Source organism: Aulonocara sp. 'chitande type north' Nkhata Bay, linkage group LG1 (assembly GCF_057382095.1).
Source record: "Aulonocara sp. 'chitande type north' Nkhata Bay isolate Kocher_YH1m ecotype deep benthic linkage group LG1, A_spYH_male_GT1.1, whole genome shotgun sequence".
NCBI classification, from domain to species: domain Eukaryota; kingdom Metazoa; phylum Chordata; class Actinopteri; order Cichliformes; family Cichlidae; genus Aulonocara; species Aulonocara sp. 'chitande type north' Nkhata Bay.
The window spans coordinates 3776552-3837499 of NC_141344.1; the positions used below are offsets into that span (position 1 = coordinate 3776552).

A 60948-nucleotide genomic window follows, 5' to 3' on the forward strand; every position below is an offset into this window, starting at 1 on the left:
ACAGCTTCATGGAAAGGAGAACAGCTGAAGCTCTGGAGAACAGTTTAATAGACATTAAGTAGACTTAACAGCTTCCAGCTGCTGGTCTCTGATCAGACACTTTGACGACAGCCACTGCATTTTTGAGAATCATCTCCAGTACACATATTAAAGGGACATAATTTGTGCCATAGACAACAGGATGTCCTAAGCCTGGACCTGCAGCATGTGATTAGATTCAAACAGTTGAGAGGATTTGTTTTCCATATGGGTGCAGCATGGAAAACTGTTGCAAATGAGGCTTCGTTAGACTTGAGCAAATCTCCGTTTTGCATACAGTTAGGTCCCTAAATATTTGGACAGAGAGTGACAACATTTTTCTAATTTAATTCTGTACATTACCACAATGGATTTTAAAAGTGGGCTGAGCAAAAAGATTGCATACAAATGTGGGAAACTAAACAGTTTTTTTGTTTTGTCTTGTTTTTTGGCTCATTGTCCATCTGTATTACAAAATGCCGTCCAGTCAATTTGACTGCATTTAGCTGGATTTGAGCAGACAGTGAGTCTCTGAACACCTCAGCTGACTCTGTCCTGTGCCAATAAACACTAGTGTCCTGGTGCCACTGGCAGCTATGCACGCCCAAGCCATCACACTGTCTCCGCCGTGTTTTAGAGATGATGCGGCGTGCTTGGATCATGAGCTGTTCCACGCCTTCTCCATACTTTTTTTTTGCTGTGGTTCTGGTAGAGGTTGATCTTGGTTTCATCTGTCCAAAGAATCGATATCCCTACCTCCAGGAGAGTGTTCTTCACTTGGTTGGCTGTTGTCAAGGGGTTTCTCTTCACCATGCAAATGTCATCATCATCCACCACCAGTGTTGGGGATGTTGCTGTCATTCGGTATTGCTGCGTCTATCACGCAGTGTTGGGGAATAATGGAATACATGTACCGCCGTTACGTATTTAAAATACAAAACATGAGTAACTGTATTCCGTTACAGTTACTGTTTAAAAATGTGGTATTCAGAATACAGTTACTTTGTTGAAATAAAGGGATTACATGGTGGTGTTCTCCTGTTTCATAAGGCTATGCCCTCTCCACGCCGGTGGAAACCCAAACAAAACACGCATTAAAAGCCTCTAATGCCTGTGTCTCAATCTCGCGGCACGTCACCTCTACTTGCATCGAGCATAATGACGTGAAGAAATATTTTTTTAAATTATTCACAAAATGATTTAATATGAAGGCAACAGGCTGAGTGTTACAGACATAGCCCTAAAGAATGTAGCCTCATGGGCAGTGTAGCCCAGTTGTAAGTAAGCTGTTAAGACTCGACTGTACACTGTGTTCGTGTTTTCCTCTGAAACAATACGTTTGGTTGGAGCAGCCTTTCAACGCCTCTCTCTGTCTCTCACTAGCAAAGTTGACCCAGATAACAAAGTAAAGCTAGTTTTCAGCTACGAGCCCGACACGAACCCGACGTATTAGCCAGAGGTCCCTTTACTACGGTTCGGAGCCGCGGACCTGTTTTATTTACGCGCGGAATAGTTTTCTATACGAGATCACTGCAAAAAGTGCAGCCTTACCTAATGTCCACCTACTGTTACTCATTTATATTAAGATTTATGGTATGGTATGGAGAGTAACCTTCAGTAAAAGTAATAAATCACACAGCAATAGTACATTCATGTAGCTGTAAAAAGCATGACAACATATTAAGTAATCCAAAGTATTCAAAATACGTTACTTTCATTGAGTAACATAATGGAATACGTTACAAAATACATTGTGGGGCATGTAATCTGTAATCTGTAGTGGGATACATTTTAAAAGTAACCTTCCCAACACTGTCCCCCACTGTTGTCTTCCGTGGACGGCTAGGTCTTTTTGCATTGCTGAGTTCACCTGTTTTTTCTTTTTCTTTTTCACGATGTACCAAACTGTAGCTTTTTCCACTCGTAATAATCGTAGCAATTCCTCAAATGTCTATCCATCCATCCATTCGCTTCCGCTAATCCTTTTCAGGACCGCTGGAGCCTATCCCAGCTGTGATAGGGCGAGAGGTGGGGTACACCCTGGACAGGTCGCCAGTCTGTCGCAGGACTAACACACAGAGACAGACAACCATTCGCACTCGTATTCACTCCTGCATTCACACCTATGGGCAATTTGGATTGATCAATTAACCTATCCCCACTAACTGCATGTCTTTGGACTGTGGGAGGAAGCCAGAGAGCCCGGGGAGAACCCACGCAAACACGGGGAGAACATGCAAACTCCACACAGAAAGACCCCTGCCAGATGGTGGAACTGGACTCAGGACCTTCTTGCTGTGCAGCAACAGTGCTAACCACCGTGCCACCGTGCTGCTTTTTCTCAAATGTTTTTTTTTCCGCAGCTTAAGAATAGTTTGTTTTACCTGCATGGAGAGCTCCCTTGATGGCATGTTGTCTCTTCACAGAAAAAACTTCCAAATGCAAGCACCACACCTCAAATCGGCAACTGTAAGCCTTTTTCTGCTTGATTGATAATGACATAGCGAAGGAATTGCCCACACCTGCCCCAGAAACACCCTTTGAGTCAATTGTCCAATTACTTTTGGTCCTTATAGAATGAATGTGGCACATGTTAAGGACCCTTCATCCAATTTGAATGTTGATACCCTCAAATGAAAGCTGAGAGTCTACATATTATGTCTATGTCTGTTATATAACTATAATTGGAATATGTTTCAGTAAAAAAAAAAAAAACTGTTGATTTGGTAGATTTGCTCCAAATGCATATTTGCCCCTAGCTTGGGGGGTTACTGCACCGAGCGCTCCAATTACCACTAAGATCACTGTTACCTTCACCCTCCACTCCCTCCACGTGATAGATGCAGCGATACCAAGTGACAGCAACATCAGGAAGAAGGAACACAAGAAGCTGGAGAAGTACCAAGGGCTCATAGGAGAGCTTGAGAAGATGTGGAGGGTAAAGGCAACAGTGGTCCCAGTGGTAATCGGAGTGCCGGGTGCCGTGACTTACAAGCTAGGCAAGTGGCTCCAGGATGTCCCAGGAACTACATCGGAGATCACAGGACCCTCAAGCTCCCAGGCCTCTGGTAGCTCTCGCCGGCAGGGGCGAGAGGGGATTTATATATATATATATATATATATATATATATATATATATATATATATATATATATATATATATATATATATATATATATATATATATCCATTACACAAAGATTCTGAGAAGTCCCCTTTAACCTGCTCCACAATGGGAGAAATATGGGCTTGTTAGCAGTTATGAAACAACCATCATATCATTGCACAATCCTGCTCTCATTACGTCTTCTGCCATCTGAGGTTACAGCTTTCTGCTGTTTGTTCAGAGAGATTCTTGAGTTCCACGCTGCATTAAGTCTGCACCAAGCAATCAGACCTGCAGAGGAGTGAGAGCCAAGCAGCCAGCCGGAGGACACGCATCTGTTAACACTCAGCACCGTGTGTGTGCACATGTTTTACTCCTGTTGTGGAAATCTGAATGTGATCACACCTTCACATTGTGCTGAGTCACCGCTCCATGGGGGACAAGAGACACAAACTTCCCATGATGTGAATCATAGGTGTCAAACTCTGGCCCACGGGCCAAATTTGGCCTGCAGTGTAATTACATTTGGCCCGCGAAGCCATTACTATTAGAGCTGGCCTACTGGTATTATACAGCTAATATATATCGTTTAGTATTAAGCCTTGCTTGTTCCATATTCAGTTTTTCAGCAAAATTTGTTTGAGTCAATAAGAAAAGATTGTTTCTTATATCTGGAGGAAGATTTTTTTCAATAATTATTAATGTTAGCCCGTTAGTTCCAGTTTTGAATTTTGGCCCACTGTGTATTTGAGTTTGACACCCCTGATGGAAATCATTAACATTTTTATTTCAGTCTGAGGACCATGTAATGTAGTGCAGAAAGGTGAAAAAGTATCTGTGTGTGTGTGTGTGGCCACTCAGATTCATGTGGCCTGTAAGTTTACATGTAGTTTTCTTGCTTGTTACAGTTTTTTTCAGTCGCTAACAAGCGTTTGTCCAAACAGTTGTCACATTTGCAAAACTCTAAACACAATTAGCACAGCATCGGTCTGTTGTGGCCATACCATTCACACATTTCATGTCGTGTTCACCCAATATGCAGTCAGTGAACACATTTCCACAATGCTTACATTTTCTTAACAGACAAGCTATACCTCCCAACAAAATTATGGACTGTTCTTGTAGTATCTACGAATGTTAACACACAACATCCCACAATAGCAAAAACAATATTCCAAACCTTAGATACAGTATAAAAGCCTCTGCTTCTGCAATGATATCAGTACAAAAACAATATCAATATCAAAAATATATCTCAGCTGATAATAAACAAACAACTGAATAATTGAGACACAGCTTATTTATGTTGGGTAAATTGGGCCAACCACAGCTTCTTCCATTCTGGCTTAGACTCAGTGGGGTTTATAAGGCAAGACCTTGAGGAGTGATGTTTTTGGAAACAAAAAAAAGACAAACACTGTAATGTCTGGTCGAGGAAGAGTAAGAGCAAGGGGCCCAGGGAGAAGAGCAGGCCCAAGGAGAGGGCAAGGTAGAGGTGTAAGAATGCGTGGTGGTGGCATTCCAAGGGCTGCAAGAACAGTAGTCAGTGATGAAATTCGTGCCACTATCATTGACCATGTAATCAACCATGGTCTTTCACTAAGAGAGGCTGGTGAAAGAGTGCAGCCCAATTTGAGGCGGTCAACGGTTGCCTCCATTATACGCATCTTTCAACAAACCAATAGGTAAGTATTGCATTTTACATGGATTGTTTCTATTCTCACTTGACATGTCAATATGGTCATACAGTAATGCATATGTTGAATTTTTTGTCTTTCTAAAGAATGCAACGTCTTCCACCCTCTGGGGGAAGAGGAAAGCTCCTCAGTAATGATCAGGAGCTTGCCATTGTAGAAATGGTTACTGCAAATAATGCAATAAAACTGCGTGAAATTCAAACTAGAATTGTGGCGGACCATGAGATATTTGACAATATCGATAGAATCAGCCTCACAACCATTACGCGGACATTGTCCAAACACAGAGTGCGGATGAAGCAGCTCTACACTGTTCCCTTTGAGAGGAACAGTGAGAGGGTCAAGGAGCTACGACGACAATATGTCCAGGTACAGTGTATATTCAATCCAATGTCCAGTTCTATAAGCTTTGCACTTTGCAAGTAGGTAACCTACACAATACTAGGTTACAGTACAGTATGGTATACAGTACTAACATGACTTACATAAACTTTGTTTCAGAGAGTTATGGAATTGGAGGCCAACCAGGCCCCTCATGAATTCATAGACATCGATGAGGCAGGATTCAATCTGGCCAAAAGGCGTCGACGTGGACGAAATGTAATTGGAAAAAGGGCCACAGTTGATGTGCCAGGACAGAGAGGGGCAAACATTACCATGTGTGCAGCAATTGCAAATGCAGGATTACTCCTTCACAGATGTCAGGTTGGACCCTATAATACAGAGCGCTTGCTTGCCTTTCTCAATGATCTCCACCAGCGCCTGGTTCCAGAGCAGGGTCAGGAGGGTGAAAACATGAGGACCTTTGTAATTACCTGGGACAATGTGGCTTTCCATCACTCGCAAGCAATAACAACATGGTTTGAAGTCCACCCAAGACTGGTAAGTCTCTCTTCCTTCCACCCTATTCACCTTTCCTCAACCCCATAGAGGAGTTCTTTTCTGCATGGAGGTGGAAGGTTTATGACCATCAGCCACATGACCAGATGTCCCTCCTTGAAGCCATGGATGCCGGCTCCAGGGACATCACAGTTGACGATTGCCAAGGGTGGATCCGACATACCAGGCGGTTTTATCCCAGGTGTATCGACTTGGATAACATCAGATGTGATGTTGATGAAAACATGTGGCCTAACCCTGAAGATCGCAGAGATTAGATGCAAATTTTTTGCCTTTTTTTAGCCCCCCTCCCCCCCTTTTTATCTTGGCTTTTTGCTGTTGTTTTTTTGTTCAGAATGCTCTTGTGTGTTTCATGGATATTTTGTTCACTGTAAGCAATACTGTAAAACTTTCTCTGTCCTATCATACTGTGTTTCTACTGTACCTCCTGTAGTAAACAGTAAAGAAACAAAAACTTGTTTGCTTTTTACTGGAATGCTTTTGAATGTGAACATTACTGTACATGTGGACATACAGTTACCAACCAAGACATTTCTGGTGTCAAAATGGTGGATTGCATGTTTCGCATGCAAATACCTGTAAAACTGAAACATAAAAGTCTATGCAGTTTTTGTAATGTCAATAATAGCCAGTATTTTGAAACCTGGTGTACTTTGATTGACTGCATGTACCTTGTGGAGTGAAAACAAGTGTTATTCTTTGACAGACTAATTTCATTTTGAGTCAGATTTATAGTGTTTTTGTACAGTTAGTGTGTGCAGAGAAAGATGTGTTCTATTTTGAAATGAAGAGTTAGTATATATTTAACAAAATGTATTTTTGAGAAGGAAATTATCCATTTGGCCAATTGTGTTTTTGTAGGTGTGAGTCTGTGTTAAGAGTTTAGAAAAAGTATCTGAAGTATGGGTAGGCGCTTGTTAGCGATTGAAAAAAACTGTAACTTCACTTCTTGAAAAATCTCATTATCAACAACAACTGCCTGTGCAGCTGTGATCTTGTATGCATTGCACATTTACTTCAGGATTCCTTAACTGAATGTGTTTCACATGCAGTTTTGGCTCCAACACATTTGAAGGCAGATAACTGTATATAAGCCAACGTGTTGCATGGTCAACATTTCTTTGAGTTTAATCACCACTTTGTCAATGCTGGATTTTCTCTATTAAAATAAGTATCTTTGTAAAGAAATAAAAGGCCATTGATTTGGTAACATGCATTAATATCTATTGCCAGCAACAGTGGGGAAGACGAAGCTGGATATTGAAGGGGTGATGCTGAATGCTGTCAGTGTGCGTGCTAGAAACCTTGGATATCAGAGAAAAGGGAATGATTTTTAATGGAAAGTGGATAGAGTGGTAGAGAGCGTAGCCGCTGGGGAGTGACAGGCTGTTGAAGTTTAGTTGAAGAAGAGAGTTGGTGATCAGTGAGATGGAGTATGGCTTCATGCTTCAGTACTACAGATGTGTTGTTTGCTTTGAGTGTGTTAATGTAAAGGACGAAGGAGCTTCACTGTGTCTTTGTGGATGTAAAGAAAGCATATGATGAGCTGCTGAGAGAGGAACGGTGGTTCTGCATTCACAATAATTGATGGTACATGACATTTGGAGAAAAGAGGAAAATCATGTCACCAAGTGTTCAGCACAACAGTCCCAACAATACTGAGTGCTGAATGTGGCAACCAACTGCTGGGAAAATTGCAGGGACAGAGGGAGGAAAGGATTCCAGTAAATATAACAAGTCTGGAGGCAGATATCCCACACTCAGTCCAGAAATCAAAACAGTAAAAGGATTCAATCATCTAAAAAAAGCCAAGCTTTTACCACAGCTCAAGGATCCAAACCAGATCTCAGAACCAAATCGACTCAAATGTGTAAGGTGGCCATCCCTCACATGAAATTAAAGGAATGTACATTTAAAAATGTACTTCCTAAGTTATATATATAAGGACACTAGGAAAAAGAGGAAAAAGACAAAGGTATCAGATAAAAAGAAAAATGCACAAAAAGGTAAAATCTGTAAGAAATAAAGAAAAATGTGACTGCTAATTTCTTCAGTTTCTTCAAACCACCCGCAGAGCTTTACTTTACCAATAGGAACACAGCGGATCTGGTTCTGGTTCTGGAGTATTCCTTTTTAAAGATTCTTCCAGGAAACTTTGTTAACAGAGTTTGATTCAGTCGTAATACTGTCAGAAATTTATGGCCTTTTGGCTGCAAACATGAGACATGAACAGCTGAGGACAATTATGGGGTTTCTGATTTCGGAAAACAGCTGCTAAAGCTGTTAGAGGAATTAAGTAAAGAGTTTTCTTTTATCTTTTTATCCCACTGGAACACACTGCATATTAAGCCAAACAGTATGGTGCACAACTGCTTTTGTGAAACCTGCATGGTGTAGACCTCTGGTTCCTAACACTCTGAAAAGATGACAGGACAGCAAAAAACACCTCCTTTAATCTTAGCCAGGACTGGATTATGAAGCGCAGTAGGTATCTGCCTGAGGGGCCGGGCCTGGACTCCAGTTATGCACAAAGCTTTTGTCGTCATCATTATTTTTCTGTTTTTCTCTCCAAAAGTTGTAAAGCTTATGTAACACCAGCAGAAACTGATATGAGCCAGAGAACAGGCGAATCTTGGGCATTAATATTAGCAGGGCCACAACTGGAGCTCAGCCTGAGTGAGACACTGATTGGAAATGTGCCACAAAACCAAAACTAGGAGCTAAAAGAAGTTAAAAAGCAGCAGCAGCGTTGGATAAAAAATATCTCAGACCTATGTTAGAAGTATTTTGTAATGCGTGTAATTTCAGATGAAAACATGAGGGCGAACATGTTGCTGTGCTTACTCCAGTCTGACCTCCAGCAGACAGCCTTGGGTACTAGCAGACAGGGAGGAGGTGTGGTTATGTGATGCCCTCCAGATTTTGCCCCAGAGAGTTTTGGGAAGCGGGAATCCACAGGCCCCCTGGAAGGTCCCCTCTTTGTCCCAGCATTCGTTATCACGCAGCGGAGACCTCTGCCCCAGATATTTGTCCCATCACTCTGACCAGAACAAGAAATCCACCTCCTCACAGGAGTAAACAGTAACCAATGACTGGTTGATATTCACTATTAGTTCACCAGTTGGTGGCTCATTGAACATCTGGAACTAGCAGTGTATTCTTTCACATGGTCAATTGCTAAATTACACTTCTTGGGTTTTTAGACGTTCATCTCTTTTATCAGTTTATACTTGAAATCTTTCAGTTTTGATGGAGCCACTGATTAATCAGGAATGTTGGATTACATTTCCCACCAGCTCTTTGATCCTGTAATTGTAGTCTGCAGAGTTCACCAGAGCTGGTCTGAACTGGACCGACCTCCTTCCTGAGGAAACCACAACATTGCTGTTTGTTTGAGTCCCTCAGGTCTCACATTTTCCTTCCTCCATGCTCACTGGATGTCTGAGAGCAGACAAGGTATCAGGTTTAATAAAGTCAGTAAGACTCTGCCATAATGAATCAGTATCGCACAGCACAAAAATACCCAAATGCTGTTTGGGTAGTTAAGTGTAAGGAGCAGCAGCTTTGGTGGCTTCTGCTATAGTTTCAAAAGACCCAGCAAAAATACTTTTGTTAGGAAATTGTCAGAGTAATATCATAAGGGGGAAAAAGGCAACTGAGTGATGGATCCTACCAAAAAACGTAATATCATATACAACACTGTGTGGGGCTTCCTTCTCAGAATGGTACAAACTAAGGTAACTAGAACAAAAAGAGAAGTGTGTTAGAGACCCAGTTTTACACTTAAGCACATTTATGTAGCCCGGCAAAATAGTTGCTACATAGGACACAATAGCAGGGGTTCTTGCAGCGATTTAATGGCTTAGAGATAAGATTCAAACCGGAAAGAAACACAAAATACCCAATGAAAAAATTTGCACAAAAACATATGGCAGTGGCTCTGGCTACATACAAACAAACAAAAGAACAAATTATCGCCAAGCCGAAACCACCAAATCATTGCAAAATGCCTACAAGCACTTACACTTCAAGGCAGTTTCTCTAACTTTATGGGCTCAAAATGTGGTCATAAATATTTTGTACTTGTAAATCAGGATTTGTATGTGTAAAAAAAAATTGTGTGTGCGTAAAAAAGATTTGTATGTGTAAAAGAAATTGTGTGTGCGTAAAAATGATTTGTATGTGTAAAAGAAATTGTGTGTGCGTAAAAAAGATTTGTATGTGTAAAAAAGATTTGTGCGTGCGTAAAAAAGATTTGTGTGTGGACTTAGCCAAAAAAAACCCTGCAAGTTACAAGTACGGATTTTGACCCTATTTTTCTTCCTTTCATCTGATTGGTCAATGTCATGTCAATCACAAATGTAACAATCCAATCAGAGAACAGATGGGTTTGGCTGTCGGAGGGGCGCTTTTTTGAACTGCAGGTCCTTGAAGGGTAGCAGCTAGGTCCCCTAACTTTCAGTAGTTGTTGAAAGGAAAAATGTGGTACATCAGTGGTTAGAAATACCATTATTACTTTAGGATTAGTTTAACACTGTGTTCAAAATTCTGCAAGCGAAGTCTTTGTATAAGGAATTGTGTTTTTTATTAATAGTTTCATTTAATTCTTCTCCCACCCCCATTCTCTGCGGCCTGCTGGAGCGGGAGGGCTAGTAGGAGGAGTTGGCCGTCCGACTGCGGTCTGGGGTGTGGGGCCTCCCTGCTGCTGCGGAGTCGGGGTGGTCTGCCTCTCCCCACCGCAGGGAAAAGGGTAACACCACCTGGGTCTGGGTGCAATTCCCCCCTCCAGGGGCAAGGGTACCTAGACCCGGTTTGTAGAGTACGCTTGGGGAGTGTGATCGTGTGTACAGTGTCTCTTTATGTCTGTCCCCACGTTGGTTGAGTGTGGAGTGAGTGCATATGAGAGCATGAGGGTGGGAATGGATGTTTGTGTCTGTGTGTGCCTGTATGTCTGTGTCTATATGTCAGGTTGGGTATCAGACGCCACCTCTCTGGGGACACCTCAGGCCCTCCAAGGTTTGGAGGCCTATCTCCACCCACCACCACTTCCCCTGCCGGTGGCGGACTCCCTCAGGTGTCGGTGTGTTGGTGGTTCTTTGTGTCTGGGGGTGGGCGTCCGGGTACACACCGGCTCACTCCTTGGCGGCCGCTTGTCGGGGCCTGGGGCCTGGGGCTCGCTCGGGCCCCTTTGGAGGTGGGGTGCCCCCGGCCTCTCGGCCTGGGGCTCGGTCACTCAGGCACAGCTGGGGGCCGGCGGAGCTCACGGGCGCGTCACTGCAACTCCCCCTGACTTCTGCTCCGCGGCTGCTGGGCGAGCCCTCATCTGGGACTCTCCTCAGCTCTTACTGGAACAGTGGCGCGGCTGCCCCTCTGTTGGTCTTCCATGGTCTCTTGTGTTCTGGGGGCCTCTGGATGTCTGGAGTTTTGATCTCCTCCATACCCGCTTCACACCCTGGAGGACGGGGCTGTGGCCCCCCCACACTCCCTAGCAGATCATTACATGGAGAAACCTTTGGAATGCAAGCATGCTGATCCACACAGGTATGCACACATGGGTATTCACAGACGCGGACTAAAGCTTTCTTGGCTGCTGCCTCAAAGCACACTGTGCGCTGTCTATCTTGCGTGCTGCACAATATCGTTTATTATTTAGTAAATATTGATATCTATGACTAGCTAGTTTATTGTGATGGTGCTTTGTTTTCTCTATTATTATGTTGCTCTTTGTTGTTTGCTGTCTCCTCTGTTTGTTTTTTTTGTTTGTTTGTTTTTTTTTTCTCCATACAGGTGACCCAGGAGTTCTTTTTTTTTTCTCTCTCTCTCTTCCCCCCCCTTCTCACCGTCTCTTCTCCCCTTTGGTTTTCTTTCTTTCTCTCCCCCTCTTTCTCTCATTCATTCCCCCTGTCCTATTTATTTAAAAAAAAAAAAAAAAAAAAAAATGACAAAGGATGAACTGAAGCTCTGCCATCACGTAATGTCGCATACTGCTGTTTCTGATGTCATTTAAAAAAAAAAAAAAAAAAAAGGATTAGTTTAACACAACGTCAGGGCTGACCCGGGACCATTGCTGTGAGTCACAGTGCGCAGCATAAAAGTCCTTTCACATCGGACGCAGGATGTGCTGCTAATGCTAATTGCTAACTAAAAGCAAAGGATCCAGAATTTGTTGCTGGCTGCTGGGCTCTGTGGGTTTTTGCAGCAGCTCTACCTGTACTAGATGCACCTGCTCCTTGTCTTTTCTATCTCTGACTTTATGTCCTCTACAAGAGTTTCTGTTTTTTTTGCTAGTTCTTCAAATGTTCAATAAAAACATGTATGCTAATTCATAACGAAGAAAGCTTTGTAATGAAGACTGTCATTTCCAAAACACTGCCCGCCCCCACCCCGCGGTCCGCAGCGCTGTTGAAAAGGCTGTGGAAGTCCCTGTATTAAACACGTAGACCTGTGACACAAAAATCACCAAACTCGGACGACCACAGACTGTTTTCCTTCGTGGTGATGAAGGAAAATGCTGGGTTGGCATGTAAAAGGGCATTTATTCCCTTCAAAGACCTGCAGTTCAAAAAAGCCAAACCTATCTGTTCTCTGATTGGATTGTTACATTTGTGATTGACATGACATTGACCAATCAGATGAAAGGAAGAAAAATAGGGTCAAAATTCGTACTTGTAACTTGCAGTTTTTTTTTTGGCTAAGTCCACACACAAATCTTTTTTACGCACACACAATTTTTTTGTACACATACAAATCCTGATTTACAAATACAAAACCGATTTACAAGTACAAAATATTTATGACCACATTTTGAGCCCATACAACTTCACATTTAGACACACTGGAACTGCAGACTCTGCATCTTGCTACACACGTAAAGACTCGTGTTGCAGATACCGATTGCTAACAACGGCTACAACATATACACAGTCTTGTTAAAATATTGCCTTATAACTTTTTTAAATCAGAGCTGGCAAAAGTACAAAGATTCTGTACTTAAATAGAAGTAACATACTACTGTTCCAAACTACTCCAGTAAAAGTACAGGCCCTGAAATGTACTCAAAGTAAGAAAGTAAATAGTAGCTGTTTGGAGGACGTTTCTATTTTTGTGTAAAGTTAACTGAACCTTGGGCTGTGTTAACATAATGATAAAATATTATCAGTAGACAGGAATAAAAACGTTAGTCTAAGTAAAATTAAAAAAAAAATCTAATTACACTCAGCTTGAATCTACAGAAAAAGAAGGAAAATAAAAAATATTTTCCATTGTCTCCATTGTAGAGGGTAACTTTTCCTCTAAACAGGAAAACGTGTACAGTCAGGTGTTAAAGTGGATTCAGCAGGTGGGGGAACACTAAACTGGTTGTAATGGCTCAGTGTGGGGAACAGAATCAAACTCACAATCATTTCTATTGACAGCTCGAGGAGATTTTCTTAGTGTACAGGCTGTGATCAGCTGGCCTGCTGCTCTTTGTGGATGTGCACAACTGAATTCAACCAGATGTGAGCAGATGTTTGATGAGTTGTCCTGGCTGATTTCCATCCCCTACACTGACAGTGCAACGTTTATGCTGTCTGTTTTCTAGATGGTATGAAGTTGGTATGAATGTGGAATTCAGTCAGTGGATCTAAGCATCATTCACACCGTTCCTTTACTTTAAATCCAGACAGACCCAATATCTGATTTTAAAACATGCAGACTTACATGTAAACTTTAAATGAGCAGTTCCTTCCCTTTAAAGCTAAGCTCTCTTCTTCCTCTCTTGTCTTTCTCCATCTCTGAGTGAAGTTAGCTCTCTCTCTTTTCCCTTCCTGTGAAATACAGCAGCTGGACCTTTAGCTAGCAACACACTGGGAGACAAACTGCACACAGTTTGTGTGTTTGCTGATGTTTGTTGAGCTGATAGTAACACTGCATTTGAAATTACCTGAGACTTAAAAAATAAAGTCACTCCCTTCATGTTTGCTCCTCTTCTGTAGAGCTAGCTTGATGCTGAAGTACCAGGAACTTACAGACACCTGCAGCTGTTCTGGTGTTGTTACAACCCCCCCACATAAAAACTAAAAATCACCGTCCCACTTTTAACCCCTGACTTTGTCACGTGATCTCTTTTTATGCAACATCCTCTGGCGATTAATAAACAAATTGTGTGTTTCTGTTTTTCTGTTTAGAATCAATCATTTTGAAGTTTGAAGGCTCACACTGATGAAACAATAACTGACCAAAATGTGTTAAAGCAAAAGTAACGAGCATGTTTTGAACATGTAAGAAGTAGAAAGTGAGTTTGGCTTCCCTTCCTAACTGTATGTGTTATTTCTAATGTTTTTTCCAAAAGTTACCTTGTGGTTATCAGCTCATTTGGTTATGAATCAAAACCAGCCCTCCTCCTCGTGGCTCTTTCATGCTCATTAACTTGGTTGTTTTACTTTGGGATAAAAATAAACCAGTGCTGTTGCTAAGAAATGCTATGCCAGATTTTCAAAATAAAAGTTATTTGCTTCTTTGACATTTTTACAGAAGCTCTGTGTGTTTTTTTAATTGTTTATTTTATTTTATTTTATTTTAGAAGTAACACATAAGCTCTGTGTTACTTTGAATCCCAGTGACACAGATTTCTCTCTTTCATGTCACACTGTTTCCCACTGGACTGAGAAATGGACAAGAGACAAAAAAACAAAGCATGCAACTCTTGGCAGTACGAACTGAAAGGTCAAAGGTCAAGAACTTCAGAAATCAGAGCTGATTCAGAAAGAACGTGTTGCACAGCCACAGTTTCAGCTGAGTGTAACCAGAACCGGCGCTGAGAACTCAGCATGAGGACACAGGCTGCTTCCAAAACACCTGCTGCTTTTCTTCTGCACTACAGTGTCCTTTTTCTACATTTAGATGTCAGGAAAAACACGCTGACGTGCTCGTCCGCACGCCTATGTTTGCCTGACTGAGCAGCTTTAAGAAGAAAATAATAAACGGGACAAGAAGACGTCAGTGAAGCAAGAGCTTCTTTATTTCTGTTCAACCTGCTACAATCATCACTCGATGATAATCCAATAATAAATAATGGTTTCGGTGGTTAATGTGTCAGCAGGGTGAACATGTCCTGTACATGTCCTCTAAATCATCTCTTTTACAGTTAATGTTTGTGAGGACAGCAGCAGGTGATGTAATGAGTTCAATAAGAGCACATGAGCTCACGCTGTCCTATATTCACCCTGAGCCAAGAGTATAGTGCCAGCACATGAAGAAAAAGAAATGACTCTGACTCTTTGTTAGAGATGAACTGAGCGACCCTCATGGATAGCTCATTAAACTGTCACATCTCATTAATACGCCGATAAGTCTTCAGTTTCAGTCAGTCCCATACTTGCGACCGTCTCAGAGTGATTTCTTTTTATAAGAACAATTAACTCCTCCTGTCTGCTTCCACACTCTCACAGGGGCCGCGGCATTTTTAGCATAACTTAGAACAAAGACTGGAAGCAGGAGGAGACTGTAGGACATCCACAAGTAGGGATACAGTCAAGAAGTCAGGGGTCATCCTTTATGCTGCAAAGAACACGCACTGATTGGAAGATGACCCAATTTTCCAACATATGTTTAACACAAAAAGCTTTTTTGAGAACTGAGACCAGTTGGACATTTCATTAATCCGAGAGAAACAAGAGAGTCATCTTCACTGGATTTTTTTCTCTCTGCTAGGAGTGAAACGTGTAACACATCCATACGTGAGTTCCCCAGTATGAGTGCAACCTAACAAACCAGCTTTTCCACAGAGGCTGAGCTCACACGGTCCTGACCTCAGGCTTCACTTTGTCTCTTTTACGCTCCATATTTTACCCCATGGCTCCTCTGCCTGGCTCTCAGCAACTCCTCCCTCTCTTTATAATATTTATAGATGTGCTGATTATTTAACACAGTTTGCTGCCAGTGCTGACACAGTATTTACTTCTGTTCCCCTAGATACTGTATGTGCTGCTTGCAAACCCACCTGTGCAGCAATCAAACTGGAGGTCAGACACTGCACAGGTCACCTCGTGGCAGACTCTCAACGCCTCTAATCATTTCCCTCTTCTTGCCTTTTTCAGCTCACTGTCTGTGACAGATGTGTTTCTGCTTCATTTCTCTTTCAGTAAAGACATCAGGAGCATATGCTGATTAGCACATATGCTCATAGACATCATGATGTTAGTCAGTGGTTAGTAGACTTCTGTTGAGAGTGTTTTCACAATCACCATCTTACTAGTTTGTAACTGGATATGCTGACACTGCATGCTCACATGGTAGTTGGTAGTAGGGAAGGCCCATCTGGTATAACACCCTGCTTTATTGTCCATTTGGACTCTAACAGGGATCGTAAGTTGCAAAATAAACACCATGTTTTATTAAGGCTTAGAAGTTGCAATTAAGCCTGCAGAGCAGGAGAAGTTGATAGATAAACAAACGTGTCTCTCCAGACTTCATTCTGCAGGTTTAAGGCTTTTCTGCATTGGCTTTACTTTTCAGATCCCAGAAGCAGTGTTGGGAAGGTTACTTTTAAAATGTATTCCACTACAGATTACATGCCCCAAAATGTAGTTTGTAACGTATTCCGTTAAGTTACTCAATGAAAGTAACGTATTCTGAATACTTTGGATTACCCAATATATTATCATGCTGTTTACAACTACATGAATGTACTATTGCTGTGTGATTTATTACTATTACTGGAGGTAAAGGGACCTCTGGCTAATACGTCGGGTTCATGTCAGGCTCATAGCCGAAAACTAGCTTTACTTTGTTGTCTGGGTCAACTTTGCTAACGAGAGACAGAGAGAGGCGTTGAAAGGCTGCTCCAACGGAACTTATTGTTTCGGAGGAAAACACGAACACGGTGTACAGTCGAGTCTTAACAGCTTACTTACAGCTGGGCTCGTCAGGCACTCTTCTTGGCTGCAGTGGTTATTATTACATTTACATGCTTCCAGCTCCCGTTTCTGCTCGATGACAGCTCGTACTTTTTCACTCTCCTCGCGCTCACAGACACATAACGTGTATGGCAGTCCATTCTCCCTGCAACACGGACTACACTGAACATGATGCTACATTCTTTAGAGCCTGTAGCATTCTGCCTATTAGCTTAGCACAACAACAACAAAAAAGCGCTCTCTCACCCAGGAAACACACAGTCGCAGAGAGAGCTTTACCCTGTAACCAACCCTGTAACAGAACATAGCTGTCAAACAAAACCCAAACAGTCCTGACCCGCAACAATATGAAACAGGAAAATACTGCCGTGTAATCCCTTTATTTCAACAAAGTAACTGTATTATAAATACCACCTTTTTAAATGGTAACTGTAACGGAATACAGTTACTCATATTTTGTATTTTAAATACGTAACGGCGGTACATGTATTCCGTTACTCCCCAACACTGCCCAGAAGGGATTTAAATTCATCATGAATGTGCTTAAAGGACACCAAATTTCCTCCCCTTTTTAAGAGAAAAGGATTCAGAGTCAATTTCTCTAAATTCCAGAAATTTCTTATAAACCCTTTGCTGGTCAAAGAAAAGTTGGCCTGCTCCTCGAGTCAGAAAATTGCTGATGTAGGTTCATCCACAGCTGGAGCTCAAACAGGCCAAGAGAGGATGTAAGTCTGTGTTTTAGGAGGGGCATATTATTAGAAGGGGGGATAATAATAAATTGCTCTGTGGGGATTTGCGTTCCTTTCTTTGCACAGTGAGAATTAAACTCTGTGACTTTGCAACGCAGCCAGTTGGTATCCCACAGAGCTTTGAACAATGGGAGTTATTTCCATCACTTGGCTCAGGGCTGCTGCTGCTTCTGCTGGAGGTGGTGGGCGTGGGGGGTGCAGCAGGATCGTCCGACCACATATTTTAATCAAGAGGAACATTTGAGGTCGTCTCCCCCTCCGCGCTGATGGAAACGAGCTGGATTTCCTCCACTGCTATTCTGCCAGAGTAAACGCTTACATACACGGCGGCCAAGCTGCGTGGAAACACCGACTGTTGCTCCCAGCATCTACTGCGTTTGCTCTGTCCAGTAAACTGCTGCTTCATCTCAGTGGAAACAAGCAGCTGCCAGCAGCTCAACCCACTGACCTAGCTAATTCTGGACCAGATCCACTGCAAAACATCTGAGGACACGAACCGGACTGGAACTTCCTACAAACCGAATAACGAACACCATTTAACCCTAAACTTGACCTATTTTGTTTCCCCCCTATTTTCTGTCATATACATGCTGTTACAGTGGTACTCATATTAAACATGGCCAGAGTTTCAAATCATGAGGTTAACATGCATGCAAGTAATTCCTTTAAGGATGTAAGTGATCCTTGTGATGCCAGTGAGAGTGAAGATTATGGAGATGGTAATCTTGGGCACACAGCTCTCCCTCTTATTGGCACCTTATACATAAATAAAGAGTTATCTTATCTTATCTTATCTTATCTTATCTTATCTTATCTTATCTTATCTTATCTTAACTTAAACCTCAAACGTTATTTTATAGCCACAAGCAGAAAGTCTAAGACTCATCTCAGTGAATACAACATCTAAAGAGGATGCCACACCCATGTTTTGGTTACTAGAAGAAGTTTCTTCCTCTAAACAGTAAAAGAAACTAAAGGTCGAAAAGAAACAAAAAAGTGGAAGAAGCCTGAGCCAGCCAGGCATCGGGCCGTAGGACCCAGAACTTCCCTCTCCAAACAAATGAGGTAACTGAAGCAACAAATAAAGCAGCAGAAAACAGGCTACATCCATCTGAGGAGTAAAGAAAATGAATCCCCACAACGAAGCAGGGATCTGAGGATGCAGCTTGGTCAGTTTTCCCAGCATGCTTTGAACATGGGCGGGGGGGTCGTTGATCACTCCACCTGGCACACCTGAGAAAAAGAGACGAGGTGAGAATAAAGCAGAAAAGAAGAAGCAAAGAGGAAGCAAACACCTTACATTATATGTGTCATTTCATTGAGATGCTCGCCAAACCATCTCCCAAGAGCTGATTGGTTCGATGGCCACTTCTTGCGCAACATACAGTGGAGCTGTTCCCACATCTTAGTAGGGAGATCCAGTAACCATGGTAACCTAATTACCCGTGACCTCATTACATATAGAATACCAACTGCCTGCTGCAAAGTTGGGAGCTGTGATTTGTCTCATTGTCCTGTTGTAAGAGGAAACTGGTTCCAATAAAGTGAACTCAGATTAAGCGTATGGTGTTCCAAGACAAACAGCCTCTCTCATTCAAGGTCCCTTCATCCGGTGCAAACCTCCCACTTTACTACAACAAAAGTAACCCAACACTATCAAATTACAAGCTTTTTAAAATCAAATTCTGGCTTCAGGGCTCCTGCAGCATCTTTTCATTTGTTGAGTCTCACAAACGTACTTATTTATTTATTTATTTTTTAACTCAGAGCCTTCAAACTTAAAGTTGTCCTTTGCTCATGCTCAGTGCGCTTTTCTTTCCAGCTCTGCTAAAAAGGTCAGCTCCAGATTTATCCAAGGGCATCTTGGTCTATGGTTTTGTCATGTTTGACAACACCAGAACAGCTGTGTTGTTTAAAGACTGCATGAAAATCATCTGCAGGTTTGTGCTGGATAAACAGGTTAGTTTGGTGTACTGTGATGGATTTAAAGTAAAGAACTGTGTGTGACTGGTGCACAGTGGCTGTAGTTTCATGCTCAGATGAAGTGTAGCTGAGATTCATATGAATTTTAGCTGATGATGCTTAGATCCACTGACTGAATTCCACATTCATACCAACTTCATACCATCTAGAAAACAGACAGCATAAACGTTGCACTGTCAGTGTAGGGGATGGAAATCAGCCAGGACAACTCATCAAACATCTGCTCACATCTGGTTGAATTCAGTTGTGCACATCCACAAAGAGCAGCAGGCCAGCTGATCACAGCCTGTACACTAAGAAAATCTCCTCGAGCTGTCAATAGAAATGATTGTGAGTTTGATTCTGTTCCCCACACTGAGCCATTACAACCAGTTTAGTGTTCCCCCACCTGCTGAATCCACTTTAACACCTGACTGTACACGTTTTCCTGTTTAGAGGAAAAGTTACCCTCTACAATGGAGACAATGGAAAATATTTTTTATTTTCCTTCTTTTTCTGTAGATTCAAGCTGAGTGTAATTAGATTTTTTTTTTAATTTTACTTAGACTAACGTTTTTATTCCTGTCTACTGATAATATTTTATCATTATGTTAACACAGCCCAAGGTTCAGTTAACTTTACACAAAAATAGAAACGTCCTCCAAACAGCTACTATTTACTTTCTTACTTTGAGTACATTTCAGGGCCTGTACTTTTACTGGAGTAGTTTGGAACAGTAGTATTGGTAGTATTTGTATTCCTACAGTTCTGTATGACAGGGGTAGGCAACTCCAGGCCTCGAGTGCCGGTGTCCTGGAGGTTTTAGATGTGTCCATGATCCAACACAGCTGATTTAAAGGGTTAAATGACTCCTCAGCATTTCTTGAAGTTCTCCAGAGGCCTGGTAATGAACTAATCATTTGATTCAAGTGTGTTAACCCAGGGTGCGATCTAAAACCTGCAGGACACTGGCACTCAAGGCCTGGAGTTGCCTACCCCTGCTGTATGAAGTCACAGAACAGAGCCTGTGATTGTGGATGGTTGTCAGTCTCTCTGTGTTGGCCTGTGACAGACTGGTAACCAGGCCGGGGTGTATTTTGGTTCCCACCCTTCCCAACTAACCTGAAAACCTCCCTGACCCACTCTAACATGGTCTCAGTTGCAGACTTACCTGCCCTAATTTAGAGGGCGCTTACCTGAGTGAAATCTTGGCGCTGGAATGAATTGAACTTGAGCATAACCAGTTGTTGCTCCTACCTGAAACATTCATTAAAGCTCATTAAACAGTTTCTTCCAATATTATATTATTATTCTGATTGAATTGTCATTTGCTTTAGTTGTAACAAACCTTAAGAATAATTAAAACAGTTGAGGTGAAGGTGTATATACATTTCACAGCAAGAGAAATGTGGCTGTGAAAGGTGCTTTTAGATCAAGTCTAGCAGCTCAGCATAATGCCCATCACTGGGTATTTTTTGGCTACTTTGAAATATTATCTAAATTTGCTGTAATTTCAGTGATCATAAAAACAGAAAAGTTGCTGACTTTGCCCCAAGATATGATTATAAAAGCTTTTATTCACTTGACATCATGCTTCTACCCCAGCTTTGCTGTTACACAATCCTCTCATCGATTTCATTTCCTTTCAGTGCCATGCCTTTCTTTTATAATTTCTCTACTGCTACCACCGTCTGCCCTGCACTCATCCATCATTCTCCATCACTGCAAACTATACCACAATACTGCAAACTACCCAGTTTAACCTGTACTGTCTGTTCAGTATAAACTTTAAATAACATAGAATTATCATAATTAGTTTGTTTTCAAAGACGTTTCTCACTCTGAAATAACCAGATAACTTCAGCAACACATCATCTGCAGAGCCACTCACTGATTTAAAAAGTCTAACATGAGTGAGGACTTCACATATGAGCTTTAAATGTCCAGTTCATCACAAAATATTGTGTCATATTCCTCTCCTGTCCTCTCAGCCGTACGCCTCCCTCCAACTCTGAGAGGAAAGTTATCAGAGATTAAGGATTTGATTCTTCCTGTTAAATACAGCCGCTTTACATTCAGCCATCAGACAGGCTGTGATCCAGACTGCATAGAAGCAATTAGCCTTATATTATATGAGCTGTTCCAAATGTTGCAGTTAAATTTATCTGTGACTTGAAAAAACTTAACTCAGTTTCAACTTGTTCATCTACAGTAGAGTAAGTGAGATGCCAAAGTATTGTGACCACAACTTTATTGACATCTGCACAGAGGAACACATGACCTTTAACATGCCACCTGAGCTGCGAGCCTCCCGGACTTTGGGCTTGTTTTAAAAACCTTTTTGCAAGTTTTAACAACAGCGTAATATCAAAAGCTCAACTTGTGCTGAACATTTCTGCAGTGCGGCAAAAGTTTTATTTCCTTTTGGTCATAAAAAGTATAACCTAGTTTAACGCCATTGTAAGAGTGTAACATCAGTAAAACAATGATGTTAAAATAAGATAAGATCAGATATCTTGAAGGATCGTGCATTCTTCACGTTCGCTTGTGTGCATAAAGGTAGTTTCCTCTCTGGAAACTCAGTGCTGGCCACCTTCCATCAGACCTTGAATCTGTTATGTAACCTGCAGACGAGTCAAAGAGCCCCGTCATATGGCACCGCTGCAGGCCCCTGTGGGACCCACATTTGTCAGTGAGGTGCATGTTTGTCGTTTTCTGCTCACTGTGGGAGTCAGAACCAGAATAAGCAGGTTTTGTAGGAGATCCTAAAGTTTCCATGTGGAGCTTTTCCTACAGCATCCGACAGCGGCACAGCTCAGGGGTCGGCTGGACCGAAGCTACATAAACAGTTAAATAATATCAGGAGAAACTTTTCCTGCATCTTTTATCACATGTTTCAACAGAAATATGAAGCATCTGCACTTTGGATCCCAATTTCTTGATTTTCTTCTCACAACATGACGATGAATGAATCTTTTGACCTTTCAGGATGTTGGTTGAGGAACTTATTAATTTGTTAAATAAAAAGGATCTAGGGTGGCCCAGTAGATCATGATATGAGATTTTCTGGGGGGGCAAAATTTCCCAGTCTTCCCTGCGTATCCTTGCCTTTCCCTCCTCATTGTTTCAGTTTATACATCCTCAGTTCTCTTCTCACCTCCTCTCCTCATGTTTTCATCACTCCCACCAGAGAAACGAGTGGAGGAGGCATATAGAGGACTCCAGGAGAGAGGAGTTGAGGCAACCCCCACATTTAACAAAATGATACATCCTTGCTTTGGACATGCCAACAAAACAACTACAGCCAGCCTATTTCATATCTAATGTCAGGATCAGCTGCACGCATGCTGCATAAAGAACACCCTTCTCCTTTGGAACTTGGAGAAATTTTGCAGAGTTCTCTGGAAAGAAAGTCAAATGAGAAAATTGGATGGAAAAAGCCACATTCCAGATGTACCCACTCACGTTGGCTACTGTAAACAATATGCCAGCAAATGAAATATTACCAGAGTCCACAAGAGCCATGAAAAAACAGTGTAGGAGGCTGAAGGTACGTAAGGCAGCTTTAATCTGATTAACTGTACTTTTTCATGTGCATTGTTCCAGTATAGTATCTGGGTTAGGTCATGTCTACAGGATGCCAGATATCACGGCTGAGCTCCTCGGGGTTACTTCATTCATAAAGTTACATGAACCAGTAAGAATTTCATTTTGTGAAAAAACAACAGGTCAAATGATAGATAGATAGATAGATAGATAGATAGATAGATAGATAGATAGATAGATAGATAGATAGATAGATAGATAGATAGATAGATAGACTTCATATAAACGTAAAAGTCTTTACTTCTTCCTACTCCCTTTTGAGGATTACATTTGAATTACTCATATAGAGATAATAAATACATTGGGTAATTTTTAAATGTCCATTTATGTCAGTTGTATTGTATTCTTTTGAATATTCACAGTAAACTTGTATATGTGCATGTCACAAGCTGTTCAACAAACTTCACGCTTTTTTCTTTCTGCTCAAAGAGTGAAGAATGCAAAAGAAAAGGACAGAATTTGCATAAAACAGCTACATTCCAGATGTGTCTGTTCAAGTCGACTATTGTAAATGTGCTACGCTCCATGCCAACAAGTGAAATATTACCAGAGTTCACAAGAGCCATGAAAAAACTGTGTAGGAGGTTGAAGGTATGTAAGGCAGCTTCAATTGGATTAGCTGTACATTTTTTGTACTTTTGTATGTAGTGAATCCGTGTTGTAATCTCTTTTAAATTAATTGCTTTGATCTTAAAGTAACAATTTAGTGTTGCATCAAAAATATAAATGTGAATGTATGAGATTAAAGACCTTACATCTTTCTTTTTATATGCTGTATATGCTGTATTTGCACATAAAAATACAGCATTAAAATATATAAACACTTTTTAGCTTGCAATACTTCTCAGCATTTATCTGATCATCTTATAATGAGAAACTTTTCAAAAAACGACCAAAAACTGAGACTGATTTAGTTTATACTAAAAAAAACAGCACCCTTTTACCAACCACTGACAAAACTGAGGTTACAGCAAAGGGTTTTTGAGACGAATGAAAAAATAAACAAAACTAAGTGAAACATCAAATATAACACGGGTGGTAAAATGACAAAAATAAAGTATTAATAATTAATAATCATATTAAAAATCGAAAACTTTAACGAGATAACAGTGGATAATAATAATAATGCTAATAATAATGCTAATAATAACGAAAATTGTAAACGCCTGAAGAGAATGGTTCTAGTTCACATATACAAATATCAACATAAATAAATACATAGCGGCGTTCTGTTGGTCGTGGATGTGCCGCCCTCTGCTGGATCCACGTCACTAACACAACTATCAGTTCCCGGAGCTCGGTTTTTACATTCATATAGTAGGCGGGGTCAGCTCCAGTTACCAATAGGTGTGGACCTACGGCGTTACCAGGGAAACGGTTTACGAGGCTGGAAGACGCTAGGAGACTGTGGAAGGCAGCAGCAGATAGGCTAACGGGTATCATGCTAGCAGGCTAATGGGATCCACAGCGATCTTAAATTTTTAAAACAGTCGTTCACCTTAAATATTAAACGTTACGCTCTCCGGTTGATTTGCGGTTACCCTCCCCCCTCCGTCTGCCGGAGTGAGAGCAAGCATGGCAGCAGCGGTGTCCCGCTAGTCGCGTCTCGTTAGCAGCTTAGCACGCTATCTGGCGAGCTAATCAGAATTGTATACCAATCACAGTTTCTCCCTGAGCACCGGTCTCGGCGAGGCCGCTCGACAGTGGATGAGCTCGGGTCCAGGGATAAAACGAGGACTGCGGCTGCCGACCAGGATGGATGTGAGTTAACAGCTGGAGTACTGGGACGGTGTGGCCCAGATCTGTGGATCTCTGGTTTACCCAAGAGCAGCCCCCTTCCCCTGGGACAAGGGGGACGGCAAAGCTTCACGCCGCTGCTCAGGCCCGGGCTCCGGGATGAGATGAGGCTCGGGTACCGGTTAACCAGGTGGGCTGCCCTCTCGTAGAGCAGGAGGTCCGGTGGTGAGATGAAGCCAAAAAAAATTGTCGATAAATTATGTGATGCTGTTGTGAGGACTTCATTTTTTTTTTTTTTTGCACCATTCACTCGGTTACTTAATGAATGAACTGCTCCTCAGCTGCAGCATGTAGAAGGCAGTGTTGTCTGGTTCCAGCTGCTCAGCAGGAACGTTTGAAAAAAAAAATCATGCATGTAGAATCAAACACATAAACAATTTCCCCCTGATTACACTTTGATAAATTCAGGTATAAGCCAGTAAAATAACAGTCTGTGAAACCATCATTACTCAGATGATGGATTAGTTGAACAGAGACAGGAAAAACAGGAGCTGGAAAACTTACAGCTGAGGTGATTGGATTACGAAAATTATCTGCATCTTTTCTGATATTCAATTAAAGACCTCTGCTGTTTAATAATCTGTTTACTATCTCAGCCTGCTTGGACAAATCCAAGCTGTATGCAGACTTTTGTCAAAGACAAACTGATAAAGAAATTAACCAGCAGATGAACTGATCATGACAATAATCAGAAAATGGACCCTGGACAAAAAAAACAACTCATAACTCAAATACCGGTAAAAAATGTAACTTATTTGATGATATGAATAATTTAGGGAAAGGGTATAATTGTTTTATTAAGACTTCAGAGACTCCACCTCACCCCAGATGTTCAGATTACAGAAAGGTGGAAGCTGAGGGTTTGTGGAAAACTGATTGTGGCTAATTGGGCTGATGGTCTCAGATCACTGCTGTTTGCAGCTGTGTGTTGTACAGTGGGACACACGGTTGTGATGCTGCAGAGCTGTTGTTGGTCTGTGTGTTGTTGTTTGAATCAGAGCCTCTGTTCTCTCTCTCTGTTTCCTTTGCAGCTCAAACTCATTGATCATGAAGCGGCTCTTTATGCAGCTTCAGCCTGCGGTTACTCTCTCGCTCATGTGATGGAGACCACGCTCTGTGCCTGACAACAAACGGCAGCTCTTTGATGCTGGATGCGCGTTCGGGATGGACGTGTGCTGTAGGAACCCGAACCGGACGGCGCCGGTCGGTGAGGACGGCCCACGGCGAGCTGACGTGCTGCTCTGCTCTCGGACCAACGGTTGGAGCTGGCCTCCGCACCCCTTCCAGCTGCTCGCCTGGCTGCTCTACATCTACTTTGCCGTCACCGGGTTCGGCATATTCGTCCCCCTGCTGCCTGCACATTGGATCCCTGCGGGCTACATCGTATCCTTCCACTGCGTGGACAGACCACCACCGCACCACTGGTAGCGAGGTGTACAGATAAACACATGTGAACTTTCTACACCAGTAGCATTTTTTTCTATGGAAAAAAAAGGGAGGTTTTCCTCAAAATATAGTAAAACGTCTTTCCTTAAAATATAGTGTTAGTTTAGTCAAAGAATAGAGCAAATTGTCTTTCAAAAGCTGACGATGCTTTTCCTCAAATTATTACAGCTTTTATCTAAATATTTCGCGTTTTTGTCTTCTAAAAATTCCAGTTTTTATTATTTTAACTGGATCGTAATTCAGGTGAGTTCTCAAATTTGTGTCCCAGATACTTTGGTTGTACAGTCGACAATCTATAATTTATTCATTCTGTCTGCTGGTTTATTTAGCACAGCCAGTGTAAAGTCTGGCAGTGTTAGGGAGCTGTTTTTGGTAGTGTCTGATGCCTATGAAAATATGAAAAATGACCCCTATTCAAAATGTAATTTCCATATTGTCTGATAGCATTGAGTTTTTGTTACTGAGGGGACAGACAGTGATTTCAGGTCTTTTCTTTAGGTGAGGTGTTACAGTGTTGCTCCGGCGTATCTGTGTTTGATTCCTGATCTCTGTGTCAGTGTACGGGCATCATGTTTGTGTGTCACCTGTTTGTCCACGTCATGGCCGTGTCCATCGATCCAGCCGACTACAATGTCAGAGCGAAGAGCGTCCGAGGCCCGGTCCCCGTGTTCGACCGCTCCAAACACGCGCACGTCATCGAGAACTGCCACTGCTACCTGTGCCAGGTCGAAGTGTGAGTAACAAACAGAGGCTTTTCAACGCATGTATGCTGCATCATGTTATCGTTTCCGAAACTGCCGGATACCTTCATCCCAATGATAAAAACTCTCAAGTGCTCTCTAAGCTTGTATTTTAACATTTAGCTGTTTTATGGTCATTGTTGAGTTTTGTTGATGAGTCAGCAGCAGCGGTGATAAATCTGAAAGCTCACAGCCTCTTCAGATGGGATGCTGTCGGGTTAGTTCGATGCACTAATCTCAGGGTGAGTCTCAGCGTGCTGTGGAATATTCTTTTTAAAAATAGGGATGTGTACAGATCATCTTTAAATTTTGTAATTACACTTGCTGTTGAGCAATTTACCTTTTAGAGCAATACACATTATTTTCTTCTTGTTTATTGAAATGTAAAACAAGTGATTTTCACTTTTTATATAAAATGTGTTGTTTGTATGATTCTAATGTATTAATTATAGTGATTATATTGTTTCTGAAGTGGACACTAGGGTTTGGTAAGGATATAGCTTCCAAATTCTGTCATGTTTTTTTAAGGGAATTTGCAAAAATTATATTCATGATATAAATTATATTTATGAGGATACAGACAAAAAAAAAATTAAATGATCTGTAATCGCTTGCAGGCAGCTGCATTTTTTATGCTGGCAAAATGAAAAATATTTTTCAGTGAGTTACTGTGACCACCTAATGCAATGGGTGAATCTATTGCTACAAGGTGCAGCAGCAGCATTATAGTGCAGTAGTTTTAAAAGAGATGGTCGCTGAGTCATTTGTTTACTTTTGGGTCACACGTCACCAGCTGTTGGCTGGTTCAATTTGGAGGTATATCTCTGGTGAAACATATTTGCCACAATTGTCCATCTCCAGCAGGAGCAGTTTTCTTGCTTATTTTTCTAGTAGTACTGTGCTTTGTTGGAGGTTGAGGTGAGCACTGAATTGTAAGTGGATGCTGACACGTGGCTCTCGCTCTCAGAGATCCCTGGGCTCATCTCGTTGTGCACTAGGAAAAATAAACACATGATCTTGCTATGATATCATGATATGACACTTTTATCTAACTTCAAAATTTAAACCGATGTTATTAGGGGTGATTCAGTATGGCACACCCTATTGGACCCAGACAGCTGCAGACGGATACTCATTTGTGTTGTAAGTCTTCCAAGAGATGCAGGCACAGTTGTTGCATTTTAGCCTAAAAGGCCTTTATACCCCTTCGTGTGCAGCAATATGGCCCAGGCAGCTATTTCAGTTGATGCCTTGGTGTTGGCTGATACCTTTAGATGAAATCAGGTTTTGTCTAAGGTCTCCAAAAAAACAAAACAAACAAAAGGAACCCCATCTGTTTTATATTTTTTGTCATTAACCCTGAATGATCTGGTTAATCAAAACTACCACACTGTGGATTGCTGCCAGCAGATGGTGCTAACACTGGCTGAAACTCTTTCTGATCAAGTTTCCCCATTGGCTGTTAGTAGCTGAGATTTTGTAGCTCAAATTGTCCTTTTGCTTCCTATCAAGCTAACATTGCAAATAGGTCACGGAGGTATGTTTACTTGAGCTGCTGTTGGAGTTTTTATTGGCATGTCCCTGCTGGGTGTCTCTCACAGGAGGACAGTCTCTGCAGGTTGCACAAACACACACATGCAGACACAAACTGCTTGTCAGCTGTTAGCAGCTTTGGTGTTGTTGGTAGCAACATGAACATGAACTGAAGTTTGCTTCATCTTCTGAGCTGCTTGTCACATGGTCTGGATTTGCACTGTCCAATCAGACTCCGGTGTTTTTAAGTATTTTTTTAAGCATGTTTGTTTATCAGGGGTCTCTCTGCATGCACAGAAAAGATTTGTTCCATAACTAAAGTGAAGGTGTCATGGATTTATTTAATTTACAGCCACATACTTTGCATTTATTTATTAATGCCACAAAGTGTTACTGATCTGAAGTCGAGGTCACAAAGCTTCAGCTGAAAGAACTGAAAATGTGTCATGTTAAATTTAATTTTAAACCCATGATGGTTCCTTCCCTCCAGTCCACCGCTCCTTGTAACCTTTTTAAAGCATGCTCTGCAGTCATGAACCCTTTGAGATGTTACCTAACATATTGCAAGTGTCCATCTCCGTTAGATCAGAGCTCATATGGTCTTTAACCTGCCAGGCTGCTTGCATAAAGTCAGTGTGATGTTCAGGACATTTTATGTCCTGAACATCACAAAAATCGATTTTCCGATGAAAATCGATTTTAGCTTAAATAAAGCGATATCGATTCATTAAAATCCTGAATCTATTTTTAAAAATGTAGGTTAAACCTCACAAAACTATTTCAGCAACCACCAAACAGCTAAAACAGTAAATGAGAGCAGGTAAACGGATTCTGCAAAAAGACGTAAACACAAAGCGTGGACCTGATGCATCAGAATCAGTGAGCTGTGGGCTTTCTCACCAGACGGCACGTACGCGGTCGGACACATCGTCGGGGCTGAAAACTGTCACCTCACACATTCTGATGCGTCAGGTCCGCGTGTCGTGTTTACTGTTTTTTTTGCGCTAGATTCTGATGCTGCAGGTTTCATCTCTCTCCAACCAAAACTGACTGAACCAGCAGCAAAAGAAGATCCAAACTAAGCTTCACATTACGCTTCAGATAAGCATCGTCATGAATTCTGTCTTACTTTTGCGGTTTTGCTTCCACCACAATAAATTCACACTTCCTGCACAGCTCTTTCTCTCTCTCTCAGTGTACTTTAAGAACAGTTTCCCATCTAAAAATCACAATTTTCTGCATTATTCGCTTGCTTATTACCCACCAGTTTACCATTGTGCACAGCGCTGTCGGCCGCTGTTTTTTTTTTTAAAAGACCTCTGAAAGAAAAACTCATTTCTGCTGTTCAATTCCGAAGAAATGTAAACTTTTCAAAATGTTCTACTGCAGAATATTTTTAAGGTTATCTGCTATAAAAAGCCAGGCCAGGAAAATCTCCTTCATGTTTTTTGTTTTATCCTCAGTTACTTTGACACAAAGACATCTGCTGTGATGCTCACACCTCTGATGAAGTCTCAGAAGTGTCAGTACTGATAAATAATCAGAATTATAATATTTCTGACTGTTTGAGGCAAAATTTCCCTGATTTGAATCGAAATCGTGGATCAAATCGAACCTTGTCAATCAGAATCGAATCGATTCTAGAAATTGATACCGGGCCCTATTGTGCACACTTAAATCTAACAATATTTCTTAGAATTTGAATCTACACAAAGACTCTGAAAGGGTCTTTGTGTAGATTCACTGTAAAAACATTTGATTTTTTTTCAGACTGTTGATCTAAAGAAACAGTTCAGGCAGTCTGGTGACTCTCCAGACTCTGCGTGTTTAGATGTAAGAAATGCCGAGAGGAATTAGCTGTTTCACAGTATGCTCACACAAATGAGGTGCACATGTTTCGGTTTAGCGTGAGCTGATTGTCATCTTTGATATGAATCAGAACTGACCTTCAGAGAAACAACAGTTTGGGACTTGCTTCCAGTTGTCTGTACATCTGCACTGCAGACAAGAGCTCTTCACCACTGAATTCTGCTGATTTTAAGTCTCCATTTAAATATTTTACTGGCTTCATTAATTGCAGTGTTGCATAGTCCTCAGCAGCTGAATGCAGCTCAGTTCCTGAGTAAATAATAGAGCTGCTCATTGAAGCCAGGAGGTGATGAGCTGAGCTGAACTGCAGTGACAACCTCTGAGGAAAAAAAAATATGGGTCAGTGGGCTGGTCTCAGGAGGCCTCAGAGAACTGGGTCACAGGGGCTCTTACAGACCGTAAACCCCCTCTCAAACCTGGATCTGATCTGACATTGCTTTGCGCAGCACTCCCATTTCAGAATAAACATTGGGACCGGATATGAATACCCACAATCCTCTGGATCTGCTGCAGAGAAGGAGCTACACATTGACTCAGAATCTGAAAACTAATTTTAAAGGTGGTTTATTATGCTTGTTGTGCTGCTCCATGAGTAGCTTTGCATGACTCCCAGTTAAAAATGATGTTATTTATCTTTGCAGTTCATCCCCTGTCTGAAACGAGCTTTTTGAGCTTTTTTTTTCGAGCTCTTTTCAGTTTTCTATTTTTCTTCTGATTGGTTGCCCCTCAGAAGTTTGTGCAGCTGGTGGGCGGGGCTTCTCACACAAGTAGAAAAAATACTTTTATCTCATGTGCACTGACCTCATTATTCCTCAGTTTTATTTGCATATACGGCCTATTTACAACGCCAGGATGTGAACTCTGGGATTGGCTGTTTAAATAACAGTTATGTACCATTTTGTGTATTAAGAACCTGAATTGTGTTGGAAGTAAAAAGTTCTCATTCACACATTAAACATCCACACACATTAAAACAAACTTGACTGGTACTGTTTTACCAAAGCAGTAAAGTCATCAAACGTGAATGTGTTTCAGTTAGATTTGTATCACAATGCGTGCTGTACATTCTGTATAGTAGTGCTAGTACTAGGCTGCACTTCGTTGTAAACACAGATATATGTATGTGGTTGTTTCAGGGGACCGAAGTCGAAACATTGTAGCGCCTGTAACAAGTGTGTGGCGAACTTCGACCATCACTGCCGGTGGCTCAACAACTGTGTGGGCAGCAGGAACTATAAGTGAGTACTGGTTAATTTTCTGTGGAGTCAAACAATGAAGGATGCTGTCACCTGACACTGGTTCACTCCCAGTAAGACAGCTGTCTCTGACAGGGAAGTGAGGCTGATATACAGCTCTGTGCAAAGCACAGAATCTCCTTTAAGAAAAGGAGATTCTGTTGCACCTGTACGTGCACATCTGAGTCTTTCCAACATTAAAAGTCTTTAAAACAGGAAAGTCACGACCGCAACACAGACAAACTAACAGAACGAGGCAGCTGCCATATGATGGGAGTGATGAATCAGAGGAGGATGCGTCGTGTCTGATGTGACTCAGTGAGGAGTCGTGTCTGTCATTGTTTTTATAATTCTGTGCTTCTGCCTGTAATGATGAAAGTGTCATTAACTGAAAACCGAGTTAGAAGCATTTCCAAAAGTCTCTTCTAAAATACTGGAGCAACATAGACATGGGCTGCAAAGATAGCAAATGTTATGTATTTTAAATATTTTAATCAATGTTTTTGAAATATATATTTTGTACATTCATGCCCATTAGGCGTGTGTGCTGAGCAGTGCTGTGTGTCCTGCAGGTTGTTCCTCCACAGTGTGATCTCAGCTCTTTTGGGAGTTTGTCTCATTCTTGTTGTTGCCTCCTACGTCTTCATCGAGTTCTTTCTGGACCCCACTAAACTCCGCACCGACAAACACTTTCTGGGTAAGATTTGACCTCTGACCTTGTAAAAAAGCTGTGAGTCTATAGTGTTTATTAAAAATTTTAAAAGAAATCTCAGTTAGGGTGTTCAGAAATCAAGAAGTGGAAGCTGAGGATCACAATGGGAAAGAAAGGTGATTAAAGTGACTGAATGCAGCATGGTTGTTTGTGTCAGGTGGGCTGGTCTGAGTAGTTTGTTTCCTACACAAACCATCTGTGGGTTTACAGAGATGGGTTGAGAAAGAGAGAAGAGAAGAGAAAGTATTCAGTGAGCAGCAGCTCTCAAGGGGAAAATACCAGAGGTGAGAGGAGAATGGCCTGGCTGCTTTAAGCGGATAGGAGGGTCACAGTAACGCAGAAAATCACTTGTGACAACCAAGGTATGCAAAAGAACATGTCTGAATGCACAACATGGGCTACAGCAGCAGAATGCCACACTGGGTGCCACTGTTCAAGAGAGAACAGGAAACTGAGGCTCCTGCAGGCTGAACAGAATTAGACCAGAGAAGATTGGAAAACTTTTGCCTGGTCTGATGAGTCTCAGATGGTAGCATCAGAATGTGGAGTGAAAAGCACGGCGTCATCCTGCCTCATATCAACGTTTCGGGAAGTTGGTGGTATTATGGTGTGGGGGATATTATCTTGGCACACTTTGGGCCCCTTAGTACCAGCTCAGGATCAGTTAAACCCCACAGCCTACCTGAGTGTTGTTGCTGACCATGCCCATTCCTTTGTCAAGAAGCACAGGTGAGTGATACTCTGAATTTAGCAGCTTCACAGTGAATGGAGTAACCTGCAAACTGAACTGAACTGTGTGCAGTCTCAGCTGCAGGATGAGAAAGCATGCCCCCTCCTCTCAGTGTTATCTGCAGGCGGAGAGTCCACATCCACAGCAGAGGGAGGAAGATCAGGAGAGTGAGATGACTGATGTCTTTGTCCTTCAGTCTCGTGTTTTCATGTGAGGAAGATTATTTAGTTTGTCGACAGCTTATAGTTGTTTCAGTGAGTTTAGGGTGATTTTTGCTGTTCAAAAGGTCACTGTTGTCTCTCTATAAATGACTTTTTATTATGTTTCATCGTGAACCTGAAATTTTGTTAAACTAAAAAAGGAGGAATATTAGAAAGATCATTCTGACGCCCCCAGCCAGCTCACAGATACAACGACAACAACTTTTAAAGCTAAACAAACTCAAAGTTATACCTGATGTGCTTGGATTTTCCTGATATATTGGGGTTTGGTTATTCAGCCATTAAATGAAGAAATGCTGTTTTCACAGTTGGCTCTTCTTGTGTCCCGCAGTGAGGAATGAGACAGGTGTGTGGTTCGTCTTCCTGCCCGTCGCGCCTCTCCGGTCAGCTGCACCGGTGATTCCCGTCCTGGCTGCCATCACAATCGCTCTGGGTCTTCTGTCCTGCGTGTTGCTCTGCCACTTGCTTTGTTTCCACATCTACCTGAGTAAGAAATAACACACCTGCCTGTCTGTCCACGTGTCAAATCTTTGACAAGAGGAAGCTTTTCTTTATTTTCTGCCCAGCAGTTAATGTTGTAATGTCTGATGTTCATAATAAATATTTTCAAAATTCAAAACGTATGTAAAAATGATCCCAGTGAAGCTCAGCCTCAGACATATTCTATAACATACCGATTTTAGTACATCACAGATTTAAGTTTCTGTGGTGATCTGCTGCAGGTACAGCATGCTTATGAAATGCAGGCGGTGCAGTTCACAGGCAACACGTCACGTTAGTCTGTAGAATGGCTTCTGTATTTATGACAGTGGGGCAAAAAAAAGGTCCCTTCAAAACAGCATTTTCTTTCAAAGTAACTAATAGGTTTTCCTGTTTCAGAATCCATTTGTTGTCTTTAGGTTTTATAAAGAGATAACAATCCACAAAACTGTGAGTTTGCATCAGTTTTACTACTATTTTTATTTTGTAAACAATCAGATATTTATGTGAGCATTTTATAAAGGTTTTGAGGGGTAGCACTGGGGGGCCATCAGCATTTGTATTGCTTTAATAATTCCTTTTCTTCAGATTAGACCTGATGTGCTGCTCAGTGGGAATTGAGCATAAAATCCACAGTCTGCCTTCTTTGTAAAGATTTATTGCAGAGTTCATTTATTTAAAAGCAATATGAGGCTTCAGCAGTCTGAGTCAGACACATCACTCGTCTGCAGCTCGATAAAACCAAGAGAGAAAATTCAGTTAAAAAAAATTCTCTTTAATAACTTCACTCACATTCAGGTGATGCTGCCAGCATATCATACGTTTGGATATTTATTTGTTTATTTAGCAGCATGAAGGAGCTATAAAGAGCTTTTCCTTCCTCGTGCTGTCTACGCTCTCACAGAGGTTATTAAATCTTTGTTTCTGACCTCATGGTAATGCTGCAAGACCCCGTCAGTGTTTCAGAACAAATCCTGTGGGTGTGTGTTTTGTGTTATGTGTGTGTTTTTAACTGGTCCTCTGAGGACATTTAGTCCACTTCCTCTTTCTCTTCACAAAGACGGACCTTTAAAGGCCATGTCGGGGTTCAAGGGTCTGGGGAAATGTATGTTTACGTATGTGTGTTTCAGTGTGGAACAGGCTCAGTACGTACGAGTACATAGTGAGGCAGCGCCACCGTGTGGACAACAGAGACTTGAGGAAACCGGGATCTGTGAAAGAGACGGCAGCTCCTTCAGTCCTCAAGGTGACTGACTGGCAGGCGAATAAGCTCTGTTAATAAAGGGAGAAAGAGTCTGGTTTGGGTGGGGTTGAGTTCAGGCTCTGAGTCTTTGTCCTCTGCTGTCCCCTCATCAGGATGTGAACTACTCAGGGACTCTGGGTTACACCAACCCTCAGCTGGACGTGCAGGAACCTACTGCTGTGGCCGTGCGAGGAGAGGCAGAGTAAGTCTCTCAGCTCCTCCTGTTCTGGTTCAGATGGCCGGGTCCTACTTAAAGCCGGCGCGTGTGATTGGCTGAGATGAACTGACCGGGTCCCGACACGTCTCAGTAAACAGCTGGCAACAGTTATTTCACCACACGAGGAGGCCGGACCTCGTCGCCATGGACACGGTTTTCTTTGCAGAAAACAAAGTGCAACATGAAATTCTTTGGCTTCAACTTTCAGGAAGCAAACAAAGTGTGGATTGTGTGTGTGTGTGAGCTAAAGGGAGGAGGCTTTTTGTGTGTGTGCGTGTGTGTGTGACAGAAAGGCTTGATAAATAATCCCACTCACTTTAACACTTGCTCTGAATCCTGTCTATCTGAGACGTAGGAAACCTTTTTTATAGTGGAGCAGGAACAGTCAGAGAACAACGTGGAGGGCACAAAATAAAACACTGACAAACAGGGAAACTAGTTTAGATACTTAATCACACGTAGAATCTGTCGTTGTCCAGTTAAATTGTTCTAGTTCCAGTGTGTCGGGTCATTACAGAAGCACAGCGTTAGTGTGATCTGTGAGCGACCGACAGGTAGATTATTTACCTGCACTGACAGGGTTCATTGGTCGACGGTGAGACGCTGGAGTGCTGACCCTGAGCCACATGCCTCTCCACAACAGCTGTAATAACCTTTTTCTTTTTTCTGAGCACGTGTCTTCTTTACCTGAGGTTTCTCCCAGTGAAGGAGACGAGTGTGCTACTTTTTATTGACATTATTACCTCTTTTACACCAACACGGTGCCAATGCAGATCTAGCTCCGTGTTATTGGTTCCAACTTTGTGCTCCACAGCTTTGTTGTACCAAGCTGGTGTCAGCTTTTTAACATCAGCACCAGGCCTTTATTTATTTATTTGGTGGAAATCTGAGGAACTGGCTCTAGATCGGGCACCAGCACTGTGCTGGTGGAGAAGGAGGTCTCTGTATTAAGGGGTGATCTCTAGTGTTCACAGAACTTTGTGTATGTGTTTCTATTCTATAGTCATTAAAGGTAAAGTGAAATATTTAAGCCCTTTTGCTGTTGATGATTATGGCTTATAGCTCATCAAATCCAGTGTCTCAAATTATTAGAATATTTCCTACGATTTGCACAGTATCCAGGTACTTTTTTTTTAGATGCACTAGTACAGCCTGTAGTACGCAATCAGATAATCATGCATTGTGTGTGTGTTTGTGTGTACCAGGTTCCTTGCCAATGGTAGAGTGAGGACTATGTCCAGTCCTGTCATGGAGGAAGAAGCTCCGCCCACTGTCTCTTCAGAGATGAAAGCCATAGCGGCACACACACATCGACACACACAGGTAAAAGCCCACAAACCACACACCCGATAACAGGTTCAGTGTGATGTTGCACAGACTGTGGAGGTCTGACGGATCAGGAGAAACTTTGGATAAATTTGTGTATATTTGAAGCGAATATGAGAAAACAGCAGTGAGGGAGACCGCACTTAAAAACCTGCTTTGTATTTTTATTCTTCTGCAGAAGAAAAAGAAGAAGAAGGTACGTAAAGTCCCAGCAGAGGTGACCAGAGAGCGCTGCCCAGCCACAGCCCCGCCTCCCGGTATGGCCTCACCTGTCTGTACATATGAAGGCACTTTTGAACACACCGTGTTCTCTAACCTGAACCTAAAGGCTGTCAAAGTTCCGCTGCTCTGTAGCAAGCGTCTGCTCTGCTTTCCACTTAAACGACCTCCTCTTTGAAATTTACTGGTGTTAACCTTGCGGTCCTGTGGTGCGTTCACACACAGAAGTGAAAGTCTGACAGCAGAAGCTGCGATGTTAGAAAACGGGCTGACACAAATGTCATGACACAAAGCCTTGGGCAAATAAAGGTGCTTCATTTGACCTTACAGCAGAGGGCAGTTTCAGTCAGTTCAGTTAGCATAGCACACGATTAATCAGCAAAAATAAATATTTTCCTAATGTTGTTTTTGGAAACTAAAATAAGAGAAAATTGTTTACAATTACAGATCCGAAATCTTACATTAAAGAACAAATCCATTCACAGAATTTGTTTGGAGAGGTCAAACTTATTGGCACCAGCTGATTAAACAAAGTGAAAACAAGTGAAGGCTTAAAAAAAAGAATAGAAAAGAAAGTTACTGAAAAGCTGTTGGGATGAAAGAGCTAAACTAATCAAAAGACAGAGTTTGCAACATTTTGAGTTTGGTCATATCCAGGCTGCTTAATTTAATTAGATTTTCCTCTGAAACTGTTCAAAAACAGGAACACTCAAAGCTTCTGTCCGTCTGCCCGTCCCGTGTTCACACAGCAGATCCTGTCACCTTAAGTCAGGGAGGAAGAGCAGCTCGACAACGTAAAAAAGCAAAACAAACTGTTAGATTTGAGGTGGGAGCACTGATTGACCTAAACCTGAACCCTTCCACCTGTTTTGTTTCTCCCTTACTTCCACATGTGCAGCTGTGCACACTGATGTTTCAGCTGCACATGTGACCTGCCTCGGGTCACTGAGTGCAGACAGTCTTCAGGTAGCTCCCGTCTAAACTTTGAACTCCTTTAACAAAACATGTACCTGTTCTCAGGATCCCAGCTGTCATTTATTAATTTTAGAGTCACACCAACAAAGGTTTTACTCTTCTCATAGATGTTCACAAGCATCTTGTTCAGACCTGTAGTGATGTTGGAGCAAGTCCAAACGTGGTGTAGATTTGTGGTGCTGCTGTTTTGGTTATTTCACTTCTCACATTTGCTGGAAAAACCTGGAAAAATTGGGGGGGGGGAATAGATAACCATAAACAGATGCTATCTGTAGGACAGCTAAAATGTTGCTCGCTGTATTAAATCAGAATAACAGACAGAAGTACCCTATGTTTGTTTTCTCTCCTTATTTTGGATGATGAATCATTGTAGCTGCTTCCCAAACATGCATTCATTCCAAGAGCAGCAAGACTCCTAATGACTCGTAATAGGGTGATCATTTTAATTTAATGTATTAAAGAGAATGGTTGGGTGGGATGAATGGGCACATATGCTAAAAATATAGCTCGATTGGCAAGCTATTGGTGGCAATTCTGACCATCGTTAATAGCCGAGATCTTCTTCCATTCACACAGCCTTAACCTCGAGGGTCCCCAACTCTCCAATCAGGAAAACATTCAGGTGTTTTCCTTCAGGTTAGAATCAGAGTCTCAAGTGGCATTCAGTCAGGACATGCAATGACTCTGAGCTGTGGGATTTGAGCGACTGATATCAGGTAGCGTGGGAATGTGTATTTTTCTGTTCCTGGATCACAGAGCTGCTCCTGCACAGAATAAAGCCTTTACAAATATGAAACAATTGCATCGATGTCTGGCAGAAAGCCTGAAACTCCACTCCACACTGTATATAAATGCCACTTGTTTTGCACATATTCAACTCTGTATATTTTATATATTTTATTATTATTATTATTATTATTATTATTATTATTTTATTTTATTTTTTTACTATTTAATTTGTAAAAATGTGTATACACACACACACACACACACACACACACACACACACACACACACACACACGTAGGAAAATATTTAGTATACACATCCAGAAATGCATACACTATTATATATTGTACATATATTTATTAGTTTCAGGTTGGCCATTCTTGTATTTTGCTCGTTTGTGTTGTTGTGTTTGCACATCTCTGTTGCTTGTGGGGCTCGCACACAAGAATTTCACTCGCATGTGCTGTGCCAGTGTGCCTGCACATGTGATGTGACAATAAAAAGTGATTTGATTTGATTTGATTTGAAATATGTCCTTAAATGTTCTAAAAAAATGATGACATTAATAATTTCCTCTTTCTTTCCTAAGAAAGTAAATTGTTTCTGACTCTGTCTCTTTCTCTCTAGCAGAGCCCAGCAATGTGTCCACTGTGTCCTTGGGTCAGCGGCTTCCTTTCCCAGCATTCCCCCTGAGGGCCACGCTGCTCCCCCTGGCCCCCACTTCAGGCCCCGTCCAGGCTGCCGCCCCTCCCGCCGAGTACCACTCAGATTCTGCTGAGTCTCTGGAGGAGATCCCGGTGGCGTTGGCCAAACTGGGCTCTTCGGCCTCTGCTGCTACAGCAGACGCGTCTTCACACAGGCCTGTCCCGGCATTCCCTCTGCCCTCACCACAGCCCAGGACTAAAAGGAAGGGCGCCTCCTCCCGCGCTAAGAACGCGGCGGAGCTGAGGTTCGAGATGGCCACCACGCACCCTCCCTCAGTGTTCGTTAGCCGGGCCAGCGGAGAGGCCACTGAGCCCCTAGAGGAAGTCCTCAGCCTGGGCAGGAGGAAGACTGGACTGAGGCCCAGACCCGGGTCCAGACCAGCGTCCCGGGCATCGCTGGGCTCAGGCGCTCCCTCTTGGATGGAGCAGTAATAAAGCAGACTGCTACTCTTTATCTTTTTACAATCACTTACTGGCACAACTATTTTACTTTTATTCTGAAGGGTTTATATTGCTCTATTTATTGATTTACTTTAATTTTGAAAGCCAAAGCCTGACTTCCTGTTTAGGTCTCGGTAAATGAAGTGTTTGTGGATGTTTGTGTGTCTGTTCCTGTGGAGACTTTATGGACACCTCCCAATTGTTTTTCACTGTTTCCTGTCAATCGGTCCTCTGCTACTTAACCTGGTCTCCATGGTAACTGTGGGCCACAGAGACACCAGGTGCTTAAGAGTTTAAATTTGAACCCCAAAAAGGCCAATAATGAGTCAATGAAGTCATCAGTAACTAATCCGATAAGTACCACTAAGCTAGAAAATGAAGCTCAAAGCTTCAGCAATTACATCTTATCTTATTTATCTTATGTGAAATCTGTAATTTGGATTTTCTGACACTCGTCATTTTTCAGCCAATCACAAATGCTTTAAACGTCTGCCGGGTGTAGCTTACACCCGCTGCTACACTGCAAACTGCGACACCAGGTTGAATCCTATTAAAGGAGCACTTCAGCATTTAGTTCATTCCAGATATCGAACATCTGAATTGGTGATCTTTAGTTTTCTTAACTGGAAGCTAACAGGCTGTTGCTGCGTAGGTAGTGTGCAGCGTGGGCGTGGGATCAGAGAAAATGTCACCACGTAGCTCTTTCAGCCGTCACGTGTGAATGAAGCAGCATAAAGACATGAAAGCTTAGAACGGCTCTTAATAACAGGAATTAAGTTTTTCAGTAAATGTTGAACCGCTCCTTTAAATGTTTCATTTTTTCAGACTCCTCCTGAAGTCTGTGTGCAGCTGGACATGCTGAGGATGCTTCACCTGTCAGCTGATTTAACAATAAAGAATGAAAGCTGGTGCATTTGTTACACGTTTATATCCAGATGCTGGTCCGGAGATTTAATTCTTCTTCGTTTGCTGCACTTTCAGCTGTGCCTGCTTGTTCATTCCTGAAGAGTCATGACAGCAACTGGGTTTTCAGATCAGAGCCACAGTAATTAGTTGATTAAGAAGCCTAAAATCAATCAATTCATAAAAATCTTCTGTAGCCTTATCAACACACATGACTACGATAAAGCATTAAGCTACAAATTTTGGTTTTGTATATGTAAATGAGTAAACCATCCACATAAAAAGAAGAAATTAAATGCAAATGAAGATTTAAGCTTGTATCCTGCTAGTGAAGCACTCAGAGTATAGAAACATGTATATAAAAGATGGGCACACACCATGACGTCACTCTGTTCTGTGAACCTTTTTCTCACTGTTTTAAGCTTTGATTTGAGCATTTTTGTGATTGCTGTCTTTTTTATTTGGAGTCACAAGTGACCAAAATTGTTAAATAAATTTGAAATAACATGTAATTTCAAACTTACTGCTGTGTTTCCATCCTTTCTCTTAGCTACTAATCCAGTTCAGGGTTGTGGGCATGCTGGAGCCTGTGCCAGCAGCTATGGGGTAAGAAGCAGGGGTAGAGCCTAGATTGGTCTTATCAAAGGTGTTTTATTAGAAATAAGTTAATGTAAATCATTCCCTTTATTTGCAATAAAAGGTCACAAGAAATGACTAAAGAAACAGCCCAGGGAAGTAGTGCAGAGGAAGACGGAGAAAGCGATGGTGTGAAAACATCAAGAAGTGAACATGGAAAACTTTTCCAGATAGTGGATTGGTATCCTGCTCGTGTGCTCAGTGCTTTTATAACTCCACGGGGAATTAAGGGATCAAGACATGACAGGATGGGAATTTAAATGACCTCGTGTAGCCCAGTTGCAGATCCTTCACAACCTTCCAGGCAACTCTGGCCCACAATTTGGAAATCATTAATTTAGGCAAAAGAAATGCTGCTTTTCTTTCTCATACAGTTTGTGGATTAAATATTTTCTGGGTTTGGACTGTCGGTTGTACAAAAAAGCCCATTTATAATGAATCAGAGCTCTGGGGAGCTGTGCTGAACATTTGTGCCGTTTTCTGATGTTTAATAGTTCGAATGATTCATTGTTAGGAAAGTAATTGTAAGTTGCACTGTTTTGTTTTTCACTCTAATGGTCCCATTATGAGTCCCGAGGGTCAGCCTTCATGCTGCAGCTGTTTGTGTTTCCAAAATCAGAGCTGCTCAGCAAGAGGCAAAAGAGCTGAAGGTCACAGGAACACACACACACAGTGGTTACACACACCACAGGGATGATTTAGACGTTAACTTAATGAATCATATTTATCACCACGTATCTGCCAAAGCTTTTATTTTGACAGGCTGATAATGTGTGCGTGTGTGTTGTTGCATGTCATCATCCCTTCACGATGTGAGGAGGAGTTGCCTGGGCAACCGGTCAAGACAACATCATAACAACGTCAATCAAAGAGGAGTGGCAATGAGAAGTATGTGACACACACACACACACACACACTCATTGCTGGGTGTTCCTGTGGTGACACCCGAGAGCGGTCACTGAACACACACACACTGATGTTTGTGAGTCTCTGTCAGCAGCCGCATTAACACGCTGCCGCCTCAAACGTCAAATATTGTCATGTTTTTGCAGTCAGCTGTCCTCCAGTTATTCCTCCACCTGCTCCCTTTAGGAGCTGCAACACTACCAGAAAAAACAGCAGCTTTTTTTTCTCTTACCGTACATTACCAAATCTCCATTTGCACTATTTGCCTATTTGCACTACTCTGCCTGGTTTACACTCAATGTCACTTACCCATTATATTGTATATTATATAGCTTTCTTGTTATATGTAAAATTGTATTTATTTAAATTTTTACTTTTTAATTATTTTACTTGCATTTTTTAATCACTTTTATATTTAAATATATTTAAATGTTCATTTGCTATTTATCTAGGGAGTGAAGAGTAACGCAATTTCTATTCTCCGTATGTCCTGTACATGTGGCAGAATCGACAAATAAAGTTGACTTTGACTTTGACTTTGACTTTGAAATCAAAGAATGACACGACTCTGCCCGTGAAAAGCAAAAACCTTATCTGATTTTAGTTTGCCTGATCTCCCTCTAAGGTCATCCTCTCACACATCTCTGGACAGCTTCCAGCATCTGTAGTATTTTTAGATGCTTCCCTGGAAGTCCTGAGTGAAAGTGGTCAGCAGAGGTCTTCCATGGAGTGATCAAAAAATAGCAGATGTGCTGAAAGTGGTCCAGAGATGGAGCTTAAAAATGGAGATCAGGACATTTGAGTCAAAGTTAGAGACCTTTGATTGTAGCTTGTATGCTTAAGTAAATAGATAAATAAACAGATGTGATTATAGGTGTATAATTGCATATGTTTGTTATATTCATATCAGTGTGTACAAGTAAGGCGAATATTGATATTATTCATTAGAAAGGAAGGATAAGATCGATCTATCTATCTATCTATCTATCTATCTATCTATCTATCTATCTATCTATCTATCCTCTGTTTTTTCATTTGAATATGTGAACAATATTCGATGCCCTCTGACTGAAAAAAATCCAAAATATTGCATTCATGAAGGAAGTCTGGTGACTTTTTTATATTTTTATATATTAATGCTGCCATGACTAAACATGCAGACAAACGAAGAGTGAATATGAACACTCCAGCATGGAGGATGCCAGAGTGCGGCTATGGCTATTTCCTGGAAGCTTTGTTCTGGCCAAAGTCTGACGTCCTCTCCAGTCATATGGCTGTGTCCTCGCAGGTTGTCCTGGAGACCCTGATCAACATGATGTAACCGAACACCAACAGCTGCTTCCTGCCGACACACCCGCTGCCATGAGCTCACTTCCTGCCGCTCAAAGACACACACTCACAGTCTCTGACCTATTGTTCTTTGCGGACTCAAAAAGTAAACAGCGTGTTTATCCTCCTAAACAGGATGAAGAAGACATCACAGCTGAGCTCACTCAGCCCATCAAAGTGGAAAACCAAAATTATTCTGACAGTGACCCGAAAACCAAATAAAGAGCGAGATGATGAAATCATTTAAATTTTCATCAGTGTCCTCAGTATCTGTCAAACAAACACATGATTGTTAAATAAACTCTTGTGGAAGAAGAATCATGCGGTAAATTAATGAGGCAGCAGATAATCTCATCTGTTCTTCTGGAGCTGATTGATCTGCTTTCAATACGAATCATCTTCAGATCAGTCAATGAGGTTATCAGATGTTATAAGAGGCAGCAGCAAAGCAGACGAGACATACTGCAGCTCATATTTCTAAAGAGAGAAACTGATGGAACAGCTTCAGCTTTAGGCTTTGTGTTGAATATCTTTTTATAGGTGATAATTACTGTTATTTCTGTTATATCAACCGTTCTGATTCCATCAACAGAAAGTGAGCAGAGTCCATTAGCTTCTCTCTGAGCAGCCAATGCTAAAAGTATGTGAGCCGAACAGAGAGCAGGTCAGTGTTGAGTGCAGCAGTGCACCTGTTATACTCTGACAGTTTCCCCACGCTGTGAGAGACAAACTGGGAAGCTGTGTGTGAAAAAACAGGGCAGCAGCATCTGTCCTGTGTGAGGGAACGTTCTCATTTCCACGCTGATGAAAACCACAATGATTTCATTTTATCGTGCTTTTATTAAAGCTGGATCGTGGTTTGGATATTTATCCGTAAAGAACAGAAACTCACTTAATCACGCTGTTAAATGGTCTAGCAGGCCGCTCGGTGAGCCACAGCAGAGCCCCGTGCACCAGTTACTCTGACTGGCTGCTTTGATTTAACCCTTTGTCAGTTTAACCGTCCTTCTTCTGGACGTCGTTCAGATAAACAAACAGCAGTTTTCTTCTCCTACGTACTGTGTGCATACCAAAGTTAACATAGTTAGGCATTTTCTAATTAGGTTTTATTTATTCAGTTTTGTCTCAGTTACTGGGCTTGTTTCACTTTAGTTTTTATTGCTTGAGAATGCTTTGCTTTTATTTTTATTAGTTTCAGTGTTAGTTTTAGTCTTTTATTGTATGGAGACATGTGGCACAGGCAGTATTTAGGAAAATCAGCACAGTGTGACATTAAAAACACTGAACTTTTTGAAGCAGTTGACTCTCACTCTTGTAGACATCCAAAGTCTCATTAAACATTAGGGCTGCCACAAACGATTATTTTGATAGTCGACTAGTCACCGATTATTTTTGGTCGACTAATCAGATCATCATCCATTGGACGTAAAACCTACGGCTTATTGCACCAGCAGCATCTGCATTTTTGTAATTGGGAATGATCCGCAGATCACACTTGAGTAGCTTAATAACCTCCAAAATGAGGTCAGGTCCAAGGGCTGGACTGAAAATGAACAAAAAAGCAGCCAATTTCCAAAGAAAAACTGAAAGACCTTCAAAAAGCCTGGAGAACTATTGCTCAAGACCACTTTAATAATTACAATTAAGTCTCCTTGGAAACAAAATATTAAAAAATAAAGAGTGACTCACTAATTTTGCACATGACCGTACATGCATCTTTTATATACAGTCTGTGAATGAGAGCCTCAGAAATGTAGTTTCTGTGGTATTCACAGATATTTACAGCATTTAGGACGGTAGCCTCCTGAAACTGTTGTGGTTGTTGGTTGTTTCGTATCATTCACTCTCGTTTATTTGATCTGATGGCAACAAAGGGGACGGCCCTGCATTTTTCTTTCTGTCATCCTGGCCCTTCATGCAGCACTTCCTTTCTGAGACAAGCTGTTTGAGCTTCTGCCTCACTAAGGCCTTTCTTCTTCTTCTCTCAGCTTCCCTTTAGAGGTTGCCGCAGCAGATCACCTGCTTCTATGTCATGCTATCCCAGGATCCTCCTCTGTCACACCAACCCTCTGCATGTCCTCCTTCACTACAACCATGAACCGTCTCTGTGATCATCTTCTTTGTCTTCCTGCCTGGCAGCTCCCTCTTCAACATGCCTTCACTCTCTTCTGATTGTTCCACTTCAGGAAGCCTGATGGAGGGTTTCCTGAAGCTGGTGGTGCCTCAAGCAGAGCGCCATGTGACTAAAACTAAATAGCTAAGAATTCAGGGTGCCTTTGTTTCAGCTTCTTTTAAAATGCTGCCTGCCAAATCGCTGTCAGCCACTTTGTTTACATTTTCAGCGATCGGTCTTGAGATGTCTAACTTGGAAATTTCCAGTTCAATTTGGTTTCCACTGAACAAGAAAGATGCTGAGATTAAAGTGCTCCCGATGAAAGCGTCTCAGCTGTTCTTTGTCTTTGTCGGCCTGTTGCACCGATCAACCTGCAGTTTCATTTTGTTCTGTTATTAAGGTGACGACTGTCTGCAGCGTTATATAAGGAGAGAAATGTTTATGTGAATATGGTGCTGAGAAGAGAGACGCATTTCAACCGTTTCAAGCAGAATAAAGAGCTTTGTGTTTTCGGTATGAATGTCAAAAATGCAAATTTGCACATTTCCTTTTCCCCTGCTGAAAAGAGAAAAATATAAACCATAAAAACTTCTGGTGTCTGAGAGGTTCCTTTCTTTAAAATCAAACAAATACGATTAAAGCGCATTTTTCTGTTTTTAACAAGTTGAGCAGGACATGAAATGCACTGGAGTACCTGCAGATGTTTGCAGCAGCGTGTAGGCCTGCTGATCCCGTCTTACTGGATTCTACATGACAAACATCAAAACACTGTTGCCATGACAACAGAAACACAAACAATGATTTAATCTGTCATTGCATGTCCAGCAGGAAGTTTCAGTAAAGTTCAGTTTCCTGCCACAAGAAGAACTGTTTGTGCTGCATCTATATTTCTAAAAACGTTCTGCAGGTTTTTTCTCTGCAGACGGAGAAGGGGAAATAAAACATCACGTTTGTGCTGCACCGTGACCTTTTGACCTCTGCATTAACTTCAGCTTCTGGTTTAGTTTGAGTCATATCCTTGTATTTTTTGTTTTTGAAAGTTCTCATTGACAAGTTCAGCTTCACGTTTTAGTCTTATCTTCTGTACAAAAGCAATAATCAGTGAATTCTGTTCTGAATAACATAAACAAAACAGTTAAAACCAGGTGTGTCAGTCCGGCCTATCAGGAGATGCAAGTTGGCCCACTGGATGAAAATTGAAGACAAGTTACTATTATTTTTTCAATAAAATAAATAAAATAATAATTCAATAAAATGCACTGTTATGTTATTTCACAGTGAAGTAAAATAATGTTTCATACTGTCCTGTTTCAAAACACAATATATGTGATGGTTTTGTGCCTTCAAAGAGTTGCTGTAGTTTCAAATGTTTGTGTAAAAAACATGGAAAAGTCACACTTATTTTCTCAAGAGATGTCACTCAGCTCATATTCTGTTTTATAAATATGCATAAGGTAATGCAAAAGTTTTCCTGGTCCAGACGTGCCTGAGATCAAATCAGGGTTTACGGTGCACCGTGGAATAAAATGAGTTAAAATAGTTTCACCCTTCTGCTTCTGCAGCTTCTGCTCTGAAACACATTATGAGTCTGCACATGTGTAGCACCAGCTGATCCCAGCGCAGCGAAATCGGTCCGTGTTTGTGTTTCGCTCATTTATCAGTGTGTGAATGAGTTTGCAGTTGTGCTTACACAGAAGATGTCAGCCGAGAGCGTGTGCAGACATTCTTGCACACTCAGCTGTAAAAATGTGATCGTATGCAGACCAGACTGCCTCCAGGGCCTGAGACTTCTCAATGGATGCAGGCCTCGGTGCATTCTGGGAGTGTTTACACCTGTAGTAATGCCATGAGTTTATGACATTTCACCAAGCTATGATTTTATCACGCCGTCTGCCTGTGGCTTTTCTCACTGCACTCAGTGAGAAGCGAAGTACAGCTTCAGTAGAATCAGTAAAATCATCGTCAGCAACAATAACGTGAAGCAGTATGTTTTTTATGATTTTATCAGTCTCATAGTTGTGGAGGAGTTTTGGCCCACTCTTGTTTACTGCATTGGCTCAGATCATTGAGGTTTGTGGACATTTGTTTTTGCCCAGCTCTTTGAAGGTCCCACCGCAGCGTTTCAGTCAGACTCAGGTCTGGACTTTGACTGGATCACTGCAGCAGCTTGATTCTTTTCTTTTTCAGCTACTCTGTGCGAGATTTGCTGCTGTGCTTTGGCTTAATCACCTGCTGCATGACTCAGTTTGAGTCAAGCTTTAGCCATCAGACAAATGCATTCACGGGCGAGCGACTGAAAGGCCGTACCACAGTGACTGCAAATTATCGAGGTCCTGTGGCTCAAAACAAGCCCAGTTCATCAGCCCTCCATCACCCTGATTGACAGTTGGCATGAGGTGTTTGTGCTGATGCGCTGTGTTTGGTTTTCCCACACATTGTCTGTCTGAGGTGACACTGATCCAGAAGGCTTTTGTTCAGATGCATCTTTGCATGCAGCCGTGCTGCAATCTTCTTTTAGAGAGAAGAGCCTTTCTCCTGGCAACCCCCTGAAAACAAGCCATACTTGTTCAGTCCTTTTCTAATTGCCCATTTCATGAACTTTAACATTTAATATGCTAACCGAAGCCTGGAGAGTCTGAGACAGAGCTCTTGGTTTTTTGCAATTTCTCTGAGCATTGCATGAGCTCAGGGCGAATTTCTGGGACATGGCAAGAAGATTACACGTGTTTACACACATGTAAGTCGTCCAGAACAGCAAACTGATGAAACTCCTGCTTCTATATAGGTGCTTACACTTGTTGGTGATCAGTTAATCATGTGCACTTGATCAGCAGCACCTGGCTTCCTATGGTAGAAGGAAGGGTGCACTTGCTTTTTCACATGACCGCATGTCTCCTTTTTACCTTAGAAATTCTCCAAAGCACTCTGTGTTTGCCTCTCTGTCACTGGCAGCAGTGATGCTGCCTTTCAGCCACTCGCCCGTCATTACGTGCAGCTTTGACACAGAGAGGAAGGGGCCAGACTGCAAAGAGTATTTACTCAGAAATCTGTCATCATAACTTCATTAAATCTTATTTTCAGCCAGTGTATTGAGCAGCTGCTAAAACCTGCCAAAGGCTCAACAGAGTGTTTTTCTTGTTTTATGTTTACACTTTATCCAGCCTTTAATTTCAATTAAAGCATAAAAATCTGCATGCAGCATTGTTATATGATCATTATGACCTCTGACCTTTGACCTGCAGCTGTGGGAAACTGCAGGAGCCTGCATAAGCGCCCTGCCGTAGGACCAACCCTCCCTCTCTCTCCCCCTCTTTCTCTGTTTTATTGCCCTCCCCTGATGTTGGACAGGATGTCGCCAAGGCGACGGGGTAAACAGATGATAACAAGCCCTTAGCTCTTCAGAACTCATTTGAATGCTGCCACCGCTGCTGAGGGCCAGAAGAGGGAGAGCAGAGGCAGACGGAGGGGACTGAAGACAGACAGGTAGGAAACTGCAGGAGACACATGCAATTAAAAAAAGAGAGAAATCGTGGAATTTAAGAAAAAAGTTTTAGAGAATAAGACTCAAAGATTGGGTGTGGTGCAGATGTCAGAAGTGCAAAGCAAAGAAGAAGAATGGAAAAATTAAGAAGAACAAAAAAGTAGAAGTTGATGTGTTTAATATAAACAGAAGGACAGTTTTCAGATAAATTTTTAAAATCTTCACGCAGTCAGTGCTGGAACAACTTTTTAGTTTTATTCCAGAAACTTTTTCTGCACTGATTGAAGATCAGAGTCGGTTTAATTTCAGACATGCACAGAGAGCAGAATGTTTGGAGTCTGCACAGCTGGAAGCTTCAGTGATTCATCTGCTGTGTCTTCAATAATGCTGCCACTTATCAACTTAAAATGTCTGAAAGAAATAGCCATGAAGCGTTCTCGCCAAACAAATATTCAGATCTCACAAAAAACAGCAAACAGCAGGATCCTTCACACCAGACAAGATGTTTGATTACAATTTGCTAAAAATTGCTGGCTTAAAAAGTACAAAATTAGAAAAGCGATGTGTGCATGGGATCTGCTACTGAACACAAACTTGCAGGGATTTAAAGTGCAGCCACATGCTGTCATGTTTTATGAATTTTAAAAGTGTGGACAGTCGGTAATCTGTTTATTTGTCTTTGCATAGTGACACACACACACACATGCACACACACTGACTGGCACGCCCATACACTTTACACAGTCTGTGTGGCCCCATGACTAAAACGCACTCAAACTGAAGGAGAGCTGCTGCTAGAAACAGAGCGTGTGAGCCTAGCTGAGCTTTGTTTTTAACACTGAGACAGGACTGAAGTTCCTACTATTGATTAACAATCAAGTTTTCAATATCTGTCTGTGCGTCTCAAAGCAAAAACATAAAGGAGCAGTGAAGTGTCAGAACCCAGCCTTTTTTCCTGGGTTTCACCCAGGTGCAGCTTTTCCTACCTGCCTGCTGATAATTGTGCATAGAATATTTGTTTTTTCAGGAAACCCAGGAATTACAAGTGCAAGTGATAGGCAGATGCTTTAGGCAGTAAGCTACAGTCAGGATGCTTTTGTAACAGGCTGTTGGTCACTATGGGCAGAATAAAGACGGCGAGATGTGGGCAGCCCAGTCTATCGATGGTTAAGGAAAAAAAAAAGTAATTTTCACACATAAATATTGGACAATTTCACAAGAATTAGTTCAGGAGAGTGTCTGAAGTTCCCCTTTCTCACATGGAGCACCCAACAAGTGCTAGCATGAAGCTAACAACGTTCTCACTACAAGAAGTCCTTTTGCAAATCTTACGTCACGCTGACTCTTTACCACTGTTCCACTGTTTAATGTCCCATATAACTGCGTTGAATGTTTGTGTCGGGTGGTATCGTAAAAAGTTCCCAGCTGCAGTGCATGTTTTAAATTAGCGCTGCAAATTTTGATCTGAATTTATGTTTTTGTGTTTTTCATTATTTCTGTCAACGATAATGCTCAAGAAACACAATGAGGATGAGAAAAAAACTGCTACGCTTCAAACTGTTAGTCTACCTTTGCACAGGGAGGTTTCGCTTGCTGTTTCTGCCAGATGTGATGTCACAACTGCTGGCGTACCATTTTTTTGGTGCCATTTCGGCTTGTTGTGCACCACCCAGATTTTAACTTTAACCTTACTGTTTCATCTTTGTTTTATTCCTCCAAGTAAGCAGGGAATTTTTCTGAGCAACGATACGTGTTTCTTAGGAAAAGACTACAGTGAGTTAAGTTCAAGTACGCTGACGTTAACGTTTATGTAAGCAGTGACCTTGGTTTTAACCTCGGGGCTGCAGCGATCTCCCATGTCACCTTCCTCTTATTTCTAGAATTTCTAGAATCGCATGTACCATGATACATCCGATTAATATTTGGTTATAGTCTCCTTTGTCTCTAACGCTCCTGCATTTCTCCTCAACCTCTGTGCTCCTGTTTTAACAGTTATTCATAGATTTGAATGTTTTAACATGTGATCGTTAAATGTCAGTCTCTGTTGGGATTAGTTGGCTTGGGAATGGTTTGTATCAGAGTGAATCATTCTACCACAATAACAGCTCAAACTTGACTGAACTCAGAACAGTCTTAACTTGTTGATGAGACCAGATTAAATCCTGCTTTGATCTGTCTTCAGTTTTAACTGCCGTGATTGTGGGATTTGGGTTCAGAGATGACCGACTTTCAGTCTTGCACCTGAACACATCTGATAGATGTTAGACAGTACCTGCCTTGCTGTGAGCTAATCCAGAGTCTGACTCCTTGCAATTAAACTATCGGTTGATTTTTAAATGTGTGATTTTGTGCGATATTTTCTGTTTTCTAAAGAAGCGATACAAATCGCTGCTCATCACAAGAGGTCAGTCCCTGAAGATTGTTACAAGAGCCAATTGAATGCAGAGATGCTTCTTATGTTGAGACGTCTAAAAAGAGACTGCAGCGGAGTTGCACTGATCACTCTTCCTAAAAACAAAAAGCAGGTTTAATGAATCAGCTTCCAAATAGAAGAGATTGCTTCACATTAAAACTGCAGCTGCCTCCACTGCCTGGAATCTGACACCTACACACCAGTTTTAATGCACAGATGCACTTACACCTTTCACACACTGTGTGTGCGTGCGTGTGCGTGTGTGTGTGTGTGTGTGTGTGTGTAAGCAGGGCTCATATTAACTATCTGTACTATAACTTCAGCCGCTATGGCCTGCAGCAGCTCTGATTCAGAGTTGTGCAAGTGGAATTTTCACCAGAAGCAGCATGACAAGGAGACACAAGTGTATTTGGACAGAGATGCAGCCAGTTCTGTTTCCATGAAACCCACTGTTTGGGATTGCATCAATGTGTGTGTGTGTGTGTGTGTGTAGTCGCACAAGCCTGAGAAACCACAGTGAGGTCACGTCTCACACCCTACACACACACACACACACACATATTCTGTGGGCACATGCACACTTCTGCTGGAGCTGCAAAATGATCAAAATGATCTTCATGTCCAAAACACCTACACACAGAAGCAACAACTTCTAGCTGCTACTGGCACAGCAGAAGGTTTCCCAAAGGGAAAACTAAGCATTGTTTCCAAGAACCATTCAGAAAGAGGAGCTTTGCACAGAGAGGAGGAAATATCCACTCTGCTGGTTTATTTTACAAAGTGCTATGCACGACATATTGACCTTCAGGAAATAACAGGATAGAATCTGTAATGAAGCTGTGCCAGAAACTGCAGTTCCTCTAATGGCCACCGGAGGGTGACTTCAAAAGCGAATCAATCTCCACAGACGCTCATACATGAAAAAACATAATGGCAGCCTGATCTGGGTGTGGTTGCTCTGACTCCGCCGACACAGTCACCTGTTCTCTTGGCCCATCTGAACCACTAAACTGGATCTGTCAACCACAACTGTGATGTTGGTAACTGTTGAAGCATTTTAATTAGAATTATCTGACAGTGTGTGTGGCTCCAGGTGACTACAGGTGAATAAACTAAATGAACAGCTGTAATACATATGGCTTTGATTTATAAACTCAAAATGCTCTCATAAATCCTGTAGGGGGAGGAGATTACCTTCACACACGATCTCCAGTGTTGTCCTCTGCTTAATTTTATTGTAGATTATCTTTTCATCATGGCGGAGAGTGCAGACATGGAGCAGCTCCTCACAGCTTTCAGGAAGTTTGCAGTCCATGGAGACACAAAGGCAACAGGCAAGGATCTAACCGGGAAGAACTGGGCCAAACTGTGCAAAGACTGCAAGATCACTGACGGCAAGAACGTCACCGGCACTGACGTGGACATCGTCTTCTCCAAAGTCAAGTGAGTGTTCACATCAGCGCCAGTGTCAAAAGACTGCATAAAATGCAGTTCCTCTAATGTCCACTTGAGGCATGCTCCAAAAGTGAGAGTCCCATTTTATAATCCCCAGCCTCACAGTAGAAATGAACTGGTTAACTGTCATCATTAAAATGTGCAGCCTGGAACAGAAAGCAAATTTTTCCCAGCTTTATAACCAAGTTTGTGACCATCGGCTGATGAACTAGCGTCTCATCTTAACATGGCCAAATCTACGGAAGAGGATTAGGGCCACTGGGGAAAAAATAATAATTCTGACTTTAATCTCAGAATTCTGACTTTTTTCTCAGAATTCTGAGAAAAAAGTCAGAATTCTGATTTTTTTCTTCCAGTGGCCCTAATCCTCTTCCGCCCTAATCCTCTTCCGTACAAATCTCTCTCCAGAAACTCAAAAGGATTACAGAGGTGACTTTACACAACACCCTGCTGGTGACATGTGCCTTTTGAGTACTGGAGATATTTTACTGTGGTATTTGAAGACCTGCTGGTCCACACTGAATTTGAGGAAAATTGAGTACCATTATGCTGATGAAACAGCAGTGCTCCACTGTCAAGGTAGCTGTCACATTTTTATTGCATATGCACATTTAATGTGGATGATGGGGAGCTCAGTGTTTGGTGCAAACCTTGAAGGGCTTTGTGCTCGGACACGCTACAGATCATGGCTAATCTGGAAACGCCCTTTTAGAAGCGCCGTTCAAGCCTTGCTTGTAATGTGGGACAACAGTGCGTGCAGGGAGTGAATGTGTCCTGCTCTTTAACAAAGGTGGGGCGATTATTCGAACTTATATTTGTAAAACCACCTCCCTTAAAGTCTTTTGTTGCCATATTGTATGGAAACACGTGCATAAATCTTACCTCTGAAAGACTTTTTGCTCCGTATTTAGTTTTTAAGTCAGTGTCTCCTCCACACGCCCTAATAAAACTGCAGCACTTTAGTCTATATTCGAACACAAATGTAGCACATAATTACTTCAGGCAGAGCGCTGAAGTCATACTCCGAAAACTGATGAGCGTCATCCATCACATGGGTGTAACATGGATGGGACTGGCGGATAAAGACAGTCGTGGAACTACATTATAAAACTTAGTAACAATAGTACATCATTGTTTTGGGGGACAAAATGTTAAGCACTGGATGAAATGATTGATGTCAAGTATTTCTTTAGAAACAATAACATACACCGGGGGACCAAGAAAATAATGGAAATGTTTAGGGACCTGTTTTGAACTATGCCAAAGATTTAGACCTGCAATAAGAAGACTTTTTGCTGTGTTCCTGGGATGGACGTTTTTGAGGAATTGCAGTGCGGTGTATCGAAGGGGCAGCTGTTGTTTGTTTTCTGTAGTTTTGTTGCTCTACTTTTAGTTACTTGAGTTCTTGTTGAATTCCCAGTCACCACAATTACTCTGACAGTTGTGCCTGTGTTCAGCTTCCCAAACTTTTCTCGATGAAACAAAATATCTGTTTAATAATTTAAAAACAGCTAAAAGACATTTTCCAACCAAGAGAATTAATAGTACAGTTTAGACTCTGAACTCTTCCATGTCTGTGTTCCTTTTGTGTATTTCTGTACAGACAGAAGACGTCTCGGGTCATCAACTACGAGGAGTTTCAGAAAGCTCTGGAAGAGCTGGCTCCAAAGAGGTTCAAAGGTCAAAGCAAAGAGGAGGCACTGCAGTCTATCCACAAGCTGGTGGAAGGCCGAGAGCCTACCAACGTTGGTGTGACGGTGAGACAAGATGCTTGTGTGCCTGTTGTTTTAAAGCTCTAAATCCCACAATAAAGATGCTCAACAGTAAAACAGGAAATTGTGATTCTATGCTATGTATATTTTGTGAAATGCATCATTTTTCTTTTTGTGCATATGTGTAAAAACAAAAGCAATGAGTCTCCAAAAGAAAAGACTTAAAGGTAAGTGATAATGTAGTTATATGGATTAAACCACACTGTCATACTAAGCCACACCCATACTTATATATAATAGTCCCCTCCATGAATCGCCACCTTACCGTGGTGGGGGGGTTTGTGTGCCCAAGTGATCCCAGGAGCTATATTGTCCGGGGCAGTTTGCCCCTGGTAGGGTCTCCCAAGGCAAACTGGTCCTGGGTGAGGGGCCAGACTAAGTGCGATTCAAAACGTCTATGATTGGATTCATTAAGGACTGAGGACCAGGGATACCAGGACTCCACCCTGGAGCTACACCTGGGGTAGGGCCTCATTTGAGAGGGCAGTAGATAACACAGTGTATTTAAAGTAATGATAAAAAACATCAAGGGGCGAGTGAAGTCGGAAGTTTTATGCAGATGATGCATAAAACTGCATCATCTGCATAGAAACGAATTTTTCTGATCAGTTTAGTCGATTTCCCAGCTCCACACTCTGAGCTACAGTTTGGACAGAAGAGTGTCTGTCTGTGAAAAACAGCAGCATAATCATGAAAACATGATTAGACGAGTATGATTATGTGCTGCTCATATTTTATATTTAGCTCAGCGTTTAATCACCTCAGGCTCATCTTCTCAGTTTTCAGCTGTAGAAAAACAAGTCCTGAGCTGCTCCACAAACAAGCGTCTTACTCTGCTCTAATATTTCAGAGCCATGGCTCAATCACAGCTGGTTCATCCATCAGATCACAACTGCACACATCAAAGAGCTCTTATTTTATAATGATGAGGTCCTCAGAGCCTGAGCCAGCAAGAGAGGCAGTCTGGATCCTCTCCAGATCATTAAACGCTCTTCAGTCATCAGAGCAGATACAGTCAACACTAACCTGACTGAAATGCATGCATTACAGATGACAATCCATGAGTAAAAAACACGATCAAGTTACAAGCTTTTGTGTTCATGAAGGAATCAGCATTATATTATCTATCATATGTCTGTTATCGATTCAAAGTTTTAAAGTTTTCATGGATTAAAGCAGAACTTCATAGTAAGAAGTTCTTGGTGGCTATCTGTGGAGTTACAAATGACACTGCATGTCATTTAAACTTTACCTATCAGCAGTACAATATGGGACTGTTGGTGAAATCCATTGTTTTCCTGAGGTGAAAAAGAACTGTTTCATATCCAGATCTACCCATTCACTCACTATTGGTTCTCACACTGATTTGATAACTACACGACTGTAAAAGGCTAAGGAGCAGGCACCTCTTGCTACTTGCTAATCAAGTGGGAATGGTGCTAAATACATGTGACTTTAAAAACTATCAGATGCTTTATTTAAATGTCCATATTCTTTAAACTTTGGTTTCTACTACCCTTCCTGTTTGCCTTGTTTTGCCTGCTCTGACATTGGGCCTTTTTTTCATTCGCTTAGTTTCCAGTTACTCTATCTTATCCTCATTTCAGCTACCTGAAGAAAACTAATGAAGAAAGCAGACATATTATTCTTGTTGTGGTTTTGCAGTGGAGTCTTCATTTGATGCCCTGGGGCAGAGAGGATTGCATAATGAAGGTGCAGTTTACAGGGACTCAGTGCAGTTAAATGCAGAGGGCTCCGTGTTATCTAAAATGCTGTGCAATGATCAGAATCATAGCTTAAAGCAAACAACAATTTTAATTCCACTTTAAACTAAACGTGAATCAGTAAGAGTTGCTTTCTAAGTGGCGTTTGCGTGTTGCACCCATGGTCGTACAGAAAACATAGAAGTTATGAAAAATAGTTGTAGCCACTGTGATATCACTTGTTGACTTCATGATTTTGCATTTTGAAGATTTTTGGAATCACACGTTATCATCAGTGAGTTAAAAAGCAGACGAATAAAACACAACAAGCCAGAATATTTATTGTGTCATCTATTAAAATGCTCTAAAAGGCTCCAACGCCCAAACACACGATCAATAAATAATGTTTAGTGACCTGAAGTAGTGGATGGTTTATGTTAGAGGCTGTAAACATGCTTTGTAATGTTGGATATGTTAACATGGAACTCTAGAAGGGCCAACCTCATTGTGGCCTCAAGTGGTCATTAGAGGAACAGCAGTTTGTGACGCTTCTGCATTGTCTTCATTTTTCCCCTCTTGTTAAAAAAACAGAGACGCGTCCTGAAGCAGGGAAGATATTTTTTCTTTTACTGACTTTAATCTAATTTTTCTACTTCCATCAGAAAGTGGCAAAGACAGCAGCGGTGGACCGTCTGACCGACACGTCCCGTTACACTGGATCACACAAGGAGCGCTTTGATGACAGCGGCAAGGGCAAAGGTCGCGAGGGTCGTGAGGAGATTGTGGAGAACACGGGCTACGTGGGAGCGTACAAGAATGCCGGGACGTATGACACGAAGGTGAAAGCTGAGAAATGAGTGAGCCGGAGGCCGCGCCCCCTGCTGGGAGCTGACTGGAAGCACAGCTCCCCAACAGCACTTAGTCTGGACCAAACCTTGAACTTTGACCCTTCTATGTCTGTGTGGATGCCTGTGTGTTTGCACTGGACAGAGCTTTTGTTCATTCTGATTTGCAGATAAAGATGTGGATCTGACAGAGGTGAGGTATTGGCCTCATATCAACTCATCAGCGCCCCCCTTAGGCTGAAATATTCATCACACATCTGGACTTCTTGTTCATTCTCGGTGCCCTCATTCAGAGCAAGGAGGTGGGTGATGTAATCAGTACCTGCTCTGCTCAGTGATGGTAATCCAGTCTGCAGCATGTGACTCAGTGTTCAGCTCAGTAATAATGAGCTGTTTCTCTGACCTGGCTTCTCCTATTGTGCTTTCAACCCTGTCCAGAGCCTCATTCATGTGATTCAGATTCTTTCATTCTCCCTATGAAGGCACCGGTGCTGCTGCTAATCTGGTTATCTCTATAGTTTTTATTTGGTTACACAGAAGCAGACTTAAAAACAGGAAACAGCTTCTGCATTTTCTGGAAGTCATTTTAAATCTAATGATACACGTTTAAGTTTGTTGACTAAATTCCATCTCTGAGGATAACTGCACACACTTTGCTTCCCTTTGAGTCAGTAGCGCCCCCATGGGGAGGCTTTTGTATTTGTCCAGCTGAATGTCCACTTCTCTTACGAGTCCACTCATGATACTATGCTATCACAATAAGTCACCTGTGATAACGATGGTATCACGATACAGCAACTCGTGATATTTGACACAATGTGCAACAATCAACGATGCAGAGAAAAATGTATTTATTCTCTGCTTTCATCTTTAATAACACAATAACACAATAATTCGCTGTCCACACTGTTCTGGTTCACTGCAGTTTAGGGAACGTCCCTGCTCCCTCTTCCATTTCCATGAGGAGTCATGAAATGCTGATTCCAGGAATCCATTTAGCACACCTGCATGTTTGAATAAAAATCTCAGTATGTGCAGCTGGTGTACCAATAGCATCACAGGAGGAAGCAATAAAATATCAGGACTGAAGAAGCTTCTTGGATGAGAAGTGAGACGTCTTCACGAAACTTAAAGGAGTCCAATCGCTTTATTCCCAACCTCCTTAGACTCTCTATATCGCATTATTGAGACTTCACTCCTCTGCTGTTAGCCTGAATAACTATAGTGACGGCTTCATTGCTCACCTCCTTCTATGAGGTTCATGTGTCTGAATGGGGCTGTAATTTGTGTGTAAAGTCGTTTAGCAAATTAAATTCTCACTGCCCATTACAAAAAAAGGTGTTGACTTATGAATACTTATAGTATATATATATAGTATATTCAATCTCCTGCAAAAAAGAAAGTCAAACAAACCAAAAAGCTCAATCATCTCTGGATCCACATCAGATTAAGATCAAACTGTTTCTGCAGCGCTGAGGCTTCTGAAGCCATGTTTGCATTTTTTTAAATCTTTTTTTTGTTATATATAAGTTTTCAGCCTGATTTTTCTTCTGCAAAACAAATATTTTGCATCTTCCCCAAGAGCTTTACATGTTAATTATTGTTGTTGATGCAGTGTAAGTAACTTTAGTGAACAAATAAAAGCTTTAAAATGGTTTTCTTGTTTCTTGTTTTTTTTGTCCCAAAAGGCATTTGCAGGTCAGTTTTATTTAAAGTAATGAGAGAAGACAGTCAGGGGGATGAGGAATAAAGATTTTTGCTGCAAGAGTTCAGCTTTTGCATTCTTTTATTTACATTTTACAAGCCGTCCAAACTTGTTTGGGAACAGGTTTTGAAAATCCTAAGGCTTCCTTGTCTGCATGATGCTGGGGCTAGAATACAAATACATTTCACGTATTTGTAGTTTATAATATACAAATAAGCCCTTCAGGTTTCAAATCAAATCAAATCACTTTTATTGTCACATCACATGTGCAGGTACATTGGTACAGCACATGTGAGTGAAATTCTTGTGTGCGAGCTTCACAAGCAACAGAGTTGTGCAAAATACAATAATGTAAACAAGCAAAATACAAGAATGGCTACATCTGAAACTAATAAATATATGTACAATATATAATAGTATATGCATTTCTGGATGTGTATACTAAATATTTTTCTACGTGTGTGTGTGTGTGTGTGTGTGTGTGTGTGTGTGTGTGTGTGTGTGTGTGTGTGTGTGTGTGTGTGCACATATTTTACAAATTAAATAGAGTAAACAATAAATAAAATAAAATATACAGAGTGAGACATGTGCAAAACAGTGGCGTTACTGTACAGTATGGAGTGCATAATGTTGAAGTTCCAGTAGTGAAGCTGAGGTGTCTATGACGTGTTCAGCAGTCTGATGGCCTGGTGGAAGAAGCTGTCTCTCAGTCTGCTGGTTCGGGACCGGATGCTGCAGAACCTCCTTCCTGATGGAAGCAGTCTGAACAGTTTATGGCTGGGGTGACTGGAGTCCTTGATGATCCTCCCCGCTTTCCTCAGGCAGCGCTTCCTGTAGATGTCCTGGAGGGAGGGAAGCTCACCTCCAATTATCCGTTCAGAACACCGCACTACTCGCTGGAGAGCTTTGCAGTTGTAGGCGGTGCTGTTGCCATACCAGGTGGTGATGCATCCAGTGAGGATGCTCTCAATGGCACAGTGATAGAAGGTCCTGAGGATGCGGGGGCTCATGCCGAATCTTTTCAGTCTCCTGAGAAAGAAGAGGCGCTGCTGCGCCTTCTTCACTGTTTTGTTTGTGTGTACTGACCACGTAAGATCCTCAGCCAGATGTACTCCAAGTAACCGGAAGCTGCTCACTCTCTCCACAGCAGCGCCGTTGATGGTGATGGGGGTGTGTACTTCTCTGCACCTCCGGAAGTCCACTATCAACTCCTTTGTCTTTGCGACGTTGAGGGTGAGATGGTTGTCTTGACACCAGTGGGTCAGGGCGCTGACCTCCTCCCTGTAAGCCGTCTCATCACCGTTGGTGATAAGACCCACCACTGTAGTGTCGTCCGCAAACTTCACAATGATGTTGGAGCTGTTAGTGGCTGTGCAGTCGTAGGTGTAGAGTGAGTACAGGAGAGGGCTCAGTACACACCCCTGTGGAGCACCAGTGTTCAGTGTGACGGGGGATGAGGTGATGCTGCCCAGTCTGACCACCTGGCGTCTGTCAGACAGGAAGCTAAGGATCCAGCTGCAGAGGGAGCTGCTCAGTCCTAGATCCAGCAGTTTCCTGTCCAGCTTCGAGGGAACGATGGTATTGAATGCTGAGCTGTAATCTACAAACAGCATCCTCACATACGTGTCTCTCTTCTCCAGGTGTGACAGGGCAGTATGTAGTGTCAGGGCTATGGCATCATCAGTGGACCTGTTGTGGCGGTATGCGAACTGTAGAGGGTCCAGTGAGTCGGGTAGTGCAGAGCAGATGAAGTCCCTGACCAGCTTCTCGAAGCATTTGCTTACGATGGGGGTCAGGGCTACAGGTCGCCAGTCGTTCAATGAGGAGATGGTGGAGGATTTGGGTACAGGGACGATGGTGGCCATTTTGAAGCAGGCTGGGACTACAGACAGAGAGAGGGAAAGGTTGAAGATGTGCGTGAACACTCCAGCCAGCTGAGCCGCGCATGACTTGAGGACGAGGCCGGGAATCCCGTCCGGACCAGTAGCTTTGCGTGCGTTCACCTTCCTGAAGCACCTCCGCACATCCTCCTCAGACACAGTGTGCGCACTGACGTCATCCGCGGTGCGCACACTGTTCGGTCTCATGGTGTTCGCTGTGTCAAATCTAGCGTAGAATACGTTTAGATCCTCAC

At 42.0% G+C, this 60948-nt stretch overlaps 2 protein-coding genes across 3 annotated transcripts; both read left to right on the forward strand.

Moving 5' to 3' along the window:
• Positions 1-24284: 24284 nt before the first annotated feature.
• zdhhc1 (zDHHC palmitoyltransferase 1) lies at positions 24285-40968 on the forward strand. Of its 2 annotated transcripts, none has more exons than XM_086298798.1 (11): positions 24285-24863; positions 25765-26116; positions 26737-26912; positions 31458-31559; positions 32129-32253; positions 33551-33706; positions 34830-34945; positions 35056-35144; positions 36365-36482; positions 36664-36742; positions 39036-40968. In XM_086298798.1, the coding sequence occupies exons 2-11, from the start codon at positions 25898-25900 to the stop codon at positions 39542-39544; spliced, it is 1689 nt and encodes a 562-aa protein (XP_086154924.1). In that variant the 5' UTR covers positions 24285-24863; positions 25765-25897; the 3' UTR covers positions 39545-40968. The 2 variants fall into 2 exon arrangements, with proteins under 2 accessions (XP_086154924.1, XP_086155011.1); XM_086298885.1 differs by having other exon boundaries at positions 39039-40968.
• A 7828-nt stretch (positions 40969-48796) lies between these two features.
• Positions 48797-58764, forward strand: tppp3 (tubulin polymerization-promoting protein family member 3). Its single transcript, XM_086299016.1, has 4 exons — positions 48797-48923; positions 52576-52777; positions 54393-54546; positions 56927-58764. The coding sequence occupies exons 2-4, from the start codon at positions 52590-52592 to the stop codon at positions 57119-57121; spliced, it is 537 nt and encodes a 178-aa protein (XP_086155142.1). The 5' UTR covers positions 48797-48923; positions 52576-52589; the 3' UTR covers positions 57122-58764.
• Positions 58765-60948: the final 2184 nt, after the last annotated feature.

Coding starts and splice junctions, on each gene's coding strand:
- zdhhc1 (XM_086298798.1), top strand. CDS start 25,898: ATGGACGTGTGCTGTAGGAACCCGAACCGGACGGCGCCGGTCGGTGAG. Junction 31,560..32,128: donor GTGGGCAGCAGGAACTATAA/GTGAGTACTGGT, acceptor TGTGTCCTGCAG/GTTGTTCCTCCACAGTGTGA. Junction 36,743..39,035: donor AGCCACAGCCCCGCCTCCCG/GTATGGCCTCAC, acceptor CTTTCTCTCTAG/CAGAGCCCAGCAATGTGTCC.
- tppp3 (XM_086299016.1), top strand. CDS start 52,590: ATGGCGGAGAGTGCAGACATGGAGCAGCTCCTCACAGCTTTCAGGAAG. Junction 52,778..54,392: donor ATCGTCTTCTCCAAAGTCAA/GTGAGTGTTCAC, acceptor ATTTCTGTACAG/ACAGAAGACGTCTCGGGTCA. Junction 54,547..56,926: donor CTACCAACGTTGGTGTGACG/GTGAGACAAGAT, acceptor TACTTCCATCAG/AAAGTGGCAAAGACAGCAGC.